The sequence below is a fragment of the Merops nubicus genome, unplaced genomic scaffold (genome assembly GCF_000691845.1).
Source record: "Merops nubicus isolate BGI_N331 unplaced genomic scaffold, ASM69184v1 scaffold2594, whole genome shotgun sequence".
NCBI lineage: Eukaryota > Metazoa > Chordata > Aves > Coraciiformes > Meropidae > Merops > Merops nubicus.
Window position 1 is genome coordinate 1 of NW_008603427.1, and position 67,141 is coordinate 67,141.

A 67,141-nucleotide genomic window follows, 5' to 3' on the forward strand; every position below is an offset into this window, starting at 1 on the left:
CGAGGGCACCGGGAGCGAAGCGCTGAGGTCGCCTCCCCCCGCGCTTCATCTGGCCGAAGGCGCCGTGAAACGGGGCGAGCTGCTCGGGGCATTCAGACCCTGCCTGAGGGTGCCCTGAGCACAGCTCCTGTGCAAGAGCCTTGCTCGTGTGAGGACTGCTCCCCACTGATGACCTCCCACTTTCCCCATGCGCACATCCCAGAAGAACCCTGGAGCACCCAAAATTGATGAAGCTGGACAGAAAATTAGAGTGCCACTATTAGATTCCCATTTTAACAGAGGCTGTGTCCAAAGACGAGAGCTGGGCTAGGCTGAAGCAGAAGTCCCCTGAATGGTGTGGACAAGCAGGTACATCATCAGCTGAGTTGCTCTGCAGCCACCATGCAAAGGCACATCTGCATTTACAACCGGTGTGAATGTAGGTGCAGGCAGTGAGTGTACTCCACAGGCTGGTGAAGCTGCTCTCCCACATCCCAGGAAACTACTGTAGCCATGAAGAGGCAGCTAAATGAAGACCATCTCTGAAATGATTATTATCACCCTTCATTCCACTGTTTTTTATTACAGGCATCCTTTAAAATTTTTGGAAGTTAAAATGATGAGCTGTGACATTTCTAAAAGAGCTTCACTTCATTTCTGCCAAAACTACTCAGAAGAATACTTTCCTAGAAAATATCAGCTTTCCTAGAATAGGATTTCATAGAACATCTCAACTAATAACAAATCACTGACATATTTTCCCACTACTTGATGTCTTCTCTTATCAAAGATGAAAACCCACTCCCTGAGCTCTTCTGAGGGCTCTTCTCTGCATCCAGGGAGGCAGCTCTAACTTTTAAATATATGCAGTGGCAGATTATACTGAAGTGTATTAGTTTAGCCATCCATACTATTCAATTTTTAATCTGCTCTGCCTCAGCTTCTGCCCTTTCTCCTCTTGTACAGTTGCTTCAGGGGTAGTCAGGTGTTGGGGGAGAGAGGTGAGGATGTTTCAGCACCTTCAACACTATCTTTTATAATTGAATTAAAATCACCAGGTAAGAAAATGAGTCTTGCAGTTGTATGCAACCTGCAATATCATATCAGTATTTTTGGATAACACTAACAGGATAGTAATGAAATATGGTTTTATAGACCCAAATGCTTCTGAATAGATGATGTGCTTACCAACACAATGTCTTGAGTCTAGCTCTAATCCATCCATTTATTTCATTGTTCAGTCCTACTCACCTAAAGTTATTGTGGACTTTACATCACTGTAACTTAGCAGTATCACCAGGAGTCAACTCCTACATCAGAATTTTGGACAAAGCTCTTTCCAAGTGAAGAGAACCATGCTGTGAAGCAGCAGAAAGTTACTGAAATCTTCCACCATGCTCAAAGACTCAACTAGTGGCAAAAATAAACTCTAAGACTTCCAACAAGGACAGAGGGCAGCCATAATAATAAAAAAAAATAACCCTCTTGTCAAAAGTGGAAGGTAAGACTAGAGGTTCTAAATTTCTTGGAAGTCCTGAAAGCAGAGCAGGAGACTATGCAAAAAATAAAACCCCAAAACCCAAACAAAAACCCCCTCCAAAACAAGAGAGGACCTTCCAAGTTAACATGCTCATGAACACAGAAAATGGTAACAGTCCAATAAAGCTCAAATACTTTAAACTAAAAGCAACCCAGAAGCTCATGATGGGGGTTACTAAGGTGCTAAACACCAACCTGTGGTTAAAAACACAACCAGGCAAAAAATCCTCAGCCAGTACTAAATTGCAGACACAACTAATTGCTGACTTCATGAGGATGTTAATAAAGAACAGTGTAATTACAGATTTTTGTCAAATCTCTCAGGTGACACGTCTTTCAATTTTGTTGCTCAGTTGTGTAATCATAGCTTTAATTAATATTCTTTAGATGGCTTCTTGTTAAACAAGAAATTGAAACACCACAAGTAAGAGCAGCTCTAAATGACACTATTAGCTGTGCAGCAATTACACTAATAGGCCCTGCTGCACATCTATCAACATTAAATCTTCCCAAAGTTTGGGAAATGAGAGAGTTGTTTGTGGTCACACCATCAGACATGTGGCAGTCATTTGGATTCAAGAAGGCAGGAGAAGGGAGATAGCCTGGTTTGCATTTAGATTTTGGGAGGTTTTGTTGTTTTAAGTTAGGTTAATGGTTGGATTCAACGACCTTAAAGGTCTTTTCCAACCAAAAAGATTCTGTGATTCTGTAAGTTTAGTTTAAAATGCAAAAGTAAAACACTGCACAAGTGAGATCAGGTACTGCCAGTTTTTCTAACCCCTCACAACACTGATGTTGAGTTGGACTATCCCATCCAAAGCTAAATATAATGAGGCCTGTTTCAAAGCTATCACTTTTCTGTCATCATAATTTTTCTTTCAGATTCCTGGCCCTGCAGGCAAGAGGTGATAACACACACACACAGAGCCAGCAGTCAGATCAGCCATCAAAATCATCCTGATCAAACCACACCTGCAATTTTAACCCCAAAAGTAACAGTTCTAGTGGGATTCTGCATCATCTGAATGAATCTGAATTCTGCATTGGGGATTATTCTGAAGAGCAACAGTGATTAGTTAAAATGTTAAAAAAACCCCTTCTGCTCACTCCTGAAAAACAGAGCAGCTATCATAAAAGTAATTATATAGGGTGAGTGTCAAGAGGCTGGGGCCAGTCTCTTTTCAGTGATGCCCAGTCATAGGACAAGGGGCAAAGGGCACAAAGTAGAACACAGGAAGCTCCACATAAACCTAAGGAGAAAATTCCTTATTGTGAGGGTGTTGGAGCACTGGAACATGCTGCTCAGGGAGGCTGTGGAGTCTCTTCTCTGGAGACTTTCAGGACCTGCCTGGATGTGTTCCTGGCCAACCTGCTCTAGGTCAACCTGCTTTAGTAGTGGGCTTGGACTCGATGATCCCCAGAGGTCCCTTCCAACCTCTACCATTCTTTGATGCTGTAATTTCTCAAACCTCCTTTAATTAAATAGAATATTTGAGAAAAAGATGTCAGAAAGACACAGGATATTGAAGTGAGACTTCACCAAAGAACTGCCTTAAAGAAAAGGTAATGGGATGTATTCAGATCTTTATGAAGCAGGGGGGATAAAAACTGCTACAAGAAAAAAGAAAATTCTGAGTGTGCTCTGTGCAGCCTGTGGGCAGACCAACAGTATTAGGGAAGTACCTGAGCAGAATGGAGTCAGCCAGGCAGAATTAGCTGAGCAGCAAGCCCCAGCCCACAACCCCAGCGGTGTTCAGGAGGGATGCTGTCTGCAGGAAAGGGAGAAGGTCCACATGGCTGTGCTTTACCTGAAGATAGTCAGGCCTAGAAATAGAAAACCCTGAATAAAGAGATATAGTGGAAATCAAGTTCTCTTTTTTTTTGTGGGCTAAATGATTAGTTTGTTGGTGTTTTTTTTGTTTGTTTGTTTGTTTGTTTTTATAGTGGAATTTAATCCCTTTCACAAAACAGTAACTGCTTATTTAATTTAAAATTTCCACCTTTCTACACAGTGCACCTACTAAAAGAAAACCTCAGGAATGATTGTAGAACCATCAGCTGGAAATTTATCCCTCAATTTTTATGGAAGTACACCTTGAACTGAAAAAAAAAAAAAAAATAAATCAAGCCTAAGTCAAGGTAAGTCTTGACTTAAGTTGAGGTAAGTGCTGGAATTGAGGGTAGCTGCACTCCATGGCTTACAAGAGGAAGGGAGCTCCCTGCAAGGCAGAGCAGAGGTTAAATCCTGGTGAAAATGTTCTCTAAGGGCTAAATCTATTCCGTGCTCCCTCATATTGAGCTGTCAGTGAGCAGAGCTAATGGTAAAAATGTCCTCAAGATCATAATTTCTTTCATCTATGCAAGAAAAAAATACTTAAAAAACAAACAATATTTTTAGAGTTTAGTTCCTAAACTGGTATTTACATACCTGAGTGAAAATTACATTATTTTGAAAAAGTTCTTGGAACTTTCACTTAATTAAACAGGATAGACCAGTGTCTTGAATATTAAAGTCTGGTCCTGAAGAGAATTTGCAACTCTGTTACACTTAATGCAGTTGAAAAATGGTGAATTTAACAAGAGATTAGGGAGCCTAACTCTGAACACTACTTATTTCAACATTCTGGTCTCAATTATTATTATGTTAAAAATAAACCCTAAACATTTACACCATGATTTATAGGTATTACTGCAAAGACAGCCTCATCAGAGAGTTGATTCACCATTTTGATATAAGAAACATTTCTTACTGTTTCATTGCAGATATAACTTACCAGGAAAATGCTTGGCAACAATGATGGATCCTGTAGGAATCTTCAAGACTGAATCATGCAGATTGCTACAAATGTTCATTTTATTTATTTATGTTGGACTGCAAGAAAATTTTGAGAGTCCCCATTTTAACACCTTTGTATTATGTTCTAAACTGCATGGGATTTTTTTGTTTTCTATTCCATTTTACCACAGTAAACTCAAATATTTCAAAATGAATAAACTTCAAACGTTTACTTTTTGTTCTTAAACACAGAAGTAAAAGGCCCATGCCTTGTGGTTTAGAAACTGAAAAATAATTCTGCTGGCTTACTAAATTGGGCATCACAGTGAGATGCTTATTTTGCAAGTGGGTTTTACCAAAACATTTAGTGTTTCTTAAGGTAGGCGTGTACACAGCAGATTGCAGAACTGTACACTTCAGCTAATTTGTTTCTTAGACAGAGTTGAAGCCTAGATTGTCTCTTTCAAATAAAACATGGGAGTTTTCTTTTAAAGACCATCTAAAAAGAAAACCACTGGCATCAGAACAGTCTAGGTCTGTTTATCTAACGAGGTGCCAAAAGCCTTTCAATTGATAATGAATCCAATATCTGCTATTCTGCCACTTTCCTTACTGAAAATTAGGATCAAGGATGCTGAACCATGAACACATACTGCAAAACTTCTGCTGTCAAAGACTTTGTTCATAACCATCTCAAGCACCTTATCATCTCACCCTGCACCTCAACAGGTTGAGGCCCACACCCAATATCTATATTTTACAGATATAAAATATCCAAACTGATGAAGTGATATTATTGCTTTCTAAAATGGCACCCTGATACTGTATGGCAATACCTTTTTCTTGAGCAAATGAATATCCTTTAGATTTTCATGACACAAGGGAGGGAATGGAAGGTTTTGTCCAGGGCTGCTCTGTTGCCAAAGCAGTTTTACAAGACTACAATATATATGTAACTGGAGTGCTGTTGTTAGTAAGAGGTAAGCTTAAATTCCACTGCAATGAAAATGTTGCTTAGCTGTGTGAAGGATACAGAGCTGCCCATCACTCCCTATTTAGCTACATGGAGCTATGAATTCTAAATTACTTAATTAAAGCAGCAAGACTGTAATTTGTGTGTACGCCCTATGTGTGGCACTATGTCACAACTGCCACACACACATTAATTGTTGGGGATTTTTTTTTACATCAATAGAAATCTCAGTATAAAACCCTAATGTTCACACTTCCATCTCTTCCTCTTTTTTAATATCACTTTACAGATTTTTAGCAGAACTCAACAGCTGTGTCTGCACCTGGACTTCGTGAGGCAATAGTGATGATGTCACAGCATGTAAAAGTGTGGCCATTAGTGCTTCCCACAGAACATATTGCTCAGATGATAAGCATGAAGTGATACCAAACCATCTTTAGTCCATCTTGGTGTACAAGGCACTAAGTTTTGATTTTTGTGAACAAGATTTTGTGTTTTTTGTTAAAAGACCCATGACATACATATTTGCAGTTAAAATAGGTTGGTTTTTTTTTAAGACACAGCAATAGAAACTGTCTCCACAGCTGGTAACATACTGTTTTAGCGAAATAAGAAGCAACTTACCTGTTTGAAAAAGAACACTTGACAAACAACACTCACAAACTACTTCTGCAGTGCTATCTACTGGAGTTTCCACCAGCACCCATCCCTCTAACTAGAGTGCCCTCACAAAGCTAGTAGCTGAAAGTTATACACAGCTAATATCAGTCTGGCTTTTTTCCTACCACCTACAATTTTAAGATTCACAATTTAGTATTCACATCCTTAGACTACCCAAGAGCTCAGACAGACCTGCAGCATGAAGCCCCACTCTAGGTTTATGGGTTAAAATGAGATGCCTCATCCAGAATTGGTATCCTGACTCTGATCCTGAACATACTTTGGACAGCATGTAAGCAGAGAAAAAGTATTACTAGAATTAGTGGGAGAAAACTGCTTAGAAATCTCATTAAAGAGAATTTGTAGACTATTATTTAGAAAGCATTATGCTGTCTGTACAGGCTGAAAACTGCTGGTTCCCTTAATAAAAGGAAAGGGAAAAGCCTAGAAATTAAGAGTGGATTGTCAGTCACAACAACAATTAATATTGTGAATGCTGCCAAATTTAAAATTAGTAAAGAATAAATGTTATGTGTAAACCAAGGACTGATACCAGCAAGCTTGGAGCAAAACCACATTGTATCAACAGCCCAACAAGAGGCCTGCCTAGGAAACCAAATGTTCCAGGCATTTATACCTCACTATTACAGATGCTCATAACATCTGAAAACAAATAGTATAGGTATCTAAAAATAAGTATCACAGTTTGATCACAAAAACACAGAGTTTTAAAAGTAATGCATAGTTGTGGAGCTAGTACACATTTGAAGGACATATAGCTTAGGGATGGGTAAAAGATGATCACTATTAGAGATGCTCATAACATCTGAAAAAAAATAGTATAGGTATCTAAAAATAGGTATCACAGTTTGATTACAAAAACAGTTTTAAAAATAATGCATAGTTGTGGAGCTAGTACACATTTGAAGGACATATAGCTTAGGGATGGGTAAAAGATGAGGAGCCCTTCCAAACATTCTCCCCCAAACTCTCCTATTAAGAGACTAAAGAAACAGGAGTTTCACATATTCCAGGATCACCTTACTCCTTGAGTGCATGCATGAGCACAGGAGTCCACAGTATGGACTGTTCCCCCTGATGGCAAGCACCAACACATCTCACCACATCTCTTAAAGAATTACAGCTCAGCAGTGGAGGTGGCACCACCATCACTGTGCTGATAAACTCCTTAAAGCCAGTGTCCTAAAATCTATCAGTCATCATTACAGTAGTTACCAAGTACTCACCACACCTACAGGTGCTTTACCTGTAGCATCAGTGAAGCAAGAGTTTGTTACTGGATCATCCAAGCAGAGTTGAGCTGTAGCTCCAGGATCTTTACCAATTTGGGCTAGTTCTGATTGAGCCTCAAGGTCCCCCGGCTCACACCAAGAGTACTGGCTCCCAGAAGACTGGCAATTCAGAGTATTTAGCTGCTTCACACAGGGTTCTCCATCAGAGATTGATTTAGAAAATCATTTTAGCTGTACATTTTTTTGGGGGAGGCACTAAGAGGTAACCCACCATTTTGAAAGGTTGTAGTTGCTATCCAGGCGCCTTCCCAGACACATCGACGTGGGTTTGCTGCTTCACAGGAAGGTGTACACATCAAAACTGAACAACTTGATTTATTTAAAGTTCACCTCAAAATGCATTGTGTTTAGTTCCTTTTTTAAAATGAACATTCAAAGCATCAAAATATGACTAATTTCAAAAGAACCTTTGTTAAGAATAAGATAATTTACATACTGTAGATTGTGGCAGTGAGGGGACAGAAACAACCAAATTAGGCACAGTACTAAGGCCAACATGGCAGAAAACAACACAGCTCTATGCTCAACTTTTAAATGATCCAGACAAAATAAAACAATTGGGCAGGAAAATAAAACCAACTGCTTACTTGAGGGTGTTTGTGTAAAAAAAAAAGTGTTAGTAAGTTTTCTATCTAGACCTAACTCATTCATGTATTTCAAGAACTCTATCTTCTTCCAAATAACAACTTTTTTTTCTAAACCAAGGCAGATTATTATTTGGAACTGGCATAGTAAAATAAAGGATCACAGTATACAGAGCTTAAAATCCTGTACCAGGAAAGAGCAACAAGTGGTTTACAAAGGGATCATTTAAGTATATTATCTAATTTTTAAAAACAGAGATATAAAATATCAGTTGCATAGGGATTTAAATATAAGGCCAAGCAGGAGATTAAAGTAAAATAGAGATCATAAGAAGGGCACTATGGTGTCAAAACATAGTATTTCCATTTGAATTAACCTCTAATTCAAAATCACAGTATTTCACTAGTACTACAAACAGTGAATGTCAAACTGTTCCGTTAATCTTGAATTGAAAACTGACATTAGAACTTCTAAATAGTACAAAACTAAAGCTCATTGTCTAAACCTGATCAGTGTATTAGCACAACAGTGCTTGGTACGTACCTGATTTATATACTCTACCTTCTGTAAATAATATAAAAGTTATTTCTTGTTAATAAGTGTGAGATTGGAATATTACTGCATGCCATCAGTGGTTTGCAGGCTTACTTGATATTTAATTATTCAGTCTTTAAAAGTGTAAGATCCTACCCTGCAGAATCTTCACCTATTGAACACAGAACACTGTCATTAATAAAATACAATAGAAGTTCCATCACTAACAACTAACACAGAAGCCAGGATTGTAGGTCTAAACCCAGTACAGTTCATTATTATTAACTCACAGCAATTTTTTGTTAGGAAGGTGACCTGTAGACCTCCAGATGATCTTGTGTGTATTAAATATAAACAAGTACGTAGCTAACGGTCGTCTCTTGGCATTTCAAGTAGATTATTCAACGGGGAAAGTATTTCCACAAAAATCAATCTTAAATTGTTAAAATGAAGTTCAAATATTAATTTCTGTATCTACACGTAGCTTAATTAACCTAACATTTTAAGGAGTAGTAGTGTAAGAAAACCAATTCTCCAGAAGAATCAGGCATGAAGGTACACTAACTGGGGATACCTGAACCGACGCTGTAACTGAAAAAGTGCACAAACAGAGTAATACTACAAATGTGGTAACTACAGAACAAAAGCTTTTCTGAAAGCTAAGCAAGACTATTTTACATGTTATTTACAGGTTCCAATTTTTTCCAGAGACTACAGAGCCAAGTTACGATCTTAGAATTCCTTTGATATATTCAAAGCATCCTTTGGCTTTCATCCTGTTCGGTCAGGAACCTGTTCACGCACCGGTGAATCAGGTAACGTACAGTCGAACAACACTGCCACTGTGGTTCTGCAGCTCTTCAAAATTCACTCCTTTCTCTTCTTTGGAGGAAACAGTGTTCTCACTTCACACTTTTTGTAGGCGTTTCAGATTCTGTAGACTGTCTCCCATCAGTCCATGCCTCTCGGGTGCTCTTCAGCGCCAGCGTTTTCTGCTGGTCGACCACCACGTAGTCGACTCTTTCATCTGCCACACTGCTGCCTGAGCCACTGCTTTTTTTCTGGGAAGGGCAAGGGAGAGTGGAAAACATCGGTTAAAATAAACAACAAAAAGTTGATGTCCTAAAAAGAGAGAGAGCAAGCACAGATTGCTCTGAGAAGTCCAACACGGGCACCTCGACTGACCATCTGACAGGCTAGTTAAGATGACCCTGCCGAAAGCTCCCTCTTCCCCTGCAACTACTTGTGAAGAAATTTTAAGCTCTTGATGGCAGAAAGGCAGGAGTTGAAAGTTCACTTACCTTACGAGGTGGGGTAGATTTTCCCGAATCTAGGTCCAGATCTAAATATTCCACTTGTTTGTCTCCTTTAGGTTTCACCATAGGGCTACTTCCTCCATCGAGACTGTTGCTTCCAAACAAATTCTGAAAGTGCAATATAAATAACTTCAGCTACATATGCACATGCTAATGATTCACATTGCCAAATGTGCTCATTATAAACTGACAGAATAATAAAGGTTAAAAATAGGGGTCCTTTTGCAATCAGTTAAACCATGGAAATGTTATTGACATTGTATAACAAGGGGATATATTCTAAGTCAAAACTGGGACAGAGTTCAAAGACAGGGGAGAAAAACCCCAAAACCAACCCCCCAAATTGAAGGCTGCCACCAAACCAATCTGTGCCTTCCACCTAATGCCCCTTTCACAACATAAGAATGGAGTGTGGTTTGTTCTTTTCAAAGGAAATTGTTACATCTCAAATTTAGCATTACTTAATCACAAACTTTTAAAAAGGGTTGTTAAATACAAGAATTTCAGCCTTACTATACTGGCAAAACTTCAAATGAAACTTTTACATTTCACTCAAAAGCCATTATGATTAAGCTGCAAATCAAGAAGTATTATTCAAGTGATAAGACCAAAAGATTAAGAGTTGTTGAAAATTTATGTAGGGCTGCGTGAAGTTGCAGTGTATAGACCTAAATTTCAATTAGCCCAGACTTTTACAACCTCACCTCCTCTGTCCTCTCCCAGCCTGATCCCTCCCTCTTAACAGGTGTTATAGGAACAGTACAATAGAAGGACTCATCTCTAAAAGATAAAGAAAAAAAAGGAAGACAGAGGGCAGCAGTCAGCAAAAAATGAAGAGGAAGGCAGAAGGAAAGACAGAAGGGTAAAGCTGACAGCAACTTGAAAGAAAAAGCAGATATTGCTGATTTTATTAAATAAAACAGAAGTATGACATGTCCAAACAAGATGCCTCGAAGCTGATGACAGAAAAAGATGAAAAAGTACAGACTCTAAGATGCAGCTGGAACATATAAGAATTTCCAAAATGTTTTTAAATGTGGCAATTACGTAGACAAAAGCCTTGAGATACTTGGAAATGTTCAGGTTCTCTAGGAAATAAAATGTTTTATGGGTTAAAGCTTAATGGGCGTGGCTTTTTAAACTGAAGTTATCATTAAATCTGTATCACCCAACTCATTAGATAATAAGCAGTAACAAGGACAAACACAAACTGACACAAAGTTCATTTTTGTTGCCTAAATTCTCTAAGGAAATTTCTGCATATTTAACATACAAAAATAAAATTCTGTATCAATGTTTCCAGCATAAATAAAAAAAAAGCTATTACTCTTTAAACAAAAAATAAGCTGTTATTTCAAACAAACTAGACAGGCAGAACATATGCATTAGAAAACAGAAACTTTAAATATACATAAATGAAAATGAAAGGAAATCTACAGAGTGACCTCAAAGAATGAGCAGTGCAAGCAAACAGAGGATATTAATGACAGGCCACCTGAGCTGTGATATTAATTACACTGTCTTGGCACTGAAGTTAAACAGCTGAAATGGCTTTGGAAGAATCAAGAGAAATCCCCAGTTTGAGCTGTGATTCTGCTGCAGGGAGAACTGTTGGCACAGGAGATCCTAAACCTTTGTGCGAAATGGGATGTTTCCTGCATCTGTCAAATGGGATGTGACCAATCACTTACCAATGCCTCTAGCAAGGCAGGGGCTGAGCTTTTAGAGGGGACTCAGGGGGACCTAAGAGGCAGCAGCATCCAGAGGCAGCAGTGGCAAGCTGGAGGAGATTGGGAAGGGTATCCAGAGCAGCACGGATGGGGAAGCAAGCAGCACTGCAGGAGGGGAGCCCAGGGGGCAGTGGAATGGGCTAGCACATGCCATATAAGAAGGCAGACAAACAAACAGAACAAAAAAGGGTGCTAGACAGGCCTTCCCCAAAGGTGATCCTTCATAATGCTTCCAAGGTGAAGAAAGCTGCTGTATTCCCTACTAAGAACCCAAGCCCTAAGAACGTGGTGAATGCATTGGGCTACACTGCACAACAAGCTGAGCTCCAGGTATAGGCTTTCTTCCAGTGCTTTAGGGGTATTCTGGACCACATTTTAGTCTAGGCCTAGGTCTACTGCTACTCTCTCACTTTACAAGACTATTATTGGTTCTCTTTCTCTCTCTCCTTCCCCCCTAACCAAACGAAACCCACAGCAGGCATCATTAACTTCTCCTAGCTAGCTCACTCACTGCACTGCAAGCTGAACAGCTGAAACTTTGTTAGCTGTGAAAACTCCCACCCAGAGGGGGGAAAAAATACAGATACTCAATGCACAAGACCCCTTCTATCCTCTTCTTTTGCAAGAAGCCTAATAAACGTACACATAGTTCAGTTTTTATAGAACCTAAACAAAAAATGTCCATCCTTTTTTTACCCCTGTTCCTTCCACATTTCTTGGAAGGTATCAATTTAATAAGGTTGTTTTAAGAGTGTCTTAGTAGTCCTAAGACAGTTTATTTCCCTTGATGTCATAATACTGAACTGATGCATAGCCCAGGACAAGCAATTAAGAAGAGGAGACAGTTTCTAGGGAGGAGGAAAGAAAAAAAAAGTCTTGTATGAACTCTTTTGTACAATAGACACATACTAACCATTGTCTTTATATATGATTATGCTTTTAGCTTCTTCAGTGAAATCTTTTACCAAAATTAGAGATATTTTTATTATTATTTTGATCTAGAAGTATAAAGAGAGTGGTGTGGAGCGGAAGGATCTGTGTTTGCATGATTTAAAAGTAAGGACTGCACAGGAAGAGAGTAGTTAAGATGTAGATTTTACATACTGGGTCTTCAGTGGACTGATTTGGATTCATGGATACATAATTCTCCTCACTGTCATGCGAGTCACTGCTGGAAGTTGTGCTATGAACTGAATCCGGTCTGGGAGACATGGGAAACCTGGAGGAGCTAATTACCAGGAATTATTTTACAAACAAAACATCTCGAATATCTTAAACCTCCTGGTGAACAACACAAATAAACATATTAGAGCTGAAATTTTCATTCAGGTTTACTAGAATGTCACTTTTTTTTTGTTAAACACAGCTCCTTATAGTTAATATTACAAAATAAAAATTAATATGGACACACTGTTTCAATGCACATAAGCATATATACATACACATATAAACACACACTTCCAAAGGAAATATCAATTTGTATTCAACAGGCTAAAAATATAATACATATGTACACACATTTATTAAGACTTTAGTCAATGAAAACAATCTGAATGAGGAAAAGGTAAGAAACTTACTCTCGTGCAAAGCTTCTGGTGATAGGAGATCTAACTGGGGCTTGTAATTCTTCCCATTCAGGCAGAGGTTTGATTTCCAGTGGAGCTGGTTTTGCTATATAAGAAACAGACAATATTAAAGCACAGAACATTCCTAAACAAACTTAAATTTAATAGATTCTCAAAGACTAAATACAAAACAAAATGACTATTATTCAAATAGTAACTACTAGTTAGGAAAAAGAAACACTGTTCAGTTCTCAGAAAGCCATGATACATTAACTTATATTTTTAATCATTCCAGATACTGAAAGGCAACATTCATTAAAAAACCCACCCAACCCATTTTAAGAATTTTGCAAGATTAGCTTGTATATAGTAATTCTGTCTTGAAAAGAGACTGAAAATGGCATCATCACATTCTGTCTTTACTCTGCCACGATGAACTGATGAGCCCAGGACAGGGCTGATGGACTGCTCCAGCAGAGCCAGCTCTGGGCACTTTTCTGGGCTCAGGGACAATCAATTATTATTAGGCAAATTCTGCTCTTGCTCCACACATGTGCCCTTACTGCTGAGGTTTCACAGCTCAAAGTGTGGGCAGAATCTGCAGCTAAGGCTACGTTTGCAAAAGTGAGAAATGAGCTAACACTCAGCTTCACTTCCAAGAGGTGCTTGGCTTGCTTCAGAGCTCATCAACAGACACGCAGAGCAGCAGCATCTTTGTGCCTTTAATGACAGCAAATGTTGCTCCAGATAAGGTGCCATTTTTACATTCCAGTTTCAGAACAGAACAACAAATAGAGTATTAGTGGGAAACATTATCCCTCCCTCCAACTTGTATGCTTCACCTCTTCTAAACATTAAGGAAAAAAAATAAAAGGCTTTGTGGAAAGAAAACATTAAAAAAATAATCACAGTCAAGCTGCTGTTACAGTTTGAATCTCAAGTTCATCCTCCCTAAAATTGTTTTTTTAGAAAATAAAATGCAACATCATTATAACAACAGCCCTTCCTCTCCTTGACCCCCTTCTCCTCATCACTTTGCTATTAGCAGATTTATCAAGATCAAATGTCAGGCTTGTCACACCAGTTGATGTGGAGTAGGAGCCATCAAAAGTGGCCACATGAGGAACTGACAGAAATCAGTTGCTTCATCAGTGTGGTTGCCTCACAAGGAAAAAGAAGAACTGTGCTCATGTTTTCATTGTACTCACTCCTCAGATGGAGCTGATTGAAAAGTCACCTATCACACACTGAACATAAGGACTCCTCATTCAGATTTTCTGGGTATCAGTTGTTAGTGTCCCAAAGAATTTTCACCTTTTCTCCATTAAGAAGTCTTAATTATGCACTCAAAGCAGATCAAGCCTCCTCCAGTAATTCTGCCACTTTAACTCACTTGCTCATAAAAAGCTGTCACCACAGACTCAGAAGAGGAACTACAAACTCCTCTATCTCAGGCTATGAGGTATCATGAGATAAGAGTGGCAGAACCAAGCTTGACCTAGGCAAGAGGACACTAAAACATGAGTGACACAAAAATGACCAGCTTGGCTTAAGCCCTCTGCAAAGGCCAGAGACTACCTGGTGGGTAGAAATGGTGGGCAGGGTACTGCTGTAGCAGAAACAGAGTCCCATCAGACTAATTGCAATACCTATTAGGATGTATAAATAAATCTCTGTACTAGTAAATGATTAGAGGCTCGATATTTTGCTTTATTTCAGTGTTTAGCCAACTGCAGGAGAACCAAGTAAACTGTGATTTCAGGTTATTGCCTAACAAAAGTTATTTCAGGCAACTAAAGTCATATCTACTTGCTTCTAAGTCAACAGACAAAAGTAAATTCAAAATATGAACAGCTATAACATAAGAGATCAGAACACTCATGTTAAAGTCAAGGAAATGTTTCTGTGTACTGCTCCAGCCAGAAAAACTTTAATTCCTTACATAGGAAACTTTTTCCTTGGCAAGGAAAACGTATCCATGATCTTAGCTTATAATAGAAGTAAAAAGACTATATAAGAGTTAAAAGTCATTCTAGAATAGCAGTTTTCTTAATTTTTGTTTTACTTATTTTTATAAAGCTCCATATACATACAGTGCTAAAGTACATACCCTTTCTTCTTGTAGTAAAGTCACCTATGGTTTGTGAATCAGTTCGCTCTAAACCATGTGGTTTAGGTCTTAAAATTTTAGGACTTTGACCTAATTGGTAAAAAGAAGACTCTCTTAATAATATTCTATTTTTAACTGGAAAATGGAATTTTGTAAATAAACAGCACAACCCCCTGCAGAAAGGTTATTGCCACAAGCATAAGCAAGCTGCTGAAGGAGAGCTTTACAGTCTGGCTAAGTCTCACGCTAAGGGCTTAAGCACCAAACCACAAACAAAGAAAACACTGCATGCAGGTCATTTGTTGGAGGCAAGCATGAAAGGTGTACAAAAAAGGCTAAAAAGTGCATCAACAAATATTGTAACTGATCATTACTATCAACAGGTTTAAAGTTGCATTACATAAAAAATTCCATACTTGAAGAATGCACGACAGGAGAATAGTCATGTTTCAGAGGCAAGCTGAGGTACCCTCAAAGAAATGAAATCCTCTTTATTCCTTCAGAATTAATTATTCTCTTGGGACATCTCCTATCCATGGTGTATCTCCCACTTGAGAAGCCCCAAGAATCTTTTCCCACACTGTATTTGTTCAACTTGCTCCCCAGAGGTCTATTTCTGTCTGCACTGTGAACACCTCCCTGATCTTGCAGACACAGCGGGGACTTTCTTTCCACCTCCACCACAAATGACCCTGCCATAAAATTACATTCTCTGAACCTTTTTTAAATATATATACCCCTATATACAAGTGCAGTAGCTGCACTAATCATTCCCCACTACATTATGCTATCATATACTATCATGCCATCATGTTATTAGCATAATACCAAACCTGTGTTATGTGATCACACAACACTTCAGATGAATCTGGTAACAAGAGTACAAACTAAGAGAATATTAGAGTTCCCTACAGGCAGTAACACAAGCCCTCTCTCAACAAGAAAGCTCTGGGCCAACTTGACCAAACTCTGTGAGTGTTTCAGGTCACATTGTCTATTTTAAATATGATCAGTTATGCATAATACCCCTAACCTCTCATGAAAGTCTATCTGACAAAGTGTTAATATTAGAAAAGGTGAGTGTCTTCAAGTGGTACACCAAAAAGCCATATGGAAGGTAAATCTTTACAACAAACCAAATGAGAAGTTTAAGTCTGATTATGTTAGAAAGTTGCCTTACATCAAAAAAGTGGAGGAGGACTGGTACAGACTCAGACGTGGGCTGGTACTACCAGCACTGAATGAGAATGCCTTGTGAAAAAGTCAACTTGGCAAGAAACACAAGAAGTTTGCAAATCTCTGCCCCAAGGGTTTTTTGCATATGAAGTGCTCTATTACTGTTATCACTCAAGTATTGGGAATAATCAAGTAACAACAAGGAAGGTAAACAGAAAGGTTTTGTGCTGTATCTTAACTTCTGCACCCTGCTACTGAGAGACCATGCAGGTAAGACTTTATTTATTTACCAGTAGTGCTGCATAGCAACCTCCTTAAAAAGAAAAGGGTATGAAATGATTTTCACACAGACAGTTATTTTCCAATTTCCAAATCAGATGCTCCCTTAAATGGCTCAGAGGGCCAGTGAAAAGGCCAAGCAGTTGGGCAATGCTGACCAAAGACCCAGATGGCAAAGTGGTACACAATGCATTTCATTAAAGTATGCTGTTGACTGGAGCTAAGTCAAAAGCATGACCCAACATGCTGGTCTAGTTCACTCTGAGCTGATTTGATATTCTTAAGTCCCTTTCCTACAACTCCATGATGAAAGCTTGCCTATAGAAAAAGACCAAGATCTTAACATCAATTGAACAAATGTAAAAGTTCAAATTCAAACACCTTTTATTAAGAACAACCTGGTGCTGAATATCACTATATAACCACATTAATTTTGTGTTTCTACAGGTTTATAATCTGATTTAAAAGAAATCTGGGCCAATACAAGTCAATTTAAAATAACAATCCGTGTTCAAGTGCGTTGATTGGCAAGTACAGTGAGAAATCTAGAAGAGGTAACAGGGTTAATGAAATTATTTAACCAGCGTTGTGTACTTTATAACCTCTCTGCCTTATAGCCAAACATACCTGAAGTGCCTGAAACCCATGATACAGAAGATAAGCATAAGGAACTCAGGGCTATGACTCATTATTTCTACTTCTATTAATGACTCTACACGGTCTCGTGCAGCCAACCCTCCTGAACTATGATTATTCCCATTTTACAATTGGGGATATTGCATAACTGCCTGCCTCATACTTAATTTAGCACTTATAAACCACTCTGAGTCTTTCAAAAGAGCTATATATAAAGTTCAGGTCCCTATAATATTTCTCTTCTGGATCAGTCCAGAACATACAGAATGTTCCAGCATAAAATAAACTCACAGAGCTTTCATCTCTTGCTACTGAAAGACTGTTCAATCTAAATAAATTTGGTGGCAAAACAGCTTGCTGCTACCAACCAGCCAAGATAATGCATTTTTTTCTAGTTCAACATGCCACAGAGAATTAAAATTTGTGTGGGTTTTTTATTCCCTCCCTACAAAAAATCAAACCAAAAGGCCTCATCTCTGTTGAGGACCTTATACTGTGCAACAGAAAAGACCCAATACTGAGCAAAGCAGAAATGGAGGGAGGATAATCACAAAACTGAGGTTACTTTTTTGTGTCTGTAGTGCAGAATCCCCTCACCTTGTTTTTGCTTATTTAAGAAGATAAAGTAACATGAGCTAGGGCACAGAAAGTCCTTAATAATATCTCTTACTCCCTCAAAAGATGTAATTTTAATAAATCCACCATCATTTTTTTAAAATTTATTACCTAAAAATTTAGTTTTGTGACTACTTTAAGCCAGATCTGTGAGCAGAAATAAGTATTTTTTAGAATTTATCTTAAGTAGTGCAGCACCTATTCTGGGAGAGAGAAATATGGGTTAAAAAAAATTAAAAGGGTTTATAATGATTTTTAAAAAAAATAAATTTGTGTTGCAATACTACTGGATGAAAACCTAAAAAAAAACCAACCCAAATAAGTTATGGCAAGTGAAACCAACCAAACAAGAAGTGAAAATTAGATGTTTTCACTGTTCAGTCAAGTTACCACCTGTGAAATGCAAAGTGCTACAGCCAGGAGAGAAGAGCTCAACTGCTGCACGTTCTGTCAGACAAACACCAGGCAAGGGCACTCTGAGCTGAAAAAATCACCCATGAAGTCTATTTTTCTAACAAATGGCTGCTTGGAAAAACTGCCAAGGAGAACAAGGGATTATGGATCCAGCATTAGAGTGCACTCAGACGGCACCAATTCTGCTCCTGGCATCTCGGTGCGTGTCAATGCTGCCTTTGTCTGCAAGCCATCAGGAGAAGAGTCCATTTCACAGGTTTGATTTTGTTTCCAATCATGATTGAAATGGAAAAACCTTTTGGGTTTTCCATCAGCAAATACGTTCTCTATTTTTGATTTCTATAAAACACTTAAAACAATGTTGGTGGGGAAAAAAAAGAGGGGACCCTCTGGAGCAAATTCCTGTGTCAGAGTAGGGGGAATCCTAAAATTTTTGGTTTTGAGGATGTGAGCCACACAGTGAAGAGCCTCATTTGTTTTCAGGCTGTTGCCTTGAAGCACGAGTACTAAACAAGATTTCTGTTGAGAATGGTTTTTTTCTGACTGGCTTGCTAGCAAGGGATTTACGTCAGGAAATTGCAAACATCCTCACGAAAGAGGCCAACACTCTCTTTAAATACCAGCTATTTAGGGCTTAAAATTTTATGGCAAATCTACTAACTTGAGATAAAATTTAAGAAATGTGTGATCTGTTAATGCCGTTTCCTGGCCAACAGGACTAATCCTCATGAGACAAGGAGATCAGACGTAGGAATGCTAGAGCAATGCTTTGCTTGGAAGAGGAGGGGGGAGAGCAAAAGGCAAAAACAAGCACATGACTGGCTAACAGCAGTTTCTTGTTTCCAGTAAAAAACACACATCTTCCTCCCTTTTCCCTGTAATTACAGGAAACTGAAATTTGCACTGATGTCCAAGAGCTCCAGTACTCAGAACCACTGTAGGTTTCTCCTGAGGAAACAAGGCTGAAGTCTTATTTCCACAGGTTTTATTATTTGTTTTGCAGTTGTGCAGAAGAACCTCCCCCTTTCCTTCTCTTCCTCACCCCAATGAACTCTCATTCCCAAGTACATGGTCTTCAGCAGAGCTCTACAAATATCCTTAATTTGCTTTTTCATCTCTGTTTTTATTAAGACTATTTCCTGCCAAGGTACTTCTAATGAGAAACATGTATTTAGTTATATAACATTCACAGCCATTTCCATACTAGTATCTAGCAACAAATAGGAATGCCAATAATGTGCTTAGTTCTGGTCAGTGATACCACATGGATGGTGATAATTACAGTCTCTTTAGGACAGTAAAAATAAGCTGAAGTCAACTTAGTCTTCCAATATTATGGAATATAAAAAGCAGCCATCTAAAAAGAGGCTCTCCAGTTTTCTTAGACATCTTCATCTTCTCAAAAGAGCTTCTCTCAGAGCACTGGTACGTTGAATGCTCCAGAAATTAAGAATGAATTGGAAAAAAAATCTGATTATAAAGAAGTCCAACTGCATCTGACAGCTAAGGTTCACTGGCATTCATCAAATACTTGCCAAATGCCATAAAAACTACTCAGAGAATACCAAAGCCATTAATCGTCCAAATACTATTTGACTGCTCTAATTTGCAAGCAATTCTACATGTCTGTATTTTAAAAGCCCCCAAAGCATGATGAACTAAAAGCTTTCAAAAAGACAGTGTTGTAAGACCAAAGTACAGTGTTGTGGAGTGTTTATTGATTAGTAGTTTAAAGCTGCTCTTAAAATTGATGATGTCCAAGGGATGCTACTTGACACTGCTTTCTCCTCCCTTAAAAACAAACCAGAATTAAAAAAAAAACCAAACAAACCCAAACCAACCAAAAACCTAAGAGAGTTTAACTTGTTCATGGGAAAAACCAAGCCTAACATGAAGTCTATAAAAAAAATCTAATAGAATATATAAAACTAGGTTTCCTTAAAAAGGCATTAAGCACACAGGGAAGAAAAAAATGTATGGAAGGAAGAAAAAAAATATGGTATTGTTGCTCATGTTCTCTTGTTCCTGCTCTTCCCAGCATCTTTGGAGTTCAACACTACAATTTCTACCACTAGTATGGGTGCAAGTCTTGCAGTCTGCATTCAGAAAACTCAAATGTTTCATTTTTTTTTTTTAAACCAGGATGTCCAGTAAACCATTGCTTCCTTTGCAGCTGTGATGTAGCCATCCAAACAAAATCTTTATGTCAAATTATTTGTTGTTTCAAAGTTTTGTAAGACAAATGACAGCTGCAAATGAAGGCTTGGAATATCATAGCAAGAAGCTAAGTACAAACTAGCCTTGTAGAAGTAATTTAGCACAGCCATGGGAGGAAGCACAATTTTCATCTAAATGAAAGTCTCTGGAGCTTGTGGGAGGGGAAAAAAAAAAAAGAAGAAAAAAAATAAACTCAATAAACTTGTTTTAGGAACTCTGAGAAAGCACTAAGCCATCCCCCCCAAATCTTCTTTATTTTTAAAGTTCCTAAATGGAATGAACAGGAGCTGTAGCTTCCAAGAGCAAATAGAAGGATTAAATGCATAGATTTCTTAACAGCAAACTGAACAGTAGTTCTGCTCAGAGAAGTCATGAAAATTACAGTTTCTTTTTCAACAGATCTTCAATTCAGTTCTGGTTGCTGATTAAAATGACCATTCACAGTTCTTCAATGCCTACTTGTCCTAAAGCCTGAGGAAATGAGTGACCCTTTATTTAAGAATATGCAAGACAATTGTGATGGGATAGAACACTGCAGTTTTGCCAACTTCTAATAATTATTATTTTTATAGAAATGTCAGCTCCTGTTGTCAGAAATGCCTTAACTGTTTCTCTGGAGTTTTATTTCAGGATGGTGTGGTGCTCCTGCTATATCAGGACACAAAATGTTGACACTGTCCAACTCAGACACTAAAACCCAGAAATATTTAACAAGGAAACAGTTCACTAGGCTATTTATAACTAATTTTGTGATTAATGAGGGTTCTTAATTTCCTTAACAACTACTTTGCTTAGGGTTTTTACAGCATCACACTACTCTAAAACAATGGGTGATTATGCTGGTCATCCAGAAGCACCATGGACCAGTAGGTCCTACGGGGCCCAGAACGTGGCAGATGCTTCCTGCCACGGGAAAGCTCTGAACACAATTCTCTCTTCAAAGAAGACCTATGCTCTTAGATAAAGAAAATTGGAATTTTCTATGAAGCCAACCTATTTGGGAGATGCTCACGAGAAGTCATGGTAAAGATAAAGGCACATTTTTATAAGCAACCCACATACCTGTGGATTAACTACACAAATTATGTCTTGTAACACCTTCAGTGAGAAAAACCACCAGATAAAATTGGTAACATTTTGAAACCAATCATAAGTTGCAACTTCACAACAATCTGTTTTTTCCCCATTTCCTTTTTTTGTTTTATTTTGGTTTGTTTTCTTGTTTTCAGGGTGTAACTGGATACTTTGTAGGCATGAAAATAAATGGGTGCATCACTCGCTGTCTACATCCTAGTGTGTCACTGGCTGGGCTGAAAATTACCAAGGGCTCAGCAGCACTCTCTATTAAAGGCAATCATTTGGACTCAATTTGCAGGACTCAGACTAAATATTGATATATTTTTGTTGAGAGATAAGCCTTTTGGAAAAAAAAAAAATAGGTGAAAATGTACTATGTCAGCTATTGGTTGTTATTGTTCAGTGACCCTGAGTGCATCCTTCTACCACAGCTCCCCAGGACCCTCAGCCAGTATCTGTGCTAAATTGAATGGTTTCATAGTGGGTTTAAATGCTATGGATCAAAAACCTTAGAAAAATGGCAGTGTTACACTATAATCAAATGAATGAGATTTCATTTTTGATTGTTATTCCATCATGGTAATGAATTGTTCAAATTCAGCAATGTGCCCACAGTCCATGTATTTCTTTTCCAGAGCCTTAAGAACCCCACTGTGGTACAGAAACAGGCTCTCCCTCATAAAATAAAAGTTACCAATTTACAGTAAGTAGGCCACCAAACCAAGGCTTTGGAGAACTAAATTCTGCCATCACCACTTCCATCCACTTAACTGTTTGATCCAGATATTGAAAAACTATGTTTGGGAAGTCATGATGGTGAGAACATATTTCTTAAGAGCTTTGAACTTTACAGATGACATGTGCACTCCCCACTGTCCCCACATGTTACCTAGTTAGGAGTCTTTCTGGAAGGCTAAAGAAGTACTGGGGAAAAAAAGATATTTTATAGTTGTTTGGTCTTAAAGTCTTGCTTTAAGATCACATGCCCCACTCCCTTACAACCAGAAATAAATCACAGGGCCAGAGGGAGTCATTATCATGCCCAGAGGCTCACAGATACCCCCAGTCTCTCAGATGCTGCCTCCTGATCAAAAAAAAAAAGCTCTTCACCTCACTGCATTTGGGCACCTCTAATTTTCCTGCTCCTTCCTGGATAAATAGTATTTTGAGGAAGGAACATGTGACTGTCAAAACAAATGTCACAATCTCCCTGTGGCAGAACCAGTCACAGCCTTTGAACAACTCAGAGTAAGACCCAACTGCATGGGTAGATGAAATATTTCTTCTGCTTGAAGCCTTTTGCTAGCAACAGTGCTTCCAATTTAGCATCACAACTACATGCAACTGTGGCAAGCTGACACAGCCAAAAAGCAGAAAGACAAAATCAATATAGATGATGATTCTTTATATTAAAAGAAACAGCACCCTGAAAAAAAGAAATTAAAAAGTAGATTATTTTTCTCATTCAATTACAGGTGAATGCAGAAAAGCACCTGGCCAAATGCTCTCCATCTTGTCCCAAGCAATATATCACTTACCTTGTGGTATGCTTCTCTAAAGAAACAGTAAAGCATTTTGATTCAACTTATAGGGGTGGGAAGCCAACACCATGTTTTGAAAGGACTCCCAGAAAGTACTGGAAGCTACCTGCATTTACAGAAGCAGCTGTGAGGTAGCAAAATGAAGCTACATGAAGATGAAGTGTAAAATCAAGATTATATTTTTTTTAAAAATTATTTTTTAACCCATTTTCTAAAATAAAACTCTTCTAGAAAAGCTGGTGGAAAAAGACAGTGTTTCATAGCTCACCATGGTTCCTGACTCAAGCTATTCCTACAGGTGGGAAGCCTCAGGCTCTAGCAGCAGGGCTGTGCAAGCACCCTCCTCAGGAGAATGCACATGTACTGTAGTGAATTTTAGACCTGTTTCCTACATTTAGTTCACCCACAACATGAATTCTTCATAACTCTTTCCTTTGTCAAAGTTGCTACTTCTACATAACTGTAACAATGCTTAAAAGCCTGGAGAATTTTAACAATTTAATAAATTATCTCGAACATCAGGTTCTTTGATCAGAGCTTTGAAGGCACACACATTACAGTCACTGTGCTGATGGACAGATTGCCAGGTCCTTGCTGCCTGACACGTTAGTCTTGAAAGGCAGCAGAATCAGAAGGAACTGAGTTGTGTTTCATCTTGGGTTTACAAAACAAACAGCAGAGGGGAGGGCATAGCTAGGTACAACAGAACGGCCACTGATATCACCACCTCTCTCTTCTCTACCACCAAGCTCTCCATTTCCCACCCTTGTCAGACTGTTCTTCCTGTAAGTAGTAAGCCCTTAAACTAAAGAAAAACAGAGGAGATGCTAAGCATATACATTTGACAACAAAAAGCAGTGCATTCTTTCTTGATGTATTAATTATATTAATACATTTTTAGCACTGAATGTAATAAAGTTCCCTGGCCCACACAGAAACATGACTGAGCTCACGTGAAAGGTGATAGTTGTATTTCTCAGTCACAAGGACAGCTACCAAAAGGGTCATTATTTGGAGGCAGTGCAATCAATATTTTGGCAGCCAGTTGCAACCAATAAAGACAGAGCAGCTTTTATACACAGAACATGAGATAAGCCCTCATACACCTGGAAGCCTTACCACCAACACATTTTATCTCTGCAGTCATCTTTTAGAGAAGCAGCAATGGCCTTCAACAGAAATTATTGAACCAATGGAATATTAAAAAGGAGTAATACCCAGAAAGTAACTATTTTATGTACTATTGTCCTCCCCTTCTATGTCTGCCTAAGTTTTTTTGAACATACCAGTGAAGCTGATACTTTCTGTGCACTGACTTGTACCAGAAGACCATTAGTTTAGTACATTTATATAAGCAGAAACAACATAGCAATAGAAGTTGCTACAAGAACTTGAAAGCTGGAAAAGCAGCATGGTAGAATATAAACAACATACTCATTTTAGTTAGGAAGGGTCCACTAAAACAAGAGTTTCATTCTATTTTAACTCAGAAGGAGCTGCAGTTTTATTTTCCCAAAGGTATTTCTGGAAGGAGCTATTTGCATGGAGAATTCAACTACTGAATTGGGAATATATTGCCATCCTGACGTGCCATCATATCTGCTCTTCACAACAATGAAAGACTCACAGTAGCACACTTGATAAAATTTGGAGTGAGCCAGTGTGTGTGTTACTAAGATAAAACCCTCGGGGATAAATCAGAATCATTACTGTGCTTAGTAGCTCAAGATCTCCCCAAAGGTTTTTTCAGTCCCTAAACATTTACTATATAACATTTACTTTTGAGGACAGTTTTACTTGAAAATTATCTTCTGAATTTTATTAAATAAATATATTATTTTAGATTGGTAATAGCTTTTAAAAGTCTACAGGCAAAAAAAATTGAGCTGGTCACTCTACACTCATTAAGAGGTATGTTATGATATCTAAAAATCTTTTCCCTGATACTAGTTAGGTCCTTCCAGCTATACAGCATTTGAGGACAGCAGCAAAGCACGAGCCTTACACACCTTAGAATGTGAAACAGTAACTCAGTGTCAGGAAGAGAGCTGTAAGAGCAAAGATGCTGCCCCAGCAGGGATCTGGGTGACTCCTTTGCACGGCCAACAGCAAAAGTGAGCAGCTTTCCAACACAGAAATTTACTGCTTTTGAAGGTCAAATATTTTATCAGTAAAATACACAAATTCGCCAGTCAAGGAAAAGCAGTTGGGTGTTTATTTTGAGAATATTTTCCAGCATCAGCTTTCATCAATCTGTTACTGCCCAGTATTTCTTAAGAACTAAACAAAGCTACTGTCTGGTAATGCAGAAACAATTAGACACGAGCACAGAGCCAAGGGCTTGAAAGAGGCCATGCCTCGTTTTCTGAAGATGGGCAGCCAGAAAGAGATGTGGTACTTCCCATTTCACACTGAGATCATCTACTTGACTTAATTAAAGGTAATTTTCACTTAGTGGTAAGAATAATAATTTAAAGATTTAGTTAGTCAATATTTTGGATCATCCGAATATTTGTTGTAGAGTTCTCCCCAGAATGAAGTCAGCTGTTCTCAGTGTAAATACTCATTTTTCAAGCACTTAATTTGAAAAATAGGACTGACTTGAATATAAAATAGTGCAGACATATGACCTAATGATGTTTAGTTATGATTTCTACAAGAAAGTTAGTTATCTTGTGTGAAAAACCACATGATAGGGAGATAAGTTCCTTAGGTATGTACCTGTATTTCTGATAGGCTGGCTGATAAAACATTTTAGGTTAGCTGGAAAGTCTAAGCTATTTATTAGGGATTCTCTAAACAAGTATCTCTTACAGACACATCATAACAGATCTTGATTTCTTAAGAATACCAGTCACTCAAACAATCCTTATATTAAGGAAGAGTAAACCCAGTACACATCAGATTGAAGAGATTCACTTTTTAGAATAGCTTAGAAGGGCTTGTCTAAAAATTTGGGTGGTTTAATTTTGTCATTAAAGCTTTGTGCTGCAGCTTCCTCAGACTCATCTTCCACAACTTCAGTTGTTCAAAACGTGTCCACACAAAGCTACTTTTCCTATTGCTTTATGACTTTGTTTAATCTTACCACATTCTACACAGGCAAGGAGATCTTCACCTACTACTGTTTATGCAAGGTTCAATACAAACTCCTCTTCAGAGCTGGTTTGAATTGGCAGTTCTCTGCTCCCCCCTTTGGATCCCAAGTAAAAGTTTTATGGTAACCTCTCAGCCCACATGTTAAACATCTTTCCACGACTGCCACATGTGGCCACTAACACTTAAACATTAAGGAGCCCCAACATCAAGTGACTCTCCTTGCCTTTACAGACTGAAATGAAGACATGCTACCTACTCAGTAGTAAACACTATTTATCTAATTTCTCCTCCTTTTGAACACATTTAAGGATTATTCTATGCTTTACAGACTGAAATGAAGACATGTTACCTACTCAGTAGTAAACACTATTTCTTTTATCTAATTCCTCCTCTTTTTGAACACATTTAAGGATTATTCTATGTAAGAATCTGTAAGACCAATGCAAACTTCAAGTAGAACTAAAAAGCAGCACAATATGCAACTCACTCTTTTAACAACTAATTTCTTCTAACAATGTTTACATCAAAAGCAAATGCCAAAAAATGGTTAAACAAGTTATTTTGTTTTTCCTTCATATGAAAATGTGTACTGATCCTGTACTAAGCATTGTTATGGCTATAAATTTGTATTCTAGCCAATGTGTTGTGTGCTCTCTCTCCATCACAAGTCAGCTAGATGTCTTCTATGTGTAAGGACTAAAAAATCACACTTTTCAAGAGTCTCATGTTTTCATTAGCAGCTGCAACAATAAAATTTAAACCTATGATTGTATTTGGCATCCCTCTTGTGATGTTTTAATCTGGTTAAATATAATCCTAGGTAGGATTCCTTCATGTTATGGCTATCTCATAGGATAAAAGATATTTTGTAATCATTTCTAGAAATATTGTGGTGTTCCACTACTCAGAAGTTTGGAGAGCTACGTTATTGTCTCAAGGGATAAAAAAATCAACTTCTGCTGGTCATTTTCCTCACCTTTTCTGTCTGGTTTGAGGTTCCGATCCACTGGCGGTGGCTCACACTCTGCAACAGGCACTGACCGTCGGGGAGGGGTCTTTGGGCTGGACCTGAAACCCATGTGAGCAGGAGGAGGGACTTGCTTTCCAAATAATGGAAAATCAAACGTGCCTGGTGTCATTGGTACATAGTTTGTTTCCTGGATGGGTTCAGTGAAGCTGCTGGAATGCTGTCGTGGAGGAGAGTTGGGATTCATTGGGACATAATTTTCATCTAGTTCTTCACTTGAAACACTTCCCACTGTCAACATGCTTCTGTTTTTCTAGAATTAACATATATTTCCTTTAACAAAATAAGTTATGCAATCAGCTGTGAATCATATGAGTCTTTTAACCTAATCTACTCAAATATATTCTACTGAAACTGAAACATCACAAGCAGTACAGCCTTGCTTTTTTATATGGGAACAAAGACCATTCAAGCACTGTCACTGTCGCCTCTCATCAGATCAAGTCATACTTACAAAGTGGTTATGGAAGCCCTCCAATGAATTAGATCTGTCATTCAGAAACGTTCGTGGGATATCATAACAGTCTTGAGAACTAATTTCTAAAGAAACAAGAAGAGAGAGTGGCTATTTATCATTGCTGTTCCTGTCACTTGGCACCAGGCATCCAGAGTCTGTTGTTATTTACTGTCTGCTTCTGAGAGCACACAAACACACCTCCTGAAGCTGTGGCCCATAGATTTTATCTACATACTTGAGAGGACTGTTTTCATAAACATCAGTTTGTGCTCTCATCAGTCACAACCTGAAGCTCTTACAGTGGCATTTTTCCACAGCAAGAGAAGAAAAAGCAGCTTTTCCTTTTAAAGAAGCAGCAAAGTCTTCCTTTCAAGTAGGCAGGTTTAAGAATTTAGTGTAAGAGTGGGTTTTGAGACACTGGGCTTCATGAAAAACGTATCTGAAAATAAACAGCATATGTAATTTAGGGTCTGGAGAGAAGCTTTCTGACTAAATGTTCTTCCCTTGAAAAGTGCAGGTTCAACAGGACTCATTCTGTGGCAGGAACAGGTGAATCCCAGTTCTCAGCTCCCCAGAGCAGTCTCCAGCTGCTACAGAGCCAAATTTCTCTCTCTTTTCAGGGTCCTGGCTCTCAGCAGTCTGCATTAAGAAGGTGCTCAGCTTTGTGGCTCCTTCTCTGGTGGACAGGGGTGTTTGTGAGACATTTGGCTCCCAGGTTCTGCTCACCCATGCAGGTGACAGGCTGCCTTACCCTGCAATAGGCATGCCCTTCCTCCTGATGCCAAGAGAGAAACTGTGGGCAAACTCTGGGTTTGATCCCTGCCTTGGCCTGAAAAAAAGTTCTGAAGTGTTTTTGAAGAATCCCACAACAGAGGAAAAATAAACATATCTGCTTTACACAGCAAATTAAAGCAGTATTTTCAGAAAGGCTACTTTTCCTGAGGCTGATAATCTCAGTTTTAGTGCAGGAAGACTCATTTATAAACTCTGCAAAATGAGGGAAGATAAGTGAAACAAACAAGGGTCTCCCAGGGTGTTACTCTATCATTTTAAAACACTAACAACCACAAATACTATTACACTTAGCCTACAAAATGAATGACAAACAGGATGGTATTATCTGAGCACCTGTATGATCACATCAGTTCTGTACTTGGCTCCTCTAAAAGCCTTGTCCCCATCCCCTTCCTCACTTCAGCCTCCTATCCCATACCCAGCACAACTAACAATTCTCCTTCAAAACCTCCTTTGACATAAGCATCAACTCTAATGAGTTTAAAATTTCACTTTAAAAGTAGCACCTTAATGCCCACCTGCCTCAGGAACCTGAAAAAAAAATATGAAACTCTTAGCTCAAGAGTGGTTAACAAAATTAGAACAACTGCTCTCTGTAACAAAAAACTATCAGTTTCCCAATCTCTACCTCTCACTGCAGTTCTCCAGTCTAAAACTGAGAGAATAAGAACAGAAACAAAACCAAACAAACAAAAAACCCCACAGCAAGTAGGAAAAAAAGGCAGAAAAACCAAACCAAAAAAAACCCCAACAAGAGACACCAAACTCTTTTAAGTAAAAGTAGCTCCATTAGATTTGCTAGGACCTGAGACTAGCACATCTGGAATATCAACATTTAGGTGACTGTAAGGAAAAATTTTAATTTTACTTAAAAACTGCAGTATAAGTGTCACAAGGGGAGGAATAAAGGTCAGTGGCAATGATCACCAACCAGGGTTGATCTCAAAGCTCTGACTTTGGTACACACCAAGTCCCACTGAGCTTCATTAAACACTCTCAGTTTCTGGAGACCTGGAGAGCTATATGCTAACCTTACTCTGGTCCCTCTGGAAGACTGATAATGGTAGTATTGAATTTGGCTGTATAAGCTTATTAGCAATAAAAAACCCAACTATTTTCTAAAGTGGAGTAACACCACAAATATGCCTCAGTCTTCAGTCTTAGCTGAAAATACTTGAATGCCACAGTGCAATGTACATCCCTTAACGATGTTCTGTGCTTTGCTTTTTTGATGCTTTCTTTTAATAATCTTCTGGTTTTCATTTTTTTTTCCCACACATTTTCAGAATTTCAACCACAGACCACTTTGTGAAGGGCTACATGTTTGTTTTTAAAGGCTGGAAACACCTCTCTTCATTCACATCACCTCATCGATCACAAGCTTACATCCTTTAACACCAGAAAACTATAAAAAAATTGGAAAAGGGGAAGAATTCTGGAAAAGTAGGATAAAATCTGGCACACTGACCTTTCCTGAAGATATTCAAATCTACAGTTGAAATGGTGTTGCTGCGTGAGGGTGGCACCCCTGCTGTAGGGATGCAGTAGCTGCTGTCAGTGTCTGAGGCCGTGCGGCTGATGCCGCAGGTTTCCACAGGAGATCGATCTGCAGCCTGCTGAGGTTTTGGTGGCCGAGGTGGAGGAACATCTGGAATAGTCTCCAGTTTGGAAGTCTGAGACAACGTTCCTTCTGGAAAAGTTCGTGGAATCTGGTAAGTACCTCCAGGTGTGGGGGGAATGTCATAGCTAATGGAGATGTGTCTCATCTGGGTGTCTAATGAAGAGGTCGAGGGGGTATTGAAAACATGTTGCTCTCCTTCTGCATCAGTCCCAGATGGAGATGCTGCCTTTGGTAAAACATCCTGGGAGTAACTCCTGGGCAGGTTATAAAGGCTGCAGTCTGCTGGTGTCAGTCCAGAACGAGAAGGTGGGGAGTCATAGACACCTTGCTGCTGGAAGAAGCCATTCACAGCATGCTTGCTCGCCGAGGGAGCAGGGGTTTTGTGGGAGGGCACATTATCATTGCAGTCTGTTTCAGAGGAGCTGGATTTGGCAGAGTCAGCATGAGATCTACACATAAGATTGCAAGATTGAAATGTGGATGAACATAGAAAGAAAAACAAACGTTACAAATAATAAACACAACGTTTTAAATGTAAACAGCTAAAAAGTCTATCAGTCTCTCCCAATTTATTTATTTCTTTTTTTAATGAAATGCAGGAACTCAATTATTCAACAAACAGTAGTACTTAAGAAAGATTCTAACTACATACATACAAATGCATGCATGTGAAACAGATAACACAAGTGTGAGGCTTTAGCAGCACTGAACAAGCTGATGTTCCACAAAGCAAGTGCTTCCCAAGATGCCAATTTGGAGCAGATTTTGTTTGGGAGCTGGGGAATTCTTTTAATTCTTTTCTTTTTAACCCATGCTGCCAACTAGCAGCACTTTGATGGCACTGTTGAAGGTAAAAATAACATACTCAAATCCTTGAGTTCACAGGACTTAGTTCTAATCAGTATGGAAAAAAAAGTTAGAGGAAAAAAATGTTAGAAGAAAAAAATACAACTGCTTTTAACACCCTTAAGTGGATGCCTAGAGTTATCTATTGACCACACAAAAGTGATCTAAAGTACATACAGGACAAATAACAGGAGGAAGATTTAGTGTTCTTTGTTGAAAAAAAGAAATCCATAGGATCTATGTGCACAGGAGTGCTTTTGTCTTGAATGGAAGTTAAAGCAGAGCTGTTAGATAAAACTGCACAGTAGTTTACCTTCAGCTTCTTTGGAAATTCCTTCTTTTATGAGAACAACACTCATTAACACTGCGACTAACCAGTGGCAGTAAACTCATTGTAAGTAAACACACTTTTTTTTGGTAAACCTCCCCAGTTACCTTGCTCCAGGCAGAGAAATTCTGTTACCAGTCTGACTCCTTGCTTAAATGAAAGCCAAGACAGTGGCAAAACACTAACACAGGCAGAGTTAATGCAGTCTGTACACTTGATCAGTCATATAATGATATTTCCTATTTTCATCACCATGGTACCGTAGCACTGTGTTAATTTATACAGAGGTAAGTATTTCAGCATGCATGTGTATCAATTAATAGCTGCTATATTACTCCAAGTTCTAATAAGCAACTCAACCACACATTTTACAAAAGTTCTGAGGAATAAAATAGGTAAAAATCAAAAGCATGACTACCACAAGAAGCATTTTTTCCCCCTTATTTTACAAGGCTCTCTATATCAAACTGATCACAAACCAGAATTTATTATTCAAATTTCAATTTGTCAATAAGATCACAGAAAATTTTCTTAAGGGACAGCTGGATTTATCTCCTGGGGTTCTGGTAACCTGAGAAGAAAGGAATCCAGTTTAGCTGTTCATTTAGGTTTCCTCCACAGTCACTGGAGAAACAGAGACTGTGTGAAACAATCCACTCTTCTTAGCTAGCCAGGGAACCAATGTGATTAGCTCAGACCAGACATCTGCAGTGAAAAAAAATGTCACTCACCTAACCAACTGGGTTTTGTTCTGCTTAACAGCAGAGATACAACCATCCACCACTTCCAGTGGCCTAGGAGAGTTTTTTTGGCTTTAATTATATCACTTTTTTAATTATATCACTTTTCTGGCTTTAATTATATCACTTTTTCTATTAGCTTGTCCAAAGTCCCAGCAAAGGTCACACGTTTTCTACATGAGCAAGTAAGGCAAGGACTCTGATCTGTATTTTATATGGTAAAAAAAATAATGAAGTGGACACTCTGGAGAAGCTGGACACTGTCAATCAATTGTAGAATCAAAACACTTCGTTCCAGTGGACTAGGTTATACTTTAAAATGAAAAATCCAAAAGTATAGAAATAAAATCTAAAAAACTACATTTAAGTTAATAAAATATTCAGGAGTGTATAACCACAGCTCAAAATTCAACAACAGCTCAAAATTCAACAGCACATGTATGATGCCAGTGCTTACAGGTTATGCTTCATACCTAAGCAAAAAAATGGTATTTTTAAATTTTGGACTAAATTCTGTGTCTCAGTTAATAAAACATTCAGGAGTATATAACCACAGCTCAAAATTCAACAACGGCTCAAAATTCAACAACAGCACATGTATGATACCAGTGCTTAAGGGTTATGCTTCATACCTAAGCAAAAAAATGGTGTCATTTTTAAATTTTGGACTAAATTCTGTGTCTCAGTGAATGTTGTTGCTTCTTTCTTGACCACAAATCAAGTGTTTTTAAAATCAAGAGACATGAGGCAGCCAGGCTCATTGCTTAGCTGATGGCAACAACTTACATTTCTCATTACAAGAGGGCATTTCTGATTTACTTTTATAAACATCAAGCAATCTTTTGGAAACAGCTTATTGAAACAGTTTTCAAAATACAAATGGGTTGTAACCAATCTGATTTTGCAAGACCAAAAGTTTGAAGACACTGAAACACGGGCCAAGAAAGCAATTTATGCCAAAATGAAGAGAGTGAACTAAGCCTCTGGAGTTCAACTGGTCTCCACTGATCATGATAAGAACACCATGTTTAATTTTTAAAGTCTACAATGCAGAGTTGGTCTGTATTACATCAAGGAAATTTGGGTTAGGACTAGAGTTCAGGGGATGACTATTTCTGCTTTTTTTTTTTTCCCCTTTTTTTTTGTAAAAAGGATTTCAGATGCAGGATGCTTCTGCACATAAGAAAGTTACCTGAAAATTTTAATTTTAATTTAAATTTTAATTTTTTCCCCACACACTGCAGAACAGCTCAATTAAAAAAGTCAACTGGCTTAAATACTTCATTAACTATTGGTTATGAAGAGTATTAATTTTTTTTTACAACTCAGTTTAAACTAATGGCAAAGGTGGATACAACACAATGAAGACTCTTCACTATTTCTAAGCAGAGGATGACTGTGATATGAATTCAGTGTTATCACAGTGTGGGCATCATAGAGCTGCAAATTATGCAAGTGGCCCAAGTATTCCTTACTCAGTGCTGGGACTTGACACCTCTTTCCAAGTATCAATAAAACTCTCCAGGCCTGCTGATCTACAAGAATTGGATATTAAGGTGTAGAGAGAAGAGGTGGGTATTGAAGGAGGGGGAGCCCAAGCTACTTTTTGACAGAGACAGGAAAAAAAAAAAAAAAAAATCTTAGAAGTGTTTCAGTTTGAGGGGTAATCATCCCATTTTCATATGATGCTATATTTGGTCTGGTTTGACCATGCATCCTTTTGGGCTGATTCTTTTCCCACCTGCAGGAATCAATGAGATTGATTAAACAGAATACTATGAACAAACACAGCAAAACTGTTCTTCTGTGCCAGCAATCTGGGACAGAAAGAGCAAGCATAGTAAAAATGTGAGTAGTAAATAATAAACCACCTATATTTCCAGGAAACAGAAGCCCAAGTGACACAGTTTGTCTGTTAAAACTCATAGAACACCATGCAAGGTATCTCTCAAACAAACAATGTTTTCAGACAAGTTAATGGCTCTGTGATTAATTTCTCACACACATTCCAAGAGTGGCTACTGTTCACTCACTGCAGAGGAATCTTTTTACTTTCAAAGTCTTCTAGTAGCAGGTATTCCTGCCCTTCTTCTGAGAGAAAGGGTGACCCTTGGCTGATCCATAAACACAGGAAAGATGAGGAAGACAGCATTTAGCATTTCAATATACCTCTCAAATAAGCCAGAACAATAAGGGTTCTGGAAACAGACTTTGGCTGCATTTTCTTATTTAAGGTCCAAATACAAACCTTCAAAATCTCACTAAATGCTACAGTTGAACAATGCTCTCTCTCAAGTCAACAGTGATCAGAGCATAAAACTATTTTAGGCAAAATAGAGCACGATTATTACAGCTGCAAGTGCTGCATCCAAGATGTTCTCACAGCAGCACATGCTGCATTGCATGACACCATAATGAAATTTAATTGGTTAGCTGTGAAACAACACAGTTCTTAAAAATTTCTAGGAGGCAGCTCAGATACTTTCTCTATGTTTCACAGTTACCCACTTCACCCAGAAAAGAATTCCAAAGCCTTGAAATAAAATTCAGTGGTTCCCAGGTATCTATAAAGCAACATGCAAAATTAGAACAGAAAATGCTCCCTCTGCATATTGGCAACTTTAAAGTCTGAAGGGAAAACATTGTAGACATAAACCATTCAAGTAACAATACCTGTCTATTTAATTACATCTATTAAGCTTCACACTTCACAGTAAGGAAAAAATGTTGTGCAAAATAAACAGATGAAGTGTTCCTAGTCTGGAAACTAACAGGAAAATGATGTAGCTGTTCACTTTTTTCTTCACCAGTATGGATGTGGATTGGAGTAGTGCACATGGTGTCCTCTAACTGGTCATCTTAGTAACACACTATGCTGTTCCACAAAGCTCTAATTCCAGAGGAAAGTCTATATCCTCTATACTCCATCCTAAACCCAGTGGAATACCTACTGTACCAGACATGAAACATAAGCAGTCCTTTTAGGTGGAACTGCAACTCCACCATGACCATTATTCTGAATTTTCATTATTACAGCCTTCTTAATAAAATGACATGGCTATTTAATGAATTTAGTTAAATATAATACACTAATCCCATATAATTTCCAAGTAATCACAAGGCTAATGCTTTGCTGTCTTCAAGTATTCCTATAAACACATCATTTATTTAAACAATCTCTGCACTTCCAAAGACTTTGTACACTCTTAGTTCTCTTGGCATTTTATTTCTGCTGGACCTTCCGCCTTCCCCAACACTCAAATTCCTTCTCTTGTGTATCACCAGTGTCTTCCCCAGGAAATTTTTCATGGACTCTATGCTTTGCTGTGTTTTTTGTCCCCTTTTTATGGTCTCTCCCTCTACTTAACTCATGTATCACAAAACTGTGGAAGTCAGGAAAAACTGAGTCTCCAAAAAACACATTCCAGCCTTGATCATTCCCAAAAAACAGGCTTCATGTTGTTGTGTTAGAAATCCACTCTGTGCCCATCCCTCACAGAAGAAAATGGACACTGAAATGAAAAGCTGAGATTTCTCTGCCAAGCCATTCTGGAAACAATACCAAACTTTTTGGTAGCTCCTGGCAGGAATGACGACACCTTTCAGGCACTATCAGCTTCTAAACATCACTAACCATTGAAACCTTTAACACTGAGAGCAGACACTGGGTTTCCCCTTCTCTTGCAGGAGGCTTTGGGGCACACTGTGCTGCCCATAACCTGCACATTCCATACTCTGGGGGACCTGTAGGCTCATTCCTCCATTCTGTAAGAAAGATTGTAAAGGGTGGATACTTTTCTACCATGTAATCATCAGCAAACAGAGCAGGAAGCTCCTCAGGCAGAACAGAGCAAGATAAAAATGCCCAAGGAGCAGAGAGCACATGGCACAGGTAAAACTGGCAGAGCATCAAGGTGCTGATGAAGAAGGCACCACCACTAAAAGGTATGGCCCTAAGGGAGTACGTGAAGTACTCATGAAAACACTTTCAAAGGAGGCTTTCCTCAGCCTTCCATGGACTTGTCTGCAATCACAAACAGAATATGACGTTTTGTTTATTTTTTCTGGAAATACCTCAGCAGATTTTATGTTAAATAAACGTAGAAAAGAAACTTGCCAGAGAGATTTCTAAGGTTCTCCCACAGAATACTCAACATTGGAAGAGACTTCTGGATATTATCTGGTCCATCCCTTCCAATACCTCTAAGCAAAGCCAACTGCAAAGCCAGATAAGGCTCCTCAGGAGCTTGTCCAGTCAAGTTAACCCATGTTTGTTTGTTTTTGAAATCTGGAGATTCCACTAAGCCCCTGAATAACCTGCTGCAGGGATGACAACCATGATCCATTCAGGAAAAACATAGCAATATTTCCCAGGTAGCTGCCATAAATATTATATCCTTCTATGCAGGAGGTGCAGTGCATCTGTTTAAGTTAGAAGCAGCAGTTGGAGAAATAAATATACATTTAATTCAGTAGAAATTTTCAGTTCTTTCCTTAAATTTCCTATTGCACACTCTGTGTAGAACTGTGTGGGTATGTTTTATTCAGTTAAAAGCAAGCTTGTTTTAACTTGTTTTTAAATATGTTATTTGGAAAAAGTTAAAATTCAGGATACTGAAATTGAATGGTTTAAGCCTCCTGCATTCTTAGTTATCATGAAATAATTATCTTTTACTCTTGAAGTCTGTGTTGTGTCACTAACAGTCAACAAATACCATTCAAGGATTGCTGTACTCAGTGGTGTGGTAACCTGGTAGGTGATAATAAATATCATGTTCTACTGAATTCCTTTTGTGAAAGCTTCAGATGGCAAAACTGGGGCACCAACCAGAAGGGAAAAAAACCTAAATTTCTCCAACTTTTTCTAGCCCTAGACCAGACTAAACACACAAGACTGTGGCTAAAGAAAGGGTACTGTACCATGCCCCACTCCAAGCTACAATGAAACACTTGGATCACTGCATTTATCTGATACTTCATACTGGCAATGGCTATCCACACTTCTGAAGAATGCAACATGGATCTAGCCCTGATCAAACCACTTATTAATGCTGCAAAAAGTTCAAGCATAGAAAGAAAAGAAGAAAAAGTTACAGCTTCCCCCTGTAATTATTTGCACCCAAATGCTCAAGGACTCAGCAATAAAATAAAAAAGTGCTTTTAAGCACAAACATTCTTGTCCCTGTAATACAAGGGATTATTATTAAGAAAAAAAACTTCCCTTACCTCATAGGTTCAGGTTTTTTACTTTGACAGTTTATTAGCAGTAGGTAGTCTTGAGGATCTTCTTGACCAGAGGAAGACTCCAGTGGGGGGATGTTTATAAGCTGATAAGGAGGAGGTAGGGAAGATTCTGCTTGCATGGAAGGTGGTGAAGTGTTGATGGGCAAGGGTAACTCAGCAGATGGTTGTAAAGAACTGACTGGTGGCTTCACAGCATCTGAAGACATAGAAGCAAAGCATTCTTTTTACAATGAAGAAATAAAGAATAAATAAATATATTAACAGGAGATGAGAGAAGTAATGGGTTTTAATTCACAATTTTCAAACAGTGTACATAAGAACATGTAGACATTAACATCTGTTTCAGAGTATATTTATATACAAATCTTCATAATCCCAGGGTTTTTAAAAGCTGTAATCAGTTCCTTAAGCATGCCTTGGAAACAGAGGTTATGTCTTATTTAATGACTTATTTAACCTATTTTTGGGTCACAGAAAGAACAAAGATGCTGACAGCTGTAGTAAGGCAGCTAAGAACACAAATTTGTTGTTTTAATCCAGAGCACAGCCCCATAGGTTTTAACTTGAGTATGGTAACCTGAGTCAGCACTCACACAGACTCATCCCTTTTTGACCAAGGTCACTCCAGCATTTGAGATTAGTCACCAGTCAAGAACTGGCTTCTCTCAATATCTGGAAAGCAAGAGTAAAAATGCTGCTTCTGTGGTGGAAGATCCCTTATGACTATAAAATAATGCAGAGACACAATAGGTTCCACTAAACCTCCTCATTACATACCCCAGCTCTTTATTTTAGTGCAATAAATGAAGTAGTCATGTTTTTTTGTTGTTTGGGTTTGGTTTTTTGTGGGGAAGGATAGGAGGAGATGTGGGTTTTTTGTTGGTTGTTTTTTGTTTGTTTGTTTTTTTAATAACCTTGCCTTTATAATTCTTATCTGCCTCCCATTCATGTATATTTAAAGTAACTTTTCTTTTCCTTCCAAATACATGTGTCCCAACAATGAAATTATCTGGGAGACTGGAAAATATTGACACTGTCAAACATTAAACAATCATTTAACTTTTTCATTGTTTTAATGATACATTGACTAAGAACAACATAATTAAGCAAATTGCTCCTCAATTATCAAGGCTCCCTTGTACTTGCAACTCACTGTACATTTCAATTTGCACATCCCAAGAATGGACGCTGATTATTAGCATTGTTTAAATGAACATATTATTATCCAGTGCAGACTGCTCCTGTTAGGCTTAACAGGCTATGCACTGCAAATTAACTTCATCCAGCTCCTGCTTCCCAGCACTATCCTGGGAAGAACCAGATGAGCAGAGCAGGACACAGCCCTCCTGCTTCCAGTTCTGTGTACACGAGGCACAAGTGATTTAGATGTGGAAATAGGAACAGCAGTCCTTGCTTTGAACTCCCATGGCACTTACACAGGCTCACAAATTAAATCCCACCACACCCATGTGGGTGGAAGAAGTCTAGGTGTATGAAAATTCCACAACTCAACCTACCTGAAAAGGTAGGATAACCTAAAAAAAAAGGTTTTCTAAAAGGTTGTGCCTGACCTATCCATCAAACTAGTTAGCAGAACAAAGGCAAAACCAGACTGCACCTAGCCATCACACAAATAAAATGGTTTCTTTACTACATGCCCAAATATTAAGATTAAAAAAAAAATTTCTATTATTTAGGAATTTCAAGAGCTTGAACAAGTCTATTTGGGGCACACAGTGGTATTTCTTCATTGCCCTGGTGTTGAGGTTCAATAGAAGGAACAGAGAGGTGCCCAAATGGACCCACCAGGCACCTATTTCTTGCTCCTGGAAAAGGGGTAGTGGGAGAAAGGACAAGTAGCTCTCTGTTGTGTCCCCTGCAGAACTGAGGAATGAGTAAGATCAGATCAGAGAAGGTTTCCTCCCAGATACACTGTCATTCTTTGGCCACACTTACAGACAAGATCCTCAACGGTTTCGGTCTACCACAACCCCCACCCTGGTTCCTTGTCACTGACTCCACATGACCTTCCCATCATTACATCTGCTTGGTGCCAAGTTCACACAAGTGGAAAAAAAAAACAAGAAATGACACCCCTGCAGCTTCCAGGGAAGATGGGTGTGTCAATCAGACCACAGGTAGTCAGGAGAGCTCAACAGGTATATAGTCAGATCCATGCCTACGTGAAGCTGATGATTTAAACAAACCATGCACGAGCATTCCCAGGAAGGGTAACAAGACTCAAGGGGAACTCTCCAGGGAAAAATAAAATCAAGAAGCTTGAAAGAGAACCAAAGTTTGGAGAAAGAAAGAGTTACCTTATTGGTGGAGTAACAAAAAGTGTGAGAGAGAGAAAGAAAAAGGAGTTAGAGGCTGGCTCTAACTTCTAATTGGTGAGAGGAGGAAAGGTGGGGACGAGCACTAGGCTTGCTGGCTCAGGTGAGTAGTCTCTGAAGCCCACGGTGACATCTCTGATGGTGGCTTGCTGCAGACAGACTGTGCAGAAGCAGCAAGGCAGGTCTGCCATGCCACCCCCAGCTTCTGGAGCTCTACAGCTTCGGGACACCCCGGTGAGAGGCTGCATCCACAGCCTACGCTGACCAGCCTCCTGCAAACTTTTCTCTGAATTTGTCCTACCCCTTTTGAGCACATTTATATTTTTGACCTCTAAGACCATCCTGTGGCAGTGAGCTCCACACATTATTATGTGTGGCATGAAAAAACACTTCCTTTCATTTTAAACCTGCTGCCTGACAGTTTCATTTGATATCCTTCAGCTTCCACCTTCAGAGAAGCAGTGAACAACTGCCACCTATTCATCATCCCCATTCCCAACTTCACACAACTTTGCCACAGCCTTCACTGAGTAGGTGCTGCTTAATTTTTTCTTGCTACAGAAGCCATTTCATTGCAGATCTGGTTTCCTTTCACCCTCACCTTTCCTAGCTCTACTAATACCTTCCTGAGAAGAGAAACTATTGCATAAAATCTGTGGGAAAAAAAAAGTCTGGGAGACACAGATTTAAAAAGACCTAATAATTCATTGTGTTCCTATCCTAGCTACTTGCCTTTTGATTGTCACAAGTACTAAAGGTAACACTGTCCAGAAGGTTCATGATCTCTTCTCTGAGCAAGGACTTGGAGCCCATCAATGTTAATGGATTACTTGGGATCCTCTCCTTGTGATGAGCTGCCTCATTTATTTTGACACTTGGAAAAATCCTCAAATCCTCCTATGGGTTTCTTGTGGGGGTTTGTTGTGTGGTTTGGTTAGGATAGTTTTGGGGTTTTTTAATCCAGTGGACAGAGCACTACACTATTAAAATACCAACTTTCTGATCTGAAATTCATCCTCACAGAGGCATTCTGTATGTGTTAATTAGTGCAGGCTAATGCCTGATTTAAACTGCTACTCAACTTACTCTAAAGCACTTCACTGCTGGACTACTACTTATTTGCTTTCTGCATTCAAGCCACTTCAAGTTTGACTATGAAGAAACCAGTGATGTTAATCACCTTCATCCCTGAGCAAACAAATGCTGCTTGCCTATCTGTACCCTCTCAAAACAGTCTCTTTAGCCACGTACTTCAGAAGCTGATATGAAGAAAAGAGTTTCTCCCAGCAGCCTATTAGGATTTCAAAGCGTACCATCATCAGCTTGCTCCACTTTGGACTAGCAGATTTTTAGGGAAGGGGTCATCTGCACACCAAAGAGCATGGTAAGTAATTTGGTTTGTTCCCAGAGCTCAGACACTCGGACTGCTTTGAAATAACTGGGAGCTGGAAAACCATCCAGAATATTTAACATGCAAATGGGCGTAACAAGAATCCTATTTTGTTTTTATAATTCCTGCATTCAGCATGGCTAGAACAAGCACCCTTCTCAAAACAGACCAAGAGTTATCTTTTCTCAGTTACAGAGCACTTACAGGCATCACCTTCACTACAATTTATACCTTTTTCCTCATAACTATTTTTATATTTGCTTCACTAATAAAACAATCACAAAATTAATGAGGCAAAAGCACTCTCTCAACAAAATAATAAATGGCTCCTCTCTCTTCCTTCTTAACTACATAATGCTTCTTTATTCCACAGGTTTCTGTGTCTGTGCTTTATGAACAAGCTAGAAGATTTGAGTGTGGGAGTCTGCATTTAGGGTTGGCTTTGTGTTTTATTATTTTTTTTTTTTAATGAAAGAAAAAATTTAATTGTTTTCTCCATTACGATCTATACTCTTTTAAAATTCTAATTATGTAAATACTTCAAATGTTCTCATAGGGAACAAAAGGCAGAAGCCTCATTACAGCAAGCATTTCTTTAAATGTCAGAACTGCAATCAGAGTAAGAAAATGCATCCTTTGCAGATCGTAGGTAGAAAGACTAAAATAGAAACGGGATTTCCCCTTTGCAACAGTGAATCAGCAACAGATAGGCAACCACATGATCCTGCTACTCCTCTGAGATGTTCCATTCAATCCACTTACTAGAATGCAGATGTTATCATTAAAACAACTAATGGCAAACAAAATATTACACTAATAAGCCTGAACAAAAAAATTACAGATACAGCAATGGGAGCCATAATAAAAAAAAAAAAAAACCCAAACCCTTTGCTTTCATCCTTAAAAGGATTTTTAAATTAAGTTTTTGAAGCCATTATCTGTCCTGCTAATTACATTAATGAGCTACATCCTGAACTATACTGCTGGGGTTTTGTCTAGTGTCAGGTTCTACATGGTCTCAAGTGAAAGATGCTGGAAACCAAGTGCCACATGTGTGCAGATGCAGGCACAGAGCACAAGCACGTGTGTGCTGATGGGCACAAACAAGGACTTGCTCTGTTTGCACATTTAACTCAATAAATGTGAGCCAGAACCAGCCCAGAGAATGCATGGACAGAGTAGTATGGGTTTGGGTTTTAGTATAAGTCATCAGTTTATAATCAATATGAAATCTATGCAGAAAGCCTCAATTTGGAGTTGTTCTGCTGTATCCAGTGAAAATACTTTGAAATGCTACAATAAAAAGCTCCTGTGTCTTAAGCTTGTTTTCTTAGCTTAATATAATCTCTCAGGATCTCTCTTTTTCTGAAGGCAGACTTGATAGCCTGTTTAAAGAACACTAATAAAGAATTCAGCAGTTGCTTGTTGTACATTATGCTCACAATGCTGTCTCTTGCATCTGACCCAGGAGCATGACTGACTGTTCCGAGTTCCTATCACACACTGCAGTTTCTGGCTTTCACAGCTCACATCTAAAATTTATTATGTACTATCTGCAGCTCATGTGTCATTTTTTTAAGCTGCACTTCTGGTTACCCACTTAAAATTTGAAAATACCAGAAGTATTCCCACTCAGAATTCTTTCCCCCTCTCCACCTGCAGTTTTCTTTGGAAGACCATTCTAAGAGAGGAAAAGAAAACATCTGCAGCCTGTCTCTCCATCTTCAGATGATAAAGGCTCAGTGACACAAGGAAAATAACCAAGGACTTCTGTCATAAACTTTCTTTAGGTGCTTGTGAAGACAAACAGTGCAACCCAAAACATCAAAATATTGGGGGTCTTTTTTCTTCACTAGGAAGCCCAGAGCTCTCCCAGCAGAGCAGGCTGCTCTAGCCACAGGGTGAGGTGACCCAGCTGGGTGGGGAACCTCAGGCAGCTCTGTGCTCCAGAGAGGTTTCCAGAGCTCCCCATGCTGCCTCACAGCACCTCATGGCTTGAGAGCCAGCAACCTGCAGAAGAGTTTCCCAAACCACCCCTCTTGCAATCCCTTCTCTCAGCAGCTCACCTGGTGATGTTAAGGCCACAAAAGGTGTCCAGCAGAAAACGGGGGTAATGAAGTTTATTAGCTAAGCATGAGAGATCCAGTTTATTTTTTCTCAAGGAAGAGCAGAATCCCCTTCCACATGAGCCTGTCACTTGCAGCTTAAGATAATAACCCCAAACACACACTCCTGATAAAATAGGTATATCTTATCTGAAAGTAAAATCACTGAGCAGAATTAATTCTGTTCTAATTCACACCAGGACATTAAGACACGTATTTTTTTTCCTCAGACACTTGTAAGGGAAGAGCTACCACTGAAGATTTTGTGCTCTATTCATCAACAACTCACTTAACCACCTCCATCCTCTGAAGTGAAAGACTTCTAGTCTTCTCTGCTGTGTTCTCTTTCTCTTTTGGCTAAAAGGCAATAATTATCTCACCTTTGCCTCCCTTTACTCAGCTACTTAGCCACCAGCTACAACCTCTACCAAACCTGCTATGCCAAATCTCACGTCCTTCTGTGGTCCTGCTTCTTCTCATTTTCTTATTCCTCTGCAATTTTGCCAGATGAAATCTTGCAAGGCTGACAGCCTCCTTCACAGCCTATCCTCACCTTCCTCTCAGCCCTTCCATCCTCCAAAAACCTCATGTTTTCAGTCTAGCCATTAAGTACACAGTCTCCATGGTGCAACTTTGCTGAAAAGACTTTTTTTTAAGCTTATTACTCTGTCATTGCACTTCTCTCTACACTCCTCCATAGCCTCCCTTCCTTCATTGAAAAAAACATGCTATTTCTCTGATACTGCACCCAAGCTAGAACCAACCTGCAGTATAGCTATTATCAGAACATGATTTAAAAACTGTTACCTGGAAGTTTTTCTACTGTTCAAGATACTGAAGACATGAGAGTCATACACCAGATAGCAGCTGCCTGAACAGAAATTCTGTGAGCTTTGAAAGCATCATGTGTGAGCCAATCTGTAGCTCTTTTAAAGTACAGTCTTTATGATAACAGAAACTTTCATTACCAGGTAATTATTTGTGTGAATGTAATGGTAGATTTCAATGTCTTGTTCTTCCCTCTTTTTTTTTTCTTCTGCTTTACTTTGCTATTGCTCCTGGTTGACTTTGTTATTGCTGTCTTTATTCAAACGAATGTATGCAAGTAACATGTTTGCATATAGTAAGATTATTTCCTCCTTCTCCTGTTCTGCCAAGCATGCAATCCACTAAATTACAGAAACATGGAGCTGGAGCACGTAAAAAACATTCATCACAGATGTCTACTCAATTCTAGGGAAGGGCTTTCACAGCCTGTGCTTAAATATCCTTAGAAAGATTTTCTTTATCCTTACATTGCTCACTGAAAGAGAAACAAATTGCTTCTCTCTTCATGTAACAACTGATTCATGTCCTGCTTATGCCTGCTTTTTATACTTTGAAATTCAGCTCTTCCCTTAGTATTTTCTTCCCAGGAAAACCAAGCTGTTCAACTTCTCTCCTCCATCACTTCTAAAAATCCTCAATCACGTCTAAAACTCCATGTCCTCCACTCCTACCATTCTTCAAATATTTATCCTCATCTTTCTGGCAGCTCAGACAACAGTATTTCAGCTGTCTGCACAGCGCCAAGCTGAGGATAGGAGTAATTTCCCATGTCCACTTAGTCTCTCTGTCCCAGAACATCTGGCAACACGTTTTTCCTTATAGTTACATTTTAACCTCTAAATGATCTATTACAACCTTAGAGAGAAAATATGAATGTTAAGCCTGCAGTATGAAACTCAGTGGTAAATCTGAAATCATGCTCATGTGAAGCTCCTCCCACCTTTGCACATGCATTGAAAAAAACAAATGCTACAGAAAAACTTTTTACAGTTACCATTTAAAAACAAGAAGCATTAGTTGAAGAAAACATAAAAGGGTACTGAGAAATTTCTTTACAGAAGAATTATTTAGCATATTCTAAAAATAATATTTCCTTTAGGTTTCTGTCTTGCTGTAAGTTTAAGAGGCCTAAATCACTCTAAACCTTTCCTGAAGGGGAAGTCCTTATAAAAAGCCATATAATGTAATTATTAAAGATTACACTATACTGTGATGTAATCAGAAAGCTGGAGACTTAATGGCTTGTAAATAGGACTAAAGAACACAAATTTATCTACTCAATCCAAATGCAGAAGTAATATGCAGATCTCCAGAATAAACAGATTTCACATGCATAAATCAACTTCTGGCTGGAAGGTCACAACAAAACATCAGACAGATAGAAATTACTATGAACACTTATTTTGAAGAAAGGGAATAAAAGAAGACACAAACTTGGCAGCACAGGAATTTCCAAGTCTTCACTACATGTGGAAGGAGCAGCTCAGAGCTACTTTGAAGCCATCTTTAGTTTTTTGGTCTCTCCACCGATGAGATTAGCTCTTTCTCCCTCATTTCTCCCAACACCAAAACAACAACTCCATATTCATTTTCTAATATCACTAATCACCACTCTGCCTCTCCATTCCATGGAACAGGCACGTGCTCCTTCGCACTCTGGTAAATACATCTCCTTCTGACCTTCCAAATTCCTAGTTTGTCCCCAAAACCAATGGTTTCTGAGTACCTCCTGCCCTGGTGTATTATCCACAGAAGAGCAGCCACCTGCCTACCTCCCTCCCATACCTAACGGATGCCTGGCAGACTGAACATTGAATCACATCCCAAGCACTCTTAGAAACGTGCTGTGGGTGGTCTCAGTTACATTCAGGATGTCCTAAAAACATACTGGAACTGTCAAAACAAATACCCTTCATGGAATTTGTTATTGGAGTGGCAAGTCAAGTTTTTGTGACAGAATTTTAGTCCAAAACTGCAATAAGTAGAATGAAAAGTGCCCCTCTTCAGAAAGCAACAATATTTCCCAGTCATTTTTGAAGACTTCTCTGAAGTAAAAGAGATACAAGCCCTTTTTTCCCACCCAGCTCCCTCAATCCACAATCCTACATTGAAGAGGGATTTCATTCTAGCCCTTTCACTCAGGCATGCTTTATTTATAACCCTCTTACCACTCCTATTTAATCTTTTCTTGGGTCTGTACACAGAGCTACAGCAAGTCATGCAACCCACTAATCCCCACAAGGAATGCAGGAATAATAAGTAAATAAATAAGGATGGATTCAGGACAAGCAAGAGCCACAAGGTATTTGTACAAATTAAACCCATCATCCTGTCTCTTACAAGCTGCTTTCACACGATGTCTGTTTTGGTAGGATTAGAGCTGGATAATGGAGAACTAAAAGTTATTTTTTCTTTGTTTTGGCCACCAGGGGGGTGGATTTTTAAATTTCTTTTCCCCCAAGTTGCAAAGCAGGCAGAGAAATGGTAATATTAGAAACCTGACATTTTGCACTCATTCCTAATAACCATATGTTTTTACACCAAATGGGATTCCTTTGATAATTATGATGACCTTCTGTTCTACATGATTTTACTTAAAGATTTTTCCTATACTCTCAAAACCTAACATCAAGCAAAACAGAAGAGCATCATTCAAGTGCTGTAGCAGTTAATTTGTAACAAATTCTTAATATCTCCCTCTGTTCTGCTTCCTTTTTTCAGAGTAACAAAGGAGTTTCATAGCCAATGCATGTAAGTTTTAAAACATATGCCAGCTAAAGATAGCCATCTGATCTTCAAAACATTCTTTGCACGTAGGCATCACACTTTCTCAGAAAAACCAACAGAACTTACCCTCATCTGTAGGGTTGAACCCACAGATATCACAGATACATCGAACCCACTTATTCATCTCCTCCTCGCTGTCTGCTACCAGATAGAAAACTCTGTCTATAGTGTTGATATCAAAAATGTAACTGTTTTCAAACTCTTTCTTGTTGAACGTTAATCCAGCATCCACTTGTTGACACAAATTTAAGTCAATAATTCGGATAGGCTTCTTGGCATGGTCATTTTTGTAGTATTCCAATACATCTGGATCTCCCGTTAAACGGCCGCTGCGAAGCACAAACCATCTCCTCTTCCAGGCCTGAAAATTGGAGAGAGAAAAATTAGAAGGAAGAAATCATACTTTAAGACTGTTACTTTTGGGGTATGGTTTCAACCTGAACTTTGTTTTCAGAAGGGGACATATAATTAAATCACTGTTTACAGAATGAGAAAGGATAAATTCAGTGGTGGGGCAGAAGACCAGGAGAGTGGGGGGGGGGAAAAGCACACACAAAAATTCCTGATGGAAGCCAACGTAGGCATAGGGAAGACTAAACAAAAATATATCTTTAAAGTGTTCCACAGTGTTTTGTTTCCAATATCTGCTGCTTCAGTCCGATAGGCTGATGCATTTTAACTCTGAATTTTTCATGGAGGTTCAACAATAGTGGCCTGCATTTAAAGAACGGACAACACTCACATCAAAGAGTTGTCTTAAGGGAACTCTGCACTCAGAACCTTATATTTCTACAACAGTACTTCTTACAGAAGAAGAGCTCTGTTATTATTTTGGAAACCATTAGAGAGATGGGGATGGAGAGAATGGCCAAACGTTATAGTTCTACCACATAAAAACAGCCTCTATGGAAGGTCCATCCACAGTAGAAACACATTTCACAACCTGATGCCGTGTTTGTTATACCAGCCTTCCTGCCACTGCAGGGAGACAGGAGCTGATCTGGGAGAAAAGCACAACTAAAAAACCTCATCAACTAATCCTCAGCTGCCTTTCCCTCCTGTGGGCCTCCATTACCTGGTATAACTCTGGCCAAAGATGCTAACTCAAACCAAGAAACTGATGTATGCATACAACTGTCCTGCCACCATGCCTCAAGGCACCCCATTTAAAACTTCTTCAGATAATTCAAACAAGGTCACCAGCAAGACAACCTTGTTTGGAACAAAATCCAAGAGAAGAAATAATTTTTTTTTAAAAAAATAAATAACAGGCGAGCAAGTTGTCCTTTTGCCCAGCCTTGGCTGCATGCTAACCAAGGACAGGAAAGAACTCAGCGAGGATGGTCCCGGAAGAGATCAAGACATATGATGTGCTTTAAACACTGGGACACAGCTTTGAAAATAATTTCTTACTATTTATTAGGAAAAGATTCAGACTTATATTCTTTAGTAACAAGAGTGTTGCCATTTCATTTTTACGTAGCTGTTGCCTTCAAACAAACTAGCAGGGAGAGGATGTTAAGGACCAAGAGTGAGAACTACACTGCCACCTTCCAGCCCTGAACTAGCACCGTCAGCTTTGCACCAGGGACCCACAAAACCCCCGTTGTCAAGTGGGCATGCCTTTTTTGGGTATCAAGCTTAGGAAGCTTAATAATGAAAAGATAATACAGAAAACAGGAGAAAGGGAAAAACGCCAGACAGTTTAATTAAAGCTTGTGATCCATTCCCCAAACACCAACCCTCTAAAAGTCATTTGATTTCAAGGTATCTTTTATATTTTATAAACCAAGTCTGTTTATTGTAGTTGTGTACATGGTATCTGCCTTTAACTGTGTCAATCAAGGTCTCAAGCAACAACTATTTCCACGCTAGCAGTAAGTTTAACTGGGTGAATAGTAAAACACTGAAATAAAAGATGTAACAGAAGAAATCCCTTCAATTTAGGTTTCAAATGTGAGCATCTCCTAGCACAGCTGATAAGCATCATTTAACAGGGACCCAAAAACAGTGGCAAAGTTTGTTTTGTTTCCTGTTTCCAAATCAAGTGACAAATTAGATGCTGGGATAACAGGAAACTTCAACATCAGTCACTCTCTAGACAAGGTTGATCACAGATAACTGTTAGGAGCCAAACTGCAAAACTGTTGTTTCAGAAACTGGCTTTATCTTTAAGCTCAGCCTTTGGTCATTCAGATGAAGTTTTCAAAGCTTAAGTCAGGAGGAAAGAGATTAGAGACAGAAGAGGGACAAAAGCAACTGAGAAGCAAAATACACTTTGTCTCATGATTTGTGTAACCCAAAAAACCAACAAAAAACCCCACCACTCCCGAAAAAAATCAACCAACCAACAAAACCCCTAACTCCACATCAACTTAGCATACCTCTTCTAAGATTTCATTTTTAGTACTAGGTTAAGGAGTGAAAGATTTTAGCAGTCCAGCTATCTCTGTTGAGCATTAATGAGCAAACAGGACTCTTGAAAACTCAGAAAAATCAACCAAGTAAACAGGATTTACTTTCAGCCCTCTAGGTTACAAAACAGCAACTATAAAGCACTTAAAACACTGAATTTAGCCTCCCAGCACCTGCTACTATTTTTGAAGAGTTTTCACATAGTGCATATGTGAATGTTTATTTCAGTCATATAATGAGTCACACTCACTGAAACTGGCACAGATTATATTCAAAAACAAAAGCAATTCCATAAACTACACACTAATAAGGCAGATACAAAGGTTCTGTGGATTACAGTACAAAGCACAATTTAGCAGCAGAATAAAGCTTAAAGCTAGACAAGTGAACTGACATCAGCACCCTTGCTAATCATAGTACAAAAGCGCCTCTATATTTTGTCAAAGTGCAAAATGAGCCCACATAAATCACCCTTTGTTATTTGAAAATATCTGGGATTCTTAAAGCTTGATCTATTTTTAACATTTCAGTGTTTGTCCTAAGGAAAGCTGCACAGTGCCTCACTGCAGCACAGAATATTGTGCTATATGTAACTTCTTCAGGAACAACTTGCCCAAAAGAAATCTCTAAAAGAAAGCATGCACATGTTAAAGTATGTATTTATGCAAATTTAATTATTTAATTTTTTTTTTTTACCCCTTTGTACATTCCCATTTGAAAAACCTGCATTTTCTTTTACAGAGCATGTCACAGACTATTTCTCATAATTGCCAAAAAAGATGAAACTGGTTTCAGTCACAGGTCCTAATTATTTTGTCACGTCACCAATGTTATCAGCCACACACTATCAAACACTGGTTTTCTGTGCTAAAAGTCACCTGCATTAAATCTGAGAAGTCAAAAAATAGCCAAGATGGGATTTTGCCCCAATACCAATACAACTGAATTCTGGAAAAATAAAGCAAATAGAGGTGTTATTTTATATATATGAAAAAGAATGCATTTTAAAACACGTTATTAATACAAATAGGGGTTTGTAAAAGATATATTTTATAAATATACTAACACCTAGCTACAAAACACTGCATGCATGTCAAACACCTAACTCAGAAGTAGAATTGTTCTTTTTAGAAGTGCAGCGGGGCAAACGTCACGGGATCCAGTTCACCAAAAGCCTACGTAGGCTCTGTAAATTATGACAAAACAAGTTTTAAGGAGGTTTGCTGCTTTTGTTTCAGCCTCAGAAAGGCCTTGTGTGCCTCACAGCTTGTTTTCTCCTTTGAGCTGGAAAGCATATCAGCTGGCCTAACACAGGACATCACCACTCCTGCCAAACATTGTCCTGCTTGTATCATGAGACCATCGTATCATGAGACCATCAAAACTATAGAAACATGCTTGTTTGCTTGTTTTTGAGGTAGTCTAAAATGTGACAAGCTGCTCACCCACAGAGCATCAAATGATCAAAGGAAGAGTGGAATTGTGCATTTTTTTTTTCACACAGCCTTTTGAGTAGGCTACAAAGCAAAAACAAATTCCTACGATTAGTTTTTCCACTCATATATATAAACTGCTGATTTAAAAGCAAGTGAATCAGCTAAGAAGTTGGCAGGAGGCATCATTCAGCAGTGCTGGGGTTTGTTGGTTTTGTTTTTTTAAAGACTGTAGCTAAATCTGTAGCCACACGTAGGATTTACAATATAATCTGCTTACAAGAGGTATATCTCTGTTCAAGAACTTGTAGCTATAGCTCCCTTAATCTTTATATTTATGGCTTATTTTTCTCTCCCCCCCCCATACATATTTGAGATGTGCCTCATTCAGCTGCTGGTTGTAGTTCAAAGATGTAGGAAATCGAGGATGTATGTGCATATGGAGAGGGAAAGGAAGGAGGAAAGGAAAGAGCAGATCATTTACATTTATATTTTTAAAAGGATTTAACCTTCCATTTGGATCCTCTCAAGCTGCTGCTCAAAAGGCCAAGATAATTACATGGAATATTTAAATAAGGGCTTAGAAATGTTAAAAGAAAGACAACTTTTTTCTGATCAATTTTTTACAGCATTTCCTCTCATGGGGTGAAGCAACTCTGCTTAGTGATAAACTAGTCAATTGTCCCCCTTTGGTTTGCTAGGTATTATTACCCATAATCCTCACCTCATTTAAAGCTGATTTTCCTCTTCTAAGTACACTTATCACCTTTTTTTTCTCTTGGGTAGCATCCAGTCAAAAAACAAAACAAAAAACCAAACAACCCTCCAGAACTGTTGAGCACTGACTAAGCCAAGGAGGGTATCACTTACACCTCATTCTGGTAATACTGCTAATAAATCTTCCCCCCATCTATGATCAGGAGACCCAGGAATAAAATTAGGAATCTCAGACCTTCCTTCTCATCTCTCCAGTGTGCAGACATTTTTGCTTACGTTTTCACCTCCATACTTCACAAAATGTACTCTAGAAGGGCAGTATTTGGCATTCTCTTTCCCCAGAGAAGTAAACGAAGACTTGGAAGTAAGGAGTGACTTACCCAGGGGCACAGGGAAAGACCCAAAAAGAACATTTGATGTTTTACAAACACAGGACAAAACACTCCCTTGCTCCAAAAGAACTTACTAAGCAGAAGACATGCAGAGAGCATTAGGAGTGGAGAGGGAAAAAAGAAAGAACAAGGTCACTTCAGAATGTTCTCCTGAGCATTGCATGAACCAGAGAGAATTAGGAGGGGAGAGGGAAAAAAGACAGCACATGGTCACTTCAGAATGTTCTCCTGAGCATTTAAGTCTTGAACCTACTCTTGAGGTCTTTCCACTTCTCTCCTGGGATGATGATTTAATTTTCTTTATGCTTCTTGCTCCCATCTATTTCACCTTTCCCTCTCCCCTTACTTTTTTTTTTTTCAGCGCAAAGGTTACCCTATTGTTAAATTGCTCCATGTCTTTGACAATAAGGAGGAGGACCACAAACAGAAGCTATTTCTTCTCCTTTTTGTCTCCACCTCTCTAGTGTCCAGGTATTCTGTCCATCACAGGAGACAAACACAGCTCTGGCACAGCTGCGTGGGTTACGTGTTATACCTCTGCTCTGCAGCCCATTAGAAGCTCACATGAAATAAAAATAAGTGTGCCTTCACACTATGCTTCTTTTTAAATCCTACTTGTGATGGGCACGGACCAGTGACAACTGTCACTGATGAGCTTCAGCCCACATGGCACTTATTTGGGAGGACTGCCGGGAAGTGGCCAAAAGAGGTCACATTAGGTAACAGTACTTCAAGTACAGAGCTTTTATATTTCCATTTACTGCTCTTGCAGGTTACAGAAATTAACTCCAACATGGTGAAATTTCAATATTTCTCTTCAACACATTCCCTGAGAAATTTGTAATTGCTAATTACTTCTGAAAACCATTGTCATAACACATACTCGCCACTGCCATCCTCTTCTCTAAAAATGAAATTATCCCTTTGTTTTTTGAACATAAGACAGAACGACTAAACTGAGCAGCAAAAAGCATGTCTAGTATCTTAATTTTAACAGCAGAAACTGCTTTTCCAAGATGTGACAATAGCCCAAACATTCTGCTTTTAGCAGTGTTAAATACTAGGGAGTGTAAACAGATTGCTGCAAAATAAACAAATGCGATAGGAGGAAAATACTGAATACATTATGACTTTCTTTAAATACTTAAGACTTGTTTTCCAGGAAGCACCATCTTTTCTCACTGAGCAAAATAAGGAAAAAACAGTCTCAGTGGAAGTTTCCACTCTCCTGGCCATCATCCTGATCATCTGTTCTGAATACACACAAGGCCAAAATTTCCTGTTTTCCAACTATTGTCACCATTTTCTAGTCTTGTGCTGTCGATTCTAACTTTAGCTTGTTAAATAAACAAAAGAAAACACTGAAAATACAGCAGAACAATACTTCCACACACGTTTACTGTGAGCACTGTTTCATAACTGATGTTTCAGCGTGTGAATTAGTCTCCCAGCGTGGCACCGCTAATTGATGTGTCAAAAAAGGCACAAAATACAATTCAGACGTGGCAATAATTGCTGCTTTCTTTTCTGAATTTAAAACTATTTTCATAGTCCTTTCCATTTTGCATGAGGATTCTTGTCTTTTTTATTATTACTTTTTAATTTAAGGCCTCATGTCTATTCCCAGTGTAATTACGCAGCCAAGGCTCCACCATCTAATCCACATTAAACTGATCCTTATTATGACTGACAGCATCAGTCACCTCAATAAATAATTTCCTGCAGCATGTTGGAAATTTTCTAATGGAAAGCACAAATATCTCTTGGCCATACTCCTGCAAATCATCATCTCTTCACCAAAGGATAATCGATTCAGGGAGCTGCATAGAGCAACAAAGCAGGAGATGTGCAGCAGAGCCAGGACCTGAGCCTTCATTTCAGTCTCCAAGCTAGGAGCAGTGACCAGATCATCCCTCTATCATCCTACATCACCGTGTCCCTTCTTGTGCCTATAAATATTCTGTCATTTCTGATCACTTCCAAATGTACCATAGCACTTCTAATTCACACCACCCACCCTGTGTGGCCAAGACCCAGCTCCCTGAGAGCCTCGCCAGCAGCGTGCTCCCCATCACAGGTATTAGCTTTCCCATCTCCTCTCACTGCTTTGTCAGCAAGGAAAACTAACACTTGTCATGCCATGACACTTGTCACAGCATAAGGAAAAGTATATTCGTTGTGGGTCCCTTACCCACTCATTGATATGGTCTTTAGTTTGCTGCTCTCTTTCTCAGAATGTTTAAAAAATTTGCTCTTTTCCTCTCTGATCATGAGCATGTTCTGATCATCTTCCTCCCTGGCCTTTCCCACAGCCATCCAATCTAAAATAACACTGCCAGGACAATGTCCCTTTTCTCAATCTGATCACATCATCTTCTGTTTTAAAGTTCTCCATTTATTGACTCGCTTTATTGCAGTTTTGAGTCTCTTTTCCTATTTTCAGGCTTTTTCTTCTAAAGAAAAATCAATGTCCTTGACTCCCTCCCTCTTGCAAGTCACTTCTGCTTTGCTCTACCATCAACACCAGATTTGGTTCATTTTTCCTTCTCTCCTGGCACCTCTCATCTTTCTTCAACTTCTGAAGAATCAATAAACTAGGGCACGACATCTTCCTTCAGATCACTCCTAAAGATCAGGCTCATGGATAGTAGTTACAATCACCCAAATTACAACTTTGTTTTGCATCAGATGGATTTCCTGTAAAAGTGATGGATTTGTATATTCATCAAAGAAAGGTTTGTTGGTCGGGGTTTTTTTTAAGTTGCTTCAGTTTTTTCATCAGTTCTTAATTAGCAGTCACTCCCCACAGAAGTCTTAGTCTAAGAAAGCCAAACATTCAGGGTTAGGTTCTGCTCTGGTTTTTTTTAAGTGCATTCCTTATCACAAGGATCACTACAGTGCTGACAAAACCTTAACAAGACAAGTCAGAGGAGACTCCAGCCATGCTCTTTGAGTGGAGTTCCACTATTGTGAGCTCATGGGTGTCCATTATGCAAGCTGCATGAGAGCAGTAAACAGAAAAACAAAAAAATTAAGATTTATAAACACAACAAATCCAAAACTGAAAGCTTAAGCCTATACACCATTGATATCAAGAGCTGCTTTCCCACTAATGGCCAGGGATGAAATATTGCACCATATTTTTTATCTATTCATTTCTCGTTTCCTAGAAGGACACTTATTTTGAAGAAGTGTTTATAAAAAGGTGTGAAAAATCCCCATTCTTCCAGATCACAAACCCAGTGCTTTTTGTAATACTTTCTATTCAGTCAGCTTTGGGTTTGGGTTTTTTTCTTCCTTCTTACCTGCCTGTGTAGATATCCATCTTCATCTTCTGTGAAAGGCTTATATACAAGGAAAGGCAAGACACCAGAACTATGTAAAAACATGCAATTCCTGACACTATTTTGGATCTTTTAATGGACATTACAGTTCCAACACACACACAACATGCTTCACTGCTTCACATTTGGATCACTCAGGCATGCTCACGCTGCACACAAAATAGAGATTTCCACAGATGACAGAGGCCAGGCATTCTGCACATCATCTCTTCAACAAAACATCCATAGGCTTAAACACTGTGTTTTGTACTCCCCAAAATATAAAGATTTTGAGCTACAGAAGAAGCAATTTCTCCAGCTTCAATAGGGAATGATGAATTAAGGAGGAGGGTGCAAAGATAACCCATAATTTCTACAAATTGCCTCCCAACTAGCCTGGCTTAAACTACTAGTTGTATGCATAAAGAAGCTCCTACACATTCATTAACACACATGGAGAAGTCTCCAAAGGAATTTCCAGACAATGTTTTAAATAATCCCAACAAATTAGACTCGGGAGATGCTGACACTCCATCTGTACCCATTCCTGGTGAGAGCAAGGCTGAAGGTTTTTGCACATCAAGTATCTGCAGACCAAAGCAGAAGCCTCTTTTGTGAATGAGTCAGCCTCTATTACAGCAATGAAAGGACTGATACTTATTCAAGCCACTTAGGCACAGCCAAGGGAAAGCTAAAGGAAATCTATTGCCTTGCCAAGGTACTACCTGGAGAAGCAGCAGAGTACTTTTTAAATACTGTGAGACATTGTAAGGAATTCTTTTTTCTAGCAAAGGGAAAGAATTAGGAAAGGCATGCTCAGCACTGACATTTTAGGACCAAATTTATTAGCTTTGCCATTAAAAATCATCAGATCTCCAACGTACATGGACCAAGTGTGCACATGTGGCAGGAAGACCTGCTAAGAAAAGTTAAAGCTAAGCTTAAGCTCAGTTCAGCACCAAAAGCTGAGCACTGTGTCTGATAGGCATTTGTGCTTTACATGACAGAGTATTTACCAAGCAGGCTCAGTAATTTTTTTTCTGAATCAAACTGACCTAAAGAATTGCAGAGAAAAACTCATTTCAAAACAAAAAAGCACCAAGTCAAAATCCTTTGCAAGCCATTATGACATATAAATTGCTTTTACTATGTTAATTAAACTGAGTTTCTATTACAACCGAAATACTGTTTTCCCAATAAACAACATACTTTTAGATTCAAATAACTCAGTGGTAAAACCAAAACGGTTAAGAAACTTAAAAACCAGCTACATCACATACCAATAGCAACTTTAACTACACGCCAGCACACTGGAAAATTAAGATGCTTTGTTGCAATTACTTTGATTAGCTTACAAACCGCTCCTCTTGCTCTCATCAACTCACATGAAATTTTCTGCTGCTTCCTAGATTTTAACAGCCCCCTGATGCTGTATATCATTAGGATCAACAGCTCTGTAGAATTTAACCAGCAAAAAATAATTAATTCATCTTTTTTTTCTCCCCACCTCAGAGCCAGCAGGCAGCAGCTCGCTGCGAGCTCCCCTGTTGACAAAACTGAAGTACTCGGCACTCGTGTTTTAACAGCCAAGAAATTACAGCTGGTTCTTGAATACAAATATTAAGATAAACTAAGTGTTTTAAAGGGCTGTATCAACACACCTACGCCTGCCCACGGACGCCTGTAACGCAGAGAAGTGATACATCACCCAGCTTCTACTTGCACTTTGTGGCATAAAACTTTTCTTTCTCGTGTTTTTTGAGTCGGTGATAGCAGTGAACAAACACACAGAGGGTTACCCTCATGCTTCAGAGACAGAATTTACTGAGTCAACTTCAAAACTTTTACTGAGTCAAATCAAAACAAACGCTACACCTCCTTTGGAATTAAAAAAAAACATTTTTCAAGCACAAAGATAACATTCTTTAAGGAAGCCCCTGTTTACTTACTCCAATTCATTCCCCGTGCACCTAAATCACAAAGCAGAAAAACAAACAACACAAAGAACAGTTGGTTTTGTTTTTTTTTTTTAGTTTACCTCTTCAAGTCTTCAGAAAATTTAAGCAATGTCCTGGCCATTTCTGCAGTTGTGTCTACCCCAAAATAAGCAAAGCTTTCTTTTTCCTGCCCGCTTCCCACCTCACTTTACACCACCCTATCCTCATAACCTTTGACCAACAGGAAGCAGACACAATGGACTGAAAATAACAGCAATTGTAAGATTTTGGATGATTTAATACGTGAGGGGTGGGCTTAAGATTTGAAAAACTTCCCTTGCTTTGGTTTTCCAACGGGTGCTTAAAACACAATATCTACATAGACTTACAGCATTTGTTAGAGATCCTAGGTTGAATGGGGCTAAAAACTATGAAAGACTATGAAGAACACAGAGGTAAAAATTCTTGCATAGATTGAGATTCTCCATTTAAGTCAGTTGTTAGGCTATTATAGACAATGAACTTAATTTTCTGACAATGTAAACAATAGCAGCACAAGTTTCTTACAGCATTATGGTGTTTTGAGGCTTTTTTTCCCAAATATTTTCATTTATCTGAGCTTTTAGATCAGTAATAGGAGTACCCATACATCCCCTAAAGTAATATAGACATTCTGGTAAGAAATGTAAGCAGCAGTCCATTTAAACCCTTCAGTTACAGCTATTAAGGAAAAAAACCCACAACTGTGGTGGTGGAAAGTCAGAGAACAATTTGATAATATGGGAAGGACCTTTGCTAATTCTAAGTAGCTGAGGTGCACTTTGTGGTGTAGAAGGATCTTTATCTTCTCAGGTAAAAGCCCAAGTAATGACCCCACAGATATCTTCATTACCAGTAAAAAATTCATGTGCTTTAAATTGTACTAACATCTTGGCAGGAACACTTGAGGGTTACAGATTCCAACATCCAGATAAGCAATTAAAGCACTTTTTATTAGTTTTAGCGTTTTTCATCTTGCATCCCAAGCACCAGCTGATTATAATTCTGCAAACCCACAATCACATCCTGTCTCTGTCACCCCTCAGGTTCCTCCTTTGTGGTTACACCACAACACATACAGGTCACAACGATAAGGGCAGAATGAACTCACCCAGAGAGGGACTCACCTCTTGTATAAGAGGTTTGCTGTCTTTTCTGGAGAAGGGATAAAGAGCCAGCATCATTTTTACACTGACTCCTCGTCTTGAACACAAGACAAGGAAATCAAAGGTTCTTCCACAGTCACCAAAGCTGGTAACAACCTCTACCTTGTAAACACCAAGCAGAAAGCTCAGGCTGGGAGTATTGCAGTGGAAGGTTTACAAGCGTGCCAAAATGCAAGGCTGTAATAATGCTCCAACAATTTTGAGTACATTTCCTACCCCATGTACACACTTGACTGTACCCTCTATTGCCTAGGAGGCACTGCCTGGTTTTAGAGGCATTTTAATCATGGAGTTACACTAGAAATACTCTTTTCTTGGCAGGGGAAGCTCAGGCACTGCAATTCTGCAAGAGAAGACTGGATCTAGCTTGTCAATGCAGCATTTCATTAAGGTCTGCAAATGCTCAGAATAACTACAGAGAAGCCTGTCATGATGTATTTCAGCATGGTATCCACAACAACCTCCAAATATAAGACATCCATATTGCACTCGAGCAAGCTTTGGAGCATAGCAGCAGAAGCCACCATTGACATAACAGTAGCCTGAAGCACAAATGGTTCAACAAGGAGAGTAAATACAAAGTTCTCTGCAAGCCTGCAGTTTAAGACTCCCTTGAAACCACTTCGTCTGCTAATAGGATCCTCCTTTTCCCTTCCCCCACTTTAAGACACAACCTGATGCCATCACACCAAGGAATAACAGAGAAAGGATATCCTGCCTAGATTTTCCATTATACAGATCAAATCATCAATCCAGAGAGGTCTTTGCTGCCACATGGGATAAAAAGAAGATGCTTCCAACTGATAAACCCTGAGAGGAAGCAAGGTTGGCTCCATGACTATTTTTAAGTAGTTAGCACTCACACAATGGCCTAAAATTAATGGCCAACCCCCAGGGTCCACAAAGCTTTTGTAAAAAAAACCCAGGAGTTAGCATATTTGAGATGGGGGGAGAACAAAACAACTAGAAGGTGGCAGATATAATCATGCTTCTCCCAGACTCACCTTGTACTACATTTGTATGCTTAGTTTAAATAAGTGTAAAAGATAGGAAGCTTCATGTTGCTTTCTCTAAAAATGAAGCATTTCCTTCAACAGTTGCTGGGAGAAATCTTCCTTCATGACTCTTGTAATTTTCACTAATGTTCTTTTGCTGTAAGTTATCATATGACAAGAAGTAAACAAAAAAATAAGAATATCTTTATGTAGCTGTATCATGAAAGAAGGAACTTGTTTCCCTCCATGTCCACGGCCAGCTACCACAGCTGTGCTGCAGCTCCCAGCTGAACAGCTCCCTCCATCTCATCACCTAACAGACAAAGGGCATTTAGTTTACCAAACGGCCAGTGTTTCACATTTAGCTCACTTAAAAGCATCCCACATCTAAGGCTTCCTCTAAGCATGATAAGAAAAGTCATACTTTGTGCATCTGGACAGATGACGAATACAAACGTCTTTGGTATCATCTAAGGATAAATAATTTAAATGGCATTAAAGGCACTGAAAATGCAATTCTCCTGCCAGGCATTTCTTTGGAGAAAGAACAAGATGAAGCAAAAGGCCCTTGAAGATCATCTTTGTAATCTAGGAAATTTCCATTTTAAACATCACCATTCATCTCCACCTTTTCCTGCTAAGAAGTGTTTCTTCTTCTAAAGACTTATCCTCTCAGAGAGTGAGGGGTTTTTTTTGTTCTTGATGTTCTTTTTAATAACAGCATCCTTCTGATGAGTATCTGTGAGAATCATGGAAAATCAAAACTGCCTAGAGAATTTCTGATCTCATCACAAACTATTCCCCTTCTCCTCTGTGCACTAGATAAAAAGTGAACAATTAGCCTGTTGTCTGCTTGGTACAGTGAGATTGTTCATTTCTTCCTTTGTATCAGATCACATCACAGAATAGAGAAAAACATTAAAAACAGATTAAACAGCAACAATGAAATCTATCATTAAACCACCAACACTGCTACAAGAACTTAATCCCCATCAGATTTTTTATGATTTCTTTTGTAGCTTTGAGCAGATTCAAGTTATTTACAGTCCCTTTGCCTTATCTGGCTTGCAAAATACTTCACATTTTTAAGCTTTGCTCTTTGACATGAAAAAAGCAAGCACTGCATTATCCAACTGCTTTCTACACCTTTTTGTGAGCGTTTCATAACTAGTTTCACATACTATAAAATTGTTTAATTTTTAACTTACAGGCAGCAAAGGAACTCTAGAACTGGATGCCTTGTTACTTTACTTATTGGCTCTCTATACATCTAAACAGCATCTACTTTGTTTACTGACTGGAAGCTCTTACTACTGCCAGCACTTCAGGAACAATGTAGTTGTGGAAAGGGGAAAACATGTTTTTCTACATTTTGTTTGTCATATAACAGAATTATAAGGTACACAAATACCAGTTTGAAAATATTTTTAATAGCTGGTAACCTCAAATGGACAAAACAACCTACCTCAGCAGGTACCCTGTCTGAACTCATAGCTTAACCCTTTTCATTCTGGAGCTCTTTATAAGTAATAACGACCATCAGACTTGACAGAACACTTATTTTTCAATATATGCATCACAATGACTAAAAAAGTGTCTATTTCTAAAGGACCTCTGTTGAATCCTTAAAATGGGAAGAGCTTTGGGGAAACAGTAAGAGGCACAAAGTCAGAAAGAAGATTTAGTACCTTGTACAAAGTTTTCCAGCACCATTTATATGAACCTAGTAAGATACACAACTGATACAATTTAAGTAAATAGATATATTTTTAGAAAGATATGCCACTATAGCATGATATAGAATTTCAAACAAAAAAAATGGAATCTTCTCATTTTCCCCACCACCTCCAGTGCCATCCAAAGTCCTTTGGGGAAACAGTAAGAGGCACAAAGTCAGAAAGAAGATTTAGTACCTTGTACAAAATTTTCCAGCACCATTTATATGAACCTAGTAAGATACACAACTGATACAATTTAAGTAAATAGATATATTTTTAGAAAGATATGCCACTATAGCATGATATAGAATTTCAAACAAACAAAAAAAATGGTGTCTTCTCACTTTCCACACCACCTCCAGTGCCATCCAAAGTCCTCCCTCCATGTTAAAGAGGGACATATTGAGGTCTCCAAGCAGACAGCTCCCCTATGTCCACAGCTTGTTGTCCACCCTCTCTCCCAGACCTGAAAGGCCAGCAAAAATACACCAAAAAACCTGCACAGCCACTCTAAGCAATACTCAGCTGACCTTCTTATGACAAGACATCTACTAACATCCAATTATTTGCCCTGCTGCAGTCAGCTCCCTTCCAGGCAGGTGCCACTTCACTGAAGCTACTACATGATTTGAGAGCACTCCTCCTTCTTGACAGGCAGGGAGGCCAAAGACTGAGCAATATGGAAACAAATCCACTCTCACTTTTGCTAACAGGCTGAAGTGCCACAGGGGCTGCAATGTCCAGCCTTACTCTCCATTATAACATTCCTCAGGGAAAATAAAACTGATTTGCAGCAGATTGGGCGAGTTCATTCAGATTTTTACTAAAGCAAAATTGTATCACTGTGCAGTGAAGATCAGCAGATTCTGAGGATGGGGTGATAAAGGAAGAGTGTTTAAATTTTAGTATTGCTTCATTTTGGTTCTAAAACATGTTTTGGTTCCCCCCCTCTCCCCAAAACTCTAAAATGAGGTCCCGTGGCATGTTAAAACTCTAAACACTGCTAGTACTGCTCACATCAGCTACTGATGCAAATTGTTTCAACCCAGAAGAAAAGTATTTTGGTGATCAAAGTCATTGAATCAAAATAACAATAAAGGGTATTAAAGAGTCTTGGCACCTTAACCAAAATATGCTGATCAATCAATTTGGTAGTCACATAAATAAGCATAACTAGTATGAATTGTGTCCTTTCCACCTATCCCAACACTGCTCGAATACTGCAAATAAAAGCATGTGTGAACAGTTTAATAGTTTGTTATTTATGTGTATATAAATACACACCTACATGAATGACCTCCCCACAGCAGCAGAGACAGATGATTTTTTACAACATGTGCTTTAACAAGACACAAATTAAACACCTTCTACCTGAGCAAGGTGATGACAGCGTGTGATGCTGCCCGGAGAAAAAGCTGAACATTTCTCTGAGCATTTAAAAGCATCACACAGACAGAACTGGTGAAATTCTCACAGAACATAAGGGAATTTTCAGTGATTTCACCAGACACAACAGAAAGGAGCTGACAGGGCAGAGCAGCACCTCCAAATGACTGCTTTCTCTTTGATTCACAATATTTAGATTGTTATTTCCAGCCCAGGTTAAACAAATTGGTGTTATGATACTATTGTTAGGCTAGGTGTATAAACATGCTCATGCACTTTTGGAGGCAGGCCAGCCAGCTCAACAAACAGCTTACAAAAGCAACAGAGAAGAGGTAGAACACAAGCTGCTGCTCGGGTTCACCCACCGGGCTGTTATGGAGAGGGAGCGGGAAGGAAGAAAACAGCACAGAACAGCAGCAGAGCAAAATATGTTGTGAACATGCTATTTTAAGAAGTGCAGAAGGTTTCTTAAAAAAAAAACCAAAACAAAACAGCTCAGAGTTGGTTCACACTCCTCAGCAAAACAGCTCCTGAACATTTCATACAGAGACAGACACATCGAGTTTCCATCAGCACGCTTAACTCAAGGCAAAAGGAACAGAAAAACCCACTGGATGTAGATTTCCTACAATAAAAGGAAAATCAGTGTTTCAAGGCACAAATCACCATCAGCAAAACTCTACTATTTGTAACTGTTTTCTTTATGGGTAAAGAATAAGGACAAACTCTCTGGGTAAATCCAAATCTTCCATTTAATCTCTAAAGAGAGGGGCTCAGCCTTACACACACCCACCCCCTTCATCAGCAACAGGGCTTGACCCCAACCCTCCATTCTACCCAAAATTTCTCTAAAAAAACTTACATTGAAAAAAGTTTTTTCAATTTTCCTCCTTCCAATCAAAGGAGAGGTGTTTTGAGACAGGTTATTTACAGTTGTTTACCAGAATGCTCAGTTTACAGATCCAGAATTGAAAGCAAGTATATATGAACTGAGATAATGGATTTTTCAGATAATACAACCAGCCTATGTAAGCAGAAGTGACAACTTTTAAATAAGAAAGGCAGTGTAACAAACAATGCTGGACTAATCTCCCTAATTTACACTCTCTCTTGGTGAACCTTAAGCCACTTATGGGTTCTAACAGCCAACAGGGTTGAGATATCATCCCTCTAAGTCCATTTCCTAAGTGGACCCAACATGCAGAAAGAAGAAAACCACATGAAGAAGTGAACCCAGTAACTCAACCCCCTTGGAAAGGGCCTGGTGAGATTTCTCATTCATGGTTTGCTCACCTCTGTTCACACCAGATTCTCTGGAAAAATAACCTGGGCTGAAGCCACACAAAGGAGGTTTCTATTTTCAAATCAAACCACTTGCCTGGTTTCACTGGAAATAGTCCATAATCTTAAATTCTATCCAGAGGAACAGGTCCTTTGCTGGCCAAAATCCAGCTGTGTACTAAGGCCTTGCTTCACCCATAAAGTACAAAGCAACTGCAAAGTAGTGCCATGAACTGAGTGCCCTCAAACATCTCAGGCAACCTCAAAACATGACCAAAGTCTTCAAACAGGACCTCTTGAGATGCTCTCCAAATGTGCTGGCTGAGGTGAAGTTAAAGTTAAAATGGAAAACATTTCCATACCTGATACTGTAATAGTCAATAATTCACTTCCTCCTACTATACAAAAAGATGCACTTAACTACACAAAAATAATGCTTTGTGAACTGTTTAAAATAAATTGTAATGCTTGCCAGTTCATTTATTTTCTTAAGCATTTAGTATTTGATGAAACTCAACTGGATTTTGCATGTAAATTATTGGCTTGCCTCTTATTTGCATATCACTGATATGCAGTATAACCTTGAATTTTAAAATCAGTCACACAAGATGATGTCTTTTACCAACAAGTTATGCCATCTTTACTAAACTAGGAAAATTAAACCTGAAAATTTGATATCTCCTTGCTTTGCTGATCACATTTCACAGAATATTGCTGTCTCTAACCCATTACTAACTTCTGCAAGTTTGTATTTCTATTTTTTTTTGTCAATTACAGGTGAAAGAACATTCTCCTCACAGCATGCATATTTTCCCACTTCTTCACATGCTGAAACAGGTTGTTGTTGTGTGGTCCGGGTTAGGTTTTGGGGGTTTATTTTGGTTTGTTGGGGGTGTTTTTGGTTGGCTGGGTTTCTTTTTTCACCCTTTTTTTTTTGACACTAGATCCTAAACAGATTTTAGACAAAGTTCACTTCCTTTCAGAACTCCTGAATAAATAGACTACATTTGGCAAGAGAGTTCAGAAAATATTACATTGCTGGGGTTCCCTTGCCAAAACAAGAGTATCTGGGCTTCTGTCTCACTGGATGTGCATAGGTGCTTCTTAAAGTCCTATAGTACCTTCTCTAAGCAACAGGAACAGACCAACTGCTCACAACATGCAATGGCACCTACAAGACATGTCTTCTGTTTGTCCCTGTCCACCCAGCAGATTAACTGGGCTGTTCTTTAATACAGAAAAAATCTCACTATACAGGACCATTGGTTACTGCCAGTCTCAGAATACTAGTCTTGACCTTAAAAAACTCCATTCTAGTAACCCTTGCATTATAAATACTGTAACAGATTTAGGATTTTATCAATTAACAGATTTCTAAATCTGTCCCAGATTTAGAAACAGTAGGGTTTGATTTTAGTTTGCTAGCAAAAGCAAAGCTCAAGTATGTAACTAGTCAAGTATGCAACTAGTCTTTCCATTTAAAATGAATTTTTCAATGAGCTCCTTAAAACAAGTAGCACATAACCAAGTCAGACAGGGTTTCTGTCTAATACTAACTGTAGTATGAGCACAAGCTGCATGCTACACCATCTGTAAACAGGAGAGACAGGAGGATAAGGAATGACACTTTCACAGCAATTCATCCCAGGTCAAGACAAAGCTGACCTTCACAAAAAACACAGTTACTTCATGAAAACAGAGCTGTCATATGCACTTTGATATTCCCCTTGGCTGTAAGGACAGAGGAAGTTACACAAAGCAGAAACATATCCTTTTAACACCAATACTACAAAATTTCACAAAGAACAGCAAAGCATAAGACTGAACTAGAGCAAGTCTGACACTGACTTCAAAAGAAAAATGACACCATCATCCAGAATCTTACTTTAAAACACAGAAAGATGGAACATCCTTCATCAGCCTCCAGCTGCTGTGACTTTTATCCAGGAGAAAAACCCAGCAAGATCTCCATTTCAGCATCACTCCAAGGAGAGCACTACACTTAGTTAGCATCAGTTCCCAACAGCAATACCACTGAAAGCTCTGCAATCTGGTAGACTCAATGAAGGTTTTAATCAGCTAATGAGATTACCTCATCCGTGTGTGGTTTCACAATGCAGTCTCAATGGTAGCCCATTATGCCAGTCCCTTGACATGCAGTATCAATCATGCTAATCGCCTTACTTTGCTATCACTCCTACAGCTACATCACTGCCACACACAGAAAGCAATCCACAAAGAGTTCCTACTTCACAGGACCAGAAATTCTGAGCTAAATACTGCCACAACACCACAGAAAACACTATAGCCCCAATCCCAAAACTTCTATCCAACAGGTTATGAGCCATGTTCCAATCCTAGCCAGGTACAACAGCTCCCTTATGGAGAAGATGTTGTTTACATAGAACAGCTTACATGTTTACAGTAATAAATTTCACACTGGAAAAATCATAAAGCATCACCAAACACCAGCAGCTGCCTCTTCTGAAACAAGCCTCCCTGGTCACCATCAAATGGAGACAACACCAGAGAAAACATTATAGCTCCAATCCCAAAACTAATGTCACTTCTATCCAACAGGTTATGAGCCATGTTCCAATCCTAGCTAGGTACAACAGCTCCCTTATGGAGAAGATGTTGTTTACATAGAACAGCTTACATGTTTACAGTAATAAATTTCACACTGGAAAAATCATAAAGCATCACCAAACACCAGCAGCTGCCTCTTCTGAAACAAGCCTCCCTGGTCACCATCAAATGGAGCTCACAAAGCACAGCACACTAAATTGCTGTTACCCATATAAAAGTGTTATAGTAATTAATGCCCTTCATTTATCAAAGCAAGAAGCATCCAACCTCAAAGTAACACACTGCAAGTTGAAATAAAACATTCTATAATGAGAAAAAATTAAATATTAAAACTAAACTTAGCCTATATTTTGTTCTTCAGCTGTAAGAGCAAAAATAGCCCTGAGTTCTGATGTCTTCCTAGGTAATACAGGGATCCAGTTGTACACAGCTAAAAACAGCTAGCCACCCTACAAAGAAGGGTAGCCACACTACACTCAAAAGATGAGCAAAACAAACCCCTCTAGGAGCAGTGTTTTATAGAAGAGTGATTAAGTAGCTTGCTCAAAGAAGCACAAGAATCCTGGGCAAAAATCTAGAACACAGCTGCTAAATCAGCACTACCTTATCACACTGGCTTTACCTCTTACACTTCTCCCAGAACACCTGCAAATATTAGTGCTACCAGAATTTCAACACATTTCATTCAATGCAAGGGGAAAACCCACAAGCATAAGCTGAGAGATTAACACAGGTTTGGTTTTTTTTCTTTTTAAAGGCTACACATATTTAGGCTTCACTGGGGACTATAAAATAGGTCTCCCTAACACAGAATACCTTCTCTGTTGTACCCTTTTACCATTAGCTGCTTTCAATAACGTGAAGAAAAGGGAAGGGAAATTGAACAAAGGAGACCAGATGAGTATATAAGGTTATAATCTTAATATATTTAGGTTGGAAATATACAGAAGCACTTAAAATTTGACACAACCTGTAAAAAGCAAGGATCTCAAAACAGAAACAAGCAACTGAAGAAACAGAGAACCAAAAAACAACACACACAACACTAATATGAAGCAGCTTTAGGCTTTTTACAACCTTGTTGTTGGTTATCAGCCCCTTCTGCTGGGCCA

At 38.8% G+C, this 67,141-nt stretch overlaps 1 protein-coding gene across 2 annotated transcripts; it reads right to left on the reverse strand.

Moving 5' to 3' along the window:
* Positions 1–7,936: 7,936 nt before the first annotated feature.
* On the reverse strand, positions 7,937–46,993 carry GAB1 (GRB2-associated binding protein 1). 2 transcript variants are annotated; one of them, XM_008938637.1, is made up of 10 exons: positions 46,705–46,993; positions 37,175–37,388; positions 29,882–30,483; positions 27,616–27,701; positions 27,111–27,414; positions 15,081–15,170; positions 12,983–13,076; positions 12,510–12,633; positions 9,661–9,783; positions 7,937–9,420 (listed from the first exon to the last, which is right to left on the reverse strand). In XM_008938637.1, exons 1-10 carry the CDS (start codon positions 46,760–46,762, stop codon positions 9,262–9,264), a joined length of 1,854 nt encoding a protein of 617 aa, XP_008936885.1. In that variant the 5' UTR covers positions 46,763–46,993; the 3' UTR covers positions 7,937–9,261. The 2 variants fall into 2 exon arrangements, with proteins under 2 accessions (XP_008936885.1, XP_008936886.1); XM_008938638.1 differs by lacking the exon at positions 15,081–15,170.
* Positions 46,994–67,141: the final 20,148 nt, after the last annotated feature.

What these genes read in the sequence shown, in the direction of transcription:
- GAB1 (XM_008938637.1), bottom strand. Translation starts at nt 46,762, where the DNA reads ATGAATAAGTGGGTTCGATGTATCTGTGATATCTGTGGGTTCAACCCT. An exon ending in GTTCAACCCTACAGATGAGG is followed by an intron (nt 37,389 to 46,704) that starts GTAAGTTCTGTT and finishes CTATGTCTTCAG; the next exon opens with ATGCTGTGAAGCCACCAGTC. An exon ending in CTTTACTACAAGAAGAAAGG is followed by an intron (nt 13,077 to 15,080) that starts GTATGTACTTTA and finishes TTTCTTATATAG; the next exon opens with CAAAACCAGCTCCACTGGAA.